The 72089-nt window shown below is 44.9% G+C and overlaps 2 protein-coding genes and 1 pseudogene across 4 annotated transcripts in view; 2 read left to right on the forward strand and 1 right to left on the reverse strand.

Moving 5' to 3' along the window:
* ITCH (itchy E3 ubiquitin protein ligase) overlaps nucleotides 1-3703 on the reverse strand; it is a 121842-nt gene extending 118139 nt beyond the window's left edge. For all 3 annotated transcript variants that reach the window (XM_027078537.1, XM_027078535.1, XM_027078536.1), the window contains exon 1: nucleotides 3591-3703. The gene's annotated coding sequence lies outside the window, so the exon portion shown is untranslated. The remainder of the gene's footprint in view (nucleotides 1-3590) is intronic.
* A 6229-nt stretch (nucleotides 3704-9932) lies between these two features.
* On the forward strand, nucleotides 9933-38994 carry LOC113605042 (S-phase kinase-associated protein 1 pseudogene; annotated as a pseudogene).
* Nucleotides 38995-65220: 26226 nt separating this feature from the next.
* The window catches only part of AHCY (adenosylhomocysteinase), a 16541-nt gene continuing 9672 nt past the window's right edge, over nucleotides 65221-72089 (forward strand). The window contains exons 1-2 of the mRNA XM_027078552.1: nucleotides 65221-65365; nucleotides 70749-70939. Coding sequence (XP_026934353.1) covers nucleotides 65338-65365; nucleotides 70749-70939 — 219 coding nt within the window. The 5' untranslated portion in view covers nucleotides 65221-65337. The remainder of the gene's footprint in view (nucleotides 65366-70748; nucleotides 70940-72089) is intronic.

Here is a 72089-nt window from a genome sequence, read left to right on the forward strand (position 1 = left end):
TTCTTTTTTTTTTAATAAATTTATTTATTTATTTTTGGTTGCGTTGGATCTTTGTTGCTGTGCAGGGCCTTCCTCTAGTTGCGGTGAGTAGGGGGCTACTCTTCATTGCAGTGTGCGGGCTTCTCATTAAGGTGGCTTCTCTTGTTGCGGAGCACAGGCTCTATGTGCGTGGGTTTCAGTAGTTGTGGCATGCGGGCTCAGCAGTTGTGGCTCACAGGCTCTACAGCGCAGGCTCAGTAGTTGTGGTACACGGGCTTAGTTGCTCCACAGCATGTGGGATCTTCCCGGACCAGGGCTCGAACCCGTGTCCCCTGCACTGGCAGGTGGATTCTTAACCACTACGCCACCAGGGAAGTCCCAACACAAATTTCTTAAGCCAGAATGAATACAACAAAACTCACTTCTAGGCCAAAGTTCCTTGTTAAACTCTTAACTAAACAGCGAAGAGGCTCAGGCTAGAAATACTTTTTTTCTTTTGGTCTAATACCAAAAGCTCTTTACTAGCACACATTCATCTTGATACACTGGAGAAGAGGCTACAAGTTACAAAACTTGGTTCTATTTCTAGCTCTGATTCTTAACTAGTTTTTTTTTTCTTCTTTAAATTTATTTATTTTTGGCTGCGTTGGGTCTTCGTTGCTGCATGCGGGCTTTCTCTAGTTGCAGCGAGCGGGGGCTACTCTTCGTTGTGGTGCACAGCCTTCTCTTTATGGTGGCTTCTCTTGTGGCAGAGCATGAGCTCTAGGCGTGTGGGCTTCAGTAGCTGTGACACGGGCTCAGTAGTTGTGGCTTGTGGGCTCTAGAGTGCAGGCTCAGTAGTTGTGGCACACGGACTTAGTTGCTCCTCGGCATGTGGGATCTTCCCGGACCAGGGCTTGGAGGCTGCATTGGCAGGCGGATTCTTAACCACTGTGCCACCAGGAAGTCCCAGTTTTTTTTTTAAACAAACAGAAAACTAACAGGTTGGACTAGTCTAAGAATAGCATATACCTGGCACATATACTACCCATTAGATAACTAGTGTCTACAGGAGGAATCACTAATCAATCATAACTCACTTTCCCAGAGAATGCATAAGATCAAAATCCTTCTCAACACAGGGCTCTGGTAGCTACTTCAAATGAAAGTTGGCCCATAAAACAAAATATATCTGCCACTGCAGACTGTAGATAATCTCTACAATCTCTTCCAACTCTAAAATTCTACAACCAAGTTTCTGAGGGTGGGAGAAAAACACTTCCAACAAGCTTAAATCAATAGTACTGATAGTCATAAATTTCAGTCTAATCTCCAAATTCTACAAATTGCACCTGATCAAGGATGCTAAAGAACAATACATTCTGATACCATTAACATACATAACCTATCAATATTATTCTGATTTGTTAATGGGTTCTTTTGACAGAAAAGGAACCTTTTACCCAGACGAGTCCTAAAGAAATCCTCATACAAAAACAGGGCAACAATACTGCACTAGTAAAGAACTAAATCCAATCCCTTGATCATCCCCACAGCCTCTCTACAAGGTCAAGCCTTTCACTTCTCACTTAGACCTCTGCAACAGCCACTCTTCCATCTTTTTTCACTCTTGTCACCAAAGCAATCTTTCTAAAGCAAACATCTACTCATATCACTTCCCTGTTCAAAAATGTGTATCTATTGCTAACAACATAAAACAAGTTTTTTTGCATTATACTTAGAACTTTTCATATAGTAGCCTTTTACCTTTCTGGCCTCACATCCACAATGCTCTCCTTCCCCATCCCACTCCCTGCTCTCTTTTTCTTCCACAATCCTCTCCCATTTACGCACAGTATTAAGGTGTTTCCTCTGTCTGCCCTCCTTCCCTTTCCCCATCACAATCCCCATCCTACTCATCACCTAACACCCAACTTAGGTCCAGAAGCAGATCCTTCCTCCTCAGGTCAACCGGGACACAACTGGTTACCTCCTCTACTGTCTCAAAGCTTTTTGGTTTATCCAAAGTATTGTTTGTCTCAATGGTTCCTAAGACCATCAGAATTGCCTGAGGCAAGTTTTAACCCAAAGGTATTAAATCAATCTCAGGGAATGAGGCCCTGAAATTTCTACTTTTCAAAAGCTCCCCTAATTATTCTAATGGTCAAATTTGGGGGCTAGTGGTTTGTCTCTTCCAATAGGTGTAAAGATAGTTCTTTAACTAATGTAGAAATGATTTATTCTAGAATACACTGAAGAAGTATTCTGCACTTGTTTATTTCATATCATATCCTTGCTGACTTGACTCATATGCTGAAGATGAAGGAATTCCTTTTGGACTCACACTCCAAAAAATTTACATTCACTGTTCAAAAAAGGTGAATTTCCACCTTCATTTCTAAATCTTAAAAATGAAGTAGTCGTACCTTGAGTAAACCTATGAATACACAGTGAAGCCTCTCAACAGAGCTGCCATGAGAACTTTACTTCGGCTGAGAAACAAATCCTTAGCCCATTTTCAGGGTGGAAATACACTGCCTTTAGTACTTCCTTAAGACCTAATTATGTTAGGAATACATGCGAGACCCCAACTAAGTACAATGATAGGTGTCTGGCTCAAGTGCCTCGTTAATTTTCAAAGAAAAATCCCACTCGTCCTTCCCCACCCCTCACTCCCAAAAAAGTATAATGAAGCTGTGGAATAATGGCAGAAAATCTAACAAGATTAAGATATGAATATAACCAAGACAACAAGCTGAGTTGTTGCTGCGAACCGTGGATTTCGGGTAGTTTGCAAATTCACCTGGTTACATCGCTAACTTGGGGCCCAACGTCTACCTGGGGCAAAAAAACCGTGTGTTTATCTCTCTTTGAGTCGCGGCCCGGAGCTAAGTCTGAAAACTTGAGTTCCCCACTTAGTCACCCCTAAGTCATGTCTTCATCACGGCTACTTTTTTTCTTCTCTCCACTAAAGAAAAGGGCACTCTCAGGAGGAAGGACACTGACAGCTCCACGTCTGCAAAACTCCGCGCCGACAGCGGGCGCGGAGGAGGACGCCGGGGCCGGGACCACCATGCTGGGGGACAATGGAGGGAGGAGGGGAGTGGAAGAGAGAAGAGAGGCAGCCGCTGTACTGGGCCCCTCTCGCGAGTGGGGGCTCCAAAAAGTCTCGGGAAGGGCAGCGGGTGGCAGGTGGGCCCGGCCACCGCCCCTCGCAGGGCCACGTCGCCCGCGCCTGCCGCTGCCGCCCGGCCCCGCGCGTAGGCCGGGCCGCGGCAGAGTGGCCCCCGGGCGGGGCTGAGGGGCTCGGGGCCAGACCCTGCGGGCGCCCACTGCGGCCCAGTCCTCTCATAAGTTGGCGCCCGTAAGGCTAGGGGCTCCGGACGCCTGAGCCCAAGAGTGGCCGCTGGGTGCGTCCAGCCGACCCACCCCGACCCCCGCCGGGCCCCTGCCACTACCGCGAGCTCCCCGCGCCCCCCACGGGCACCGGCTCTGAGGGAAGAGGAAGCAGCCGCGGCTCTGGGGTCCCGACTGACGCGCCGCACTCCTCCATCCCTCGTTCTCCTCGGACACGCTTATCCAGGACCCTCCCTCTCCCCAGAACTGCCTCCAGTCCGCCCACGGGTTTTTACCGGGACTCGGGGCGGCGGCGACTCTTGCGTCCCTCGACTAAGATGGCAGCCGGTCCCGAGCCCGGACCACAGCTACTAGAGCGAGTTGGCGGCCAACACGCAGGCGCCTCCAGCTCGAGAGCGATCCGGCCTACAAGCCCCAGAAGGTCTTGCGCACTAGCCCGCTGCCGGCAGGAAGAGCAGCTCGCAGAGGCTGATGAGCGCAGCTAAATCGGGGTTTGCGCTCAGTCAGGTGGGAGGGACGCTTGGATTGCTTCCAGTACCTCTAGGCTTTTTTTGAAAACCCTCCTAATCACACACCAGAACCTCTAAAAGCTGTAGCTGCGGATCCAAAACTCTAGCGTGCATCAGAATCACCTGAAGGGCTTGTTAAAACTTAAGACTACTGGGCCCCACCCCCAGGGTTTCTAATTCATCAGATCTGGGATAGGACCTAATAATTTACATTTCGGACAAGCTCTCTGGTGTACTACTGGTAGGAGATCACACTTTGAGAACCACTGAACTGTAGCTTAGTCCTTAGGAAAGTACACTCAGGAGTTGCATTGATTGGATTCAACTCCACCTTTTAACAGGGTGCACTTAGGGATGATGAAAACAGCTTAAACGTAAGTGGTGCCAACATGGCAGGTGTTCTAAGAGCTGATCAATAAGATTCTTTTTTGGTTTTTAACACATTTATTTATTTAGGCTGCGTGGGGTCTTAGTTGTGGTATGCAGGGTCTTAGTTGCTGCATGTGGACTTCGTGTGGACTTCTTAGTTGTGGCATGCAGGCGGGATCTAGTTCGCTGACCAGGAATGGTACCCGGGCCCCATGCATTGGGAGCATGGAGTCTTACCCACTGGACCACCAGGGAAGTCCCCTGATCAATAAGATTCTTTAATCCTCAAAACAAATCTATGAGGGAAGTACCTTCATTTTCCTCACTTTACAGATGCACAAACCAAGTCACAAGTTGGATAAGAACCCAGGCAGTCTGGTTTCAGAGTCCAACCTCTTAACTTCCGTCATGGGTTGTGAGAACAGGCTGTGCAAGTGGACTCAGAGGCACAACTAAGTGCTTAGTAATTAGTGACCTTTGCTATTATTGTTTAGCGTGTTCCTCTTAATGAAAATAGTATTTTACCATCTGTAAAGTCACTTACACTTTTCAAATACTTTCAAATCCTCCATGTCATTGTTTCCTGCAATGTACCTTAGGAGAGCTTGTTAAACATACAGATTCCTATAACCCCACCCCATTCACATTGTCTAGCGCAATGGTTCTCAAACTCTAGTGCCCATCAGAATCAACCGCAGGACTTAAACCATAGTTTGCTGGGCCTCACCCCCAGGATTTCCAATTTGGTAACTCTGAGGTCAAGCCTCAGATTTTGCATTTTTAACCACAGACCACACTTGGAGAATCACTGTGGTAGGCAGTGTTTCTCACCTTTTTTTGAAATTATCATCTCTGTAAGGAACATTTTTACATTTTTTTTCTCTTTTTGGCCGCCCCATGCAGCATGCGGGATCTTAGTTCCCGGTCCAGGCCCGTGCCCCCTGCAGTGGAAGCACGGAGGTTTAACCACTGGACCACGAGGGAAGTCCTAGACATTTTTTCCTAAATTCTCTCATGAAATTTTAATATCACAAACATGCTGTTTATCAATTTATGTGCCATATATCTATGCTTTTACAAAAAAACTGGGGGGCAGAGGGAATTCCCTGGCAGTCCAGTGGTTAGGCTCCACGCTTTCACTGTGGAGGGCGCAGGTACAGTCCCTGGTTGGGGAACTAAGATTCTGCAAGCTGCACAGCGCCACATGACAAAAACAAAAGAATAAATTTAGAAAAAAAAATTTTTTTTAAAAATTACCTCTGCACCCCCAACCAATTTTTGTCCTATTAAGAATGGGGGAGGGCTTCCCTGGTGGCGCAGTGGTTGGGAGTCCGCCTGCCCATGCAGGGGACGCGGGTTCGTGCCCCGGTCCGGGAGGATCCCACGTGCCGCTGGGCCTGCGCACCCGGGAGCCTGTGCTCCGCGGCGGGAGGGGCTGTGGCGGTGAGAGGCCCGCGTACCGCAAAAAAAAAAAAAAAAAAGAATGGGGAAATGTGGATTTTTTAACTAGTGCCCCAGGTGATTCTTATCACTAGGCAAGATTGGGGAACACAGTGTGCCTTTAAGGTATGAGGTATTTTTTATGCCCATTATACAGAGAGGGAAATGAGTCTCAAGGAAATTAGATGAATGGTCCAGATCACTCAGCCAGGAACCAAGGATCCAACCGAAGTCCGCTCCAGATTCTGTCTTCATATACAATTTTTAAATTATCTAATGTTAGGCAAAACTAATGTATGGTGTTTGAAGTCAGGATAGTGATTACCTTTGAGGGAAGGTAATACCAGGAAGGAGACAAAAAAAGGGGTTCTTGGGGCTGGTAAAAATGTTCTGTGTCTTGACCTGGGTGCTGGTACACAGGCATGTTCACTTTGTGAGAATTCATCAAGCTGCATATTTATGATATGTGTATTTTTCTGTATATTATATGTCAAGAAAAGTATATACAAAACAAATATATGTTTTAAATGTATACTCATTTTATTCCAAAAATGCATCTCTTTCAACTACATGCCAGCTTCTCAAACTTTAGAGTGCATCAGAATCAGCTGGAGGGCTTATTAAAACCCAGATTGCCAAGTAACACACCCAGAATTTCTTAAGTCAGGAAGTTCTGGAATCAGGCCCAAGAATTTGCATTTCTAACAATTCCCAGGTGATGTTGATGCCTAGGGATCACATTTTGAGAACCACTATGCTGGGTGGACTATGATATCCTAACCTTCTTGCTCATACCAAGGGTAGATTAGCTGTGATCTGGGAGGTAGAACCTAGCAGAATTAATGTCAGGCTTCTTCAGAGGCACGTAGATCAAGGAGGAGCTAGTTCTGACTATCAACATGTTACTTCAGGGGTTTTAGGGAAATCCCCTGAACCTCAGTGGCCAAATCTCTAAATAGGAATAATAGATACTACCTCCTAGGATGTTGTGAAGATTCTAGGACATCCAGGGTAAGTAGTTAGTTGGTAGTTCTCCAAGGAGAAGCTGGGTTGGTAAGGGCAGAGAATTCCAGCCTGGGCATTTCCTCATCTCCCATGCTGTGTGGCTCTGGCTCCCAAGTTCCCTGATCCAAAAGCCAGTCTAGTCTTGGCCTGGTCAGAATGTAGGACTGGTGGCTAATAGAGCCTTGAGCCACCTATACCCTCTTCTGCCTTGGACAGCCAGGTCAAACTGGGACAGGACCCAGACCTGCTACAGCAGGGGCAGGAAGCCTGGGAGAGGCCCCCACCAGCAAGGGAAGGAGTTTCCCAGGCCTTTGGAGAGAGAAGGAAGCAGGGATGAAGAGCTGGAAGGAGTGGGGAGAGAAACCCCAGCAGCCCACATGCCACCTGTCACTTACTGGCTTTCCCTGCAGAACACTTAGTCACACTGCTAGTCATGCTGCTGTCCCCCATTTCCCTGGAGCCATTCTGCATTCAATGCCAGAGGAAGGGAAACACTTGAAAAGTGGCAGAACTGTGTGTTGATGGAGAGAAGACACTGCATGGGGCTTGTGGGAGCCTCAGATCTGGATCCGAAGAAACCACTGAAGACCTGAGGTCGTGGCTCATCATTTTCCCTCTTTAAGACTGTTTTGTTGGGATTTCCCTGGTTGTCCAGTGGGTAAGACTCCACACTCCCAATGCAGGGGGCCTGGGTTTGATCCCTGGTCGGGGAACTAGACATGTGGACTCTCAGCTGCGGCATGCAACTAAGAGTCCACATGCCACAACTAAAAGATCCTGCATGCCGCAACTAAGACCCGGCGCAGCCTAAATAAATAAATAAAATTTTTTTTAAAAAAAAAGTGACTTCCCAGGTGGCACAGTGATTAAGAATCCACCTGCCAAGGCAGGGGACACAGGTTTGAGCCCTGGTCTGGGAAGATCCCACATGCCACGGAACAGCTAAGCCCATGTGCCACAACTACTGAACGTGCACTCTAGAGCCCGTGAGCCACAACTACTGAGCCCACATGGCCCAACTACTGAAGCCCGAGCGCCTAGAGCTCGTGCTCTGCAACAAGAGAAGCCACCGCAATGAGAAGCCCGCGCACTGCAAGGAAGCCCCCACTTGCCGCAACTAGAGAAAGCTCACGTGCAGCAGTGAAGACCCAATGCAGGCAAAAATTAAATAAATAAATAAATTTATTTTTTAAAAAAGACTGTTTTGTCATCTGCAAAATGAGGTACACAAGTTCTGTCCCTAGGCACCTCAGTCCCTCCCTCCCAGGTAGTGTTGCCAGATTTAGAAAATAAAAATGTAGGAAGGGGCTTCCCGGGTGGCGCAGTGGTTGAGAATCTGCCTGCCAATACAGGGGACACGGGTTCGAGCCCTGGTCTGGGAGAATCCCGCATGCCGCGGAGCAACTGGGCCCGTGAGCCACAACTGCTGAGCCTGCGCGTCTGGAGCCTGTGCTCCGCAGCAAGAGAGGCTGCGATAGTGAGAGGCCCGCGCACCGCGATGAAGAGTGGCCCCTGCTCGCCGCAACCAGAGAAAGCTCTCGCACAGAAACGAAGACCCACCACAGTCAAAAATAAATAAATAAATTAATTAATTATAAAAACCCAAAACAACACCAAAAAACCAAAATGGTTCTTTAAAAAACAATAAGTAGGATGCTCAGTTAAATCTGAATTGCAATAAAAAATTAATAATTTTTTAGTATAAATATGTGACAAATGCTGCATGTAACATTCTTACACTAATTTTTTTTTATTGTTTATCTAAAATTCAGATTGAATTGGGTATCATGTATTTTATTTGGTAACCCTACTTCCAGGGCTTTATACACTTTCTCCATTGGGGTAGTGAAATTAAATGCCTCCAAGGACCAGTAATAAATAGCCATAAAAAGTGCTCAGCACCTCCTCCTCCAGTTTTTGGGAGGATTTAGATTCAGAGGAGCATTTGCAGGACTGAAGAACTCCCTGAGATAATATAAAGCATGCCAGAGCTTCTCCTAGTCTTGTTCATTATCCTCAGTACCTCTTTTCTTGCTCTCAAACATGAAGTTGTCCCTCTCCTAGGAAAGCCCCATTGGCCCATAGCTACAGATTGCAGACCAGAATCACTTCTTGCCCACAGTTCTCACTGGAAATGTCTATCCTAAACTGAATTATACCTGTCTTTAAAAAAAAAAAAAAAAAAGTCATGCCTGCAAATTCCTCAAGCAAAAATGGAATCAAGAGACAAGCATCTAGGTCACATTATGCAAGATGGAAAGGTGTCATCAGACCAGAAACTCCGGGGAATCTTAGAACTCAGCCTTGACTCATGTAAACTTCAGAGGCGGTAAAGGCTGCAATTAGAGATATAGGAACATGTGACTTTGTTTTCAGTCCTGGAGGACCTTCTAAACTTGGAGGGAGGAGGGGCAGGTCCTGAAAGGTCAAATGCTTCAGTCACGTGTGTTCAGGCTGCTTCCTCAACTGTGAAACAGGACTAAACTCTTAGGGTTGTGGAGAGGATAAAATGACAGAGCATTAACACAGTACAGGACCATAGTAAGTGTTCAATTAAAATTAGTGCTTGATTTTTCACACGAGGCAGCTGTGTGCCAAAGAGGTTTGGGGACTTGCCTGAGATCAACTAGTAACTGGTCGAGCAGGATTCAAATTTGGTCAGCCTGATTCTAGAGCCCTCACTCTTATCCTTTAAGCCAGTATCTTCCAAGGGGTTGTGGACTGACGATGCACACAAAATGATTTTAGGTGGTACCAAAAGTGGCCATAAAAAAACAAATAAAACAAAAAAATGGCCTCCCTGGTGGCACAGTGGTTAAGAATCCACCTGCCAATGCAGCTGACACAGGTTTGAGCCCTGGTCCCAGAAAATCCCACATACATGCGACAGAGCAAATAAGCCCGTGCACCACAACTACTGAGCCTGCACTCTAGAACCCATGACCCACAACTATTGAGCCTGCGAGCCACAACTATTGGGCCCACGTGCCACAACTACTGAAGCCCGGTCACAAGTATTGGGCCCATGTGCCACAACTACTGAAGCCCACGGGCCTAGAGCCTGTGCTTTGCAACAAGAGAAGCCACGACAATGAGAAGCCCGCGCACTGCAATGTAGAGCAGCCCCCGCTTGCTGCAACTAGAGAAAGCCCACGCACAGCAACGAAGACCGAACACAGCCAAAAATAAAAACAAATAAATTAATTAATTAAAAAAAAACAAAACAGGTGTTGGCCTTGTTCTCAGCTTTTGTGTTTTTCTTTTTGCAGACGCCGCCCTGCTCTCATCAACCTCTGGCCTGCCATCTCCTTGAATCCTAACACCATGCCTTCAATTAAGTTGCAGAGTTGTGATGGAGAGATATTTGAAGTTGATGTTGAAATTGCAAAACAATCTGTGACTATTAAGACCACGTTGGAAAATTTGGGAATGGATGATGAAGGAGATGATGATCCAGTCCCCTAGCCAAATGTTAATGCAGCAATATTAAAAAAGGTCATTCAGTGGTGCACCCACCACAAGGATGGTCCTCCTCCTCCTGAGGATGATGAGAGCAAAGAAAATCGAACAGATGATATCCCTGTTTGGGATCAAGAATTCCTGAAAGTTGACCAAGGAACACTTTTTGAGCTTATACTGGCAGCAAACTACTTAGACATCAAAGGTTTGCTTGATGTTACCTGCAAGACTGTTGCCAGTATGATTAAGGGGAAAATTGCTGAGGAGATTCGAAAGACATTCAGTATCAAAAATGATTTTACAGGGCTTCCCTGGTGGTGCAGTGGTTGAGAGTCCGCCTGCTGATGCAGGGGACACGGGTTCGTGCCACGGAGCGGCTGGGCCCGTGAGCCATGGCCACTGAGCCTGCGCGTCCGGAGCCTGTGCTCCGCAACAGGAGAGGCCACGGCGGTGAGAGGCCCGCGTACCGAAAACAAAACAAAACAAAACACACACACACAAAAAGTTGGCATTGTAAATAAAACAACTTGCAAAAATTTGTCTGAAATAGAAAACAACAACAACAAAAACTTTTCATTATGAAAAATTTCAAAGATACATAAAAGAAAAGAAAATAGTATAATGGATTTCCAGCTTCACCCAGCTTCAAATAGCAACTCGTTAACAGTAGCTTTCATCTATTACCTCTGCCGATGGCTTCTTTTGAAGCAAATACCAGACATCATATTATTTCTTTTTTTTTTTTTTTTTAACATCTTTATTGGGGTATAATTGCTTTACAATGGTCTGCTTTATAACAAAGTGAATCAGTTATACATATACATATGTTCCCATCTCTCTTCCCTCTTGCGTCTCCCTCTCTCCCCATATTATTTCATAGGTAACTATTTTGGTAGAATTTGGTATGGTAATTTTTAAAAATTTTATTTTATTGAAGTATAGTTGATTTACAATGTTGCATTAATTTCTCCTGTACAGCAAAGTGATTCAGTTATACATATATATGCATTCCTTTTCATATTCTTTTCTATTATGGTTTATCACAGGGTATTAAATATAGTTCCCTGTGCTATACTATGGAAGCTTGTTTATCCATTCTCTATATAATAGTTTGCATCTGCTAATCCCCAACTCCCAATCCATCCCTCCCCCAACACCCTCCATACAAAAATCTCTTAAAACTTGATAATAAGAAGACAAACAACCCCATTTAAAAAGGGGCAATAAGGACTTCCCTGGTGGTGCATTGGTTAAGAATCTGCCTGCCAATGCAGGGGACATGGGTTTGAGCCCTGGTCCGGGAAGTTCCCGCATGCTATGGAGCAACTAAGCCGGTGTGCCACAGCTGCTGAGACTGCACTCTAGAGCCGGTGAGCCACAACTACTGAATCCCATGCACCTATAGCCCGTGCTCCACAACAAGAGAAGCCACCACGAACAGAAACCTGTGCACCGCAATGAAGAGTAGCCCCCACTCACTGAAACTAGAGAAAGCCCCCGTGCAGCAACAAAGACCCAACGCAGCCAAAAATTAATTAATTAATTAATTAATTTAAAAAAAATTTTTAATTAAAAAATAAAAAAGGGCAATAGATATGAACACATTTCACTAAAGAAAGTACAGGAATAAGCACATGAAAAGATGCCCGACATCGTTAGCCATTAGTGAAAAACAAAATAAGATGCCATTTTATACCCACTAGAGTGGTTATTTAAAAAAAAAAAAAAGACAATAACAAAGTTGGCAAGAGTGTGGAGAAACAGGAAGTCTCATACTTTGCTGGTAGAAGTGTAAAATGGTACAGCCACTTTGGAAAACAGTCTGTTGGTTTCTTAAAAAGCTATGCATATATTTATCATATGGCCCAACAATTCCACTTCTACATATATGACCCAACAATTCCACTTCTATGTATCTACCCAAGAAAAATGAAAAAAATGAATGCCAATGACTTGCATGTGACTGTTCACAGCAGCGTTATTCATAATAGCCAAAAAGTGGGGGGAAGAAACTTAAATGTCAATCAATTGAAGAATGAATTTTAAAAACGTGCCATATCCATACAATGGAATACTATTCAGTAATAAAAAGGAATGAGCTATTGATACATGCTGTGTCATGAATGAACCTGAAAGCCATTAAGCTAAAGGAAAGAATCCAAACACAAAAGGTCACATATTGTATATTTAATTCCATGTATTTGAAATGTCCAGAAAAGGCAAATTTATAGAAACAGAAGGTAGATGAGTGGTTGCCTGGAACAGGAGATAGGAATGGGAATTAACTCATGTAAATGACCATGAGGGGTCTTATTAGAGTGATGAAGATGTTCTAAAAATAGTTTATGATAATGATTGAAAAACAATAAATTTACTACAGATCATTGAATTGTAGATTTTATGGTATGTCAATTATACTTTTTATAAAGTTGTTTTAAAAAACACATACACCACTTGTTCCAGCAGTTCCATGTCTAAGAATTTATCCTTTAGATAAATAGGCAAGGAGCAAAATAGCAGATGAACATGTGATCCATCATAACATTGTTTGTAATAGGAAAAGATCGGAAATAAGGACAAAGTCCATCAGTAGGGGATAAGATAAATTACGGTACTAGAAAATTATGCTAGCCTTAAAAAAAAAAAAAAAAAAGGAGCAAGGCAGATCTACATGTACTGATATGAAACCATCTCCAATTTATTTAGGAAATAAGGTCTAAGCATTTGGTCAAAAATAAAAATGAATAGATTACATATTCATTTGCTTGTATATGCATAGCACATCTCTGGATGACACAAAGGAAGAGAATAAGATTGTATATCTCTTAAAGAAATTGAGTGGCTGGGGGACAAAGTAGGAGGAAAACATTTTCATACTTTTTAAATAATGTATCAGATATCTATATTAGCTATTTGAAAAATTTTAAATTAAAAAATTTTTAAAGAATTAACTAAAATCGTTAAGTTTTTTTTTTTGAAGTGGGTTGATTTAAAGAAAAATATGAGTAAGTCTCATCACAGAGTGTATACAGACAAGGACAAAGTACTAAGGTAGGGTGTGGACAAGTGTGGCTGGGAGCCAGCCCAGGGCCATCCATCACAGCTGCCTGGGCCTGCCTGTCTGGTGGCTCCACACCTCACTCAGCCTGGCCTGAGGCTAGAGAGGGACAGAAGCTGAGCCCTGATTCCTGAGCCTTCCAGACACTGCACAGCACAGTGGTCATGAAAGTTGTCTGGTATTTGTGACTGCTGCCTAGGAGGGTCAGAATGGGCTCATGTCACAAGCACAGAGTTCCCAGGCTGCATACAATCCTGCTGCCTCCAGGGATGGTCAGGCCACCTGGGTCTTTTGGACACCCAGGGCCATCCCTCAGTCCCAGAGAGTGGAAAGAGGAAGAGCTTTCTCCCACTCCTTTGCAGTTGAGGTGTAGAGGTCAGGAATGTGGAGTCAACCTGATTTTGCTGCTTATTTGCTGTGTGACCTCAGGCAAGTCACCTAACTTCTCTGAGCTTCCGTTCCCTCAGTTGTAAACATGGAAATGATACTTTTAGAAATACATATAGATGAAATAAAGCAATATACCAAGAAAAGTAAGGGAACAAAAAAAAAAAAGTAAAGGAACAACCCCAATGCTATCAATAGGAGAATTAATAAAATTAATTATGCTATGTTTATACATATAGTAATAAAAAGAACAAACCATTACCACAGGCAAAAGCATAGATGAATTGCACAAACATAACAATGAGTGACAGAAGCCAGACAAAAAAGAGTACCCATCAGGAGAAGTGTACTTTTTTTAATGTTTAAGAACAGGCAAAACAAACATAAGGTGATAGGGATAAGAATACTGGTTACCCTAGAGCAGGAAGAATTAGCGGGGAGGGGAGCCTCCCTCATGAGGGAACCTTCTGAGGCATGGGAAATGTTCTATATGTTGATCTGGTTACACAAAAATCTGTACATACACACATATAAGTTTGAATTGTACACTTAATATTTGTGATTTTACTACATATACATGTTATAATTCAATAGGCATTTTTAAAAATAAAAAAGAGAGGGAATGATGAGCATAATATTCAAGATGGTTACCTTGGTCAGGAAAAGAGTTGGGTGGGGAGGAGGGTATAGTGTTAGATGCAGGTTATTGTCAAGGCTCTGCATTTTGTTGTGGGGTGGTGGATTCACAAGTGCCTATATCATTACTTTAAAAAATTAAATAACTCAAAAATAATTTTAAAATAATACAAATGATACAGATACCTGATAGGGTTGTAGGGTGTATCAATCGGGATTCTTAACTGCAAAAAAAAAAAAAAACACTGGGGCTTCCCTGGTGGCGCGGTGGTTGAGAGTCTGCCTGCTAATGCAGGGGACACAGGTTCGAGCCCTGGCCTGGGAGGATCCCACGTGCCACGGAGCAACTGGGCCCATGAGCCACAACTACTGAGCCTGCGCGTCTGGAGCCTGTGCTCCGCAGCAAGAGAGGCCGCGATAGTGAGAGGCCTGCGCACCGCGATGAAGAGTGGCCCCCGCTTGCCGCAACTGGAGAAAGCCCTCGCGCAGAAATGAAGACCCAACACAGCAAAAATACACAAATAAATTAATAAACTCCTACCCCAACATCTTAAAAAAAACAAATAAACAAACAAACCAACTCTCCTGAGTTTGAGCAGAAAAGAAATTTATTAAAAGATGTTGGGTGGCTCATAGAATCTCCATAAGAGCCTGAGCACCAGACCTGGGGGCTGTGTACTGTTAGGAACAACTCTCAAAAATCACCCTGAGGATTCCAGCCAGGAGAGACGCCAGGGTCACAGTTGCAGGGAACAGACACTACAGCTTTCTCTGCCAACCCTGAGCTCTGGGTTCTATCAGCAGCTACTACCCTCACTCCTCTATGCCTCATTTGTGAAATAGAAACAATATTTTATTTATATTTTTATACATATGTTTATTTATTTAGGGGTGTGTGGACATGTATGTGAAATCATGTGTGTAAAGGGCTAGTCCAGATGCCAGGAACACCGTAAGCGCCTACTCACTTAGGGTTAGCAATAATAAGGTCACATGGCAGCTGGCAGGACTAGTTCTAGAATGCAGGTAAGACACCCCCAGAGATTCCAAGCAATTCTTGGAGGAGACTTGATAGGGGATGCCAGGTTGCATTGGCAGATGGAGGCCAGGAAACACGGAATTATTTTGAAAAGTTATTTTAATGAGACTGTGCTATACTGGTACAAAGGCTGTCTTGTCCAATATCTTATTTAATTTTCATGATTTGCAAAGGACAAGGACTGTGAAAGCCAGAAATATTCTGGATTGACTCCAGCTCTGCAACATCCCAGCTGTGTGGTCCTGGACAAGTGATGTAGTCTCTCCGAGTCCCAGTGCTCTCATCTGTAAAATGGGGACACTAATGAGATGTCGTGAGGACCAAATGAGAGAAGATATATGCCAAGCTTGGCATAGAGTGGATGCTTGACAAAGGTAATAGAAACAGGTGTTGTTATTTTCATTTTCACTATCATTTCTCCTACAGTCCATGTAAGAAGACGGTGTAGCCGTGAGACAGACTAGGCCATGAACAGCAGGATCTGGAACTATAGACTCAGCTACCAGGGTAGAACAAATTCTGGAGACAGCCAGCTAAAGGTGAGGAGAAGTCCACTACAGAGGGAAGCATGCAGGATTCAGAGATGATGGGGGCAGGTGACTGGGGTAACCCATTCAGTCGTTGGCATGAGGTGGCCTGGTACAGGAGAAGAGACAGAAGCAACTCAGAGACCCATCCCCAGAGGCTGAACTCACTGATTCAACAGTAGAATAATAATTTGACCCAGGATCTGAGGTTAGGTAGAGCTGGCTTCAAATCCCAGCCTCAATGCCAAGATCACTATATGACCTTGAGAATGTTCCTCATCATCTCTGACCTCTGTTTCCTCCCCTGTGGAAAGACTGATTGTCTTACTTCTCACTTCTACTCCTGTCATCCTTCTAGAATGATTGGTTCAACATGAGAGCCTTCCTTGGTCTCATTTCCAGTGACCTTGGTCTCCCAGGGTCATATCTGCACACCAACTCTGAACCCTCAATATTCCTTTACCACCTCCTCCCTTCCGTCCTTGAACTCTCTGAGACCACAAATTCTGAGGACCAAAACTTCACCTAGTATTTCCATTGTCACTATGTTTTTTTCTTTTCTCAAATCTATAGGATCTGAAGTCTGTCCTCTTTTTCATTCTTTTTTTTTTTCAGTAGAAGTGTGGTTGATTTACAATGTTGTTCATTTCTGCTTACAGCAAAGTGATTCAGTTACTTTCTTTTTCATATTCTTTTCCATTATGGTTTATTGCAGGATGTTGAATATACATAGTTCCTGGTGCTATACAGTAGGACCTTGTTGTTTATATAACAATATATAAAAAAAATTAATATTGGTATGGCAATTTTGGAACTATTGCATGTATCATGTAGGATAAAGCAAATAAGTAAATATGTTACTATTAGGAATCAAAGTTTTTCATAAAAGGGAAAATAGATCTGAATATAAAGTCAAAGAAGTTCAGAAAAAACATTTATGAGTTGGAAAAAAAATATAACCTCATGATTACATATATATTCATTCCTAGAACATTCCAATGAACAGGAGGGCCTGGAAGTAATTATAAGTCAGTAGCGATGAGCATAACTTGAGCCCAAATCTTATTCTTTAAAATTGGCCTGGGCTCTTTGGAGAAATGGCTGATTCTAGAGCTTGCAGAGGAAAACTATAAGCAGAGTCTGGAACATCTTGTTATGCCAAAAAATATGAATGCACTCAGGATTAATAAGAGTGTGTCAATAGGAAACAAAAAACAGCTCGAAGAGGCTTTTACTGACTAAATTTGGGACAATGTATTAAAAATAAAAAATGAATGTAATTAATTATAAAACATTGAATAAATAAAAATCTATGAGTTTATAAAATAACACAGAGAGACGCAGAACTCACTTGCCACTGTTGGAAATGACTATTGTTTTAAATAAGTAATTGCAGTTAAGTGTTTATTTATTATTGTTTTTTAAATATTTATTTTATTTATTTATTTGGTTGCAGCAGGTCTTAGTTGCAGCATGTGTGCTCCTTACTTGCGGCAGGCAAACTCTTAGTTGAGGCATGCAGGTGGGATCTGACCAGGGCGCAAACACGGGGTCCTGCATTGGGAGAGCGGAGTCTTAACCACTGCACCAGCAGGGAAGTCCTGGAGATGACTATTATGTTGGCTCTTTACTCTAATTATTGGTTATTAAAAGGAAAGAGATAGGCTTCCCTGGTGGTGCAGTGGTTGAGAGTCCGCCTGCCGATGCAGGGGACACGGGTTCGTGCCCCGGTCCAGGAAGATCCCACACACCGCGGAGCGGCTAGGCCTGTGAGCCATGGCCGTTGAGCCTGTGCGTCCGGAGCCTGTGCTCCGGAACGGGAGAGGCCATAACAGCGAGAGGGCTGCGTACCGCAAAAAAAAAAAAAAAAGGAAAGAGTTAAGCATTTCACCTGTGTTCTTAGTAGGACCTGTAATTCATTCTTAGGAGAAAGGAAAACTCTTCCTTGTAGACGAGTGATACTTGGAACAGGATAGAAAGCCCAGAGATAAACCCACACACCTATGGTCACCTTATCTTTGCTAAAGGAGGCAAGAATATACAATAGAGAAAAGACAGCCTCTTCAATAAGTGGTGCTGGGAAAACTGGACAGCTACATGTAAAAGAATGAAATTAGAACACCGTATACAAAAATAAACTCAAAATGGATTAAAGACCTAAATGTAAGGCCAGACACTATAAAACTCTTAGAGGAAAACATAGGCAGAACACTGTATAACATAAATCACAGCAAGATCCGTTTTGACCCACCTCCTAGAGAAATGGAAATAAAAACAAAAATAAACAAAGGGGGGCTTCCCTGGTGGCGCAGTGGTTGAGAATCCGCCTGCCAATGCAGGGGATGTGGGTTCGAGCCTTGGTCCAGGAAGATCCCACATGCTGCAGAGCAACTAAGTCTGTGCACCACAGCTACTGAGCCTGCGTGCCACAATTACTGAAGCCTGTGTGCCTAGAGCCTGTGCTCCGCAACAAGAAAAGCCACTGCAATGAGAAGTCCGTGCACCACCATGAAGAGTAGCCCCGGCTCAGCACAACTAGAGAAAGCTGGCGCCCAGCAACAGAGACCTAACACAGCCAAAAATAAATAAATAAATAAATTAAAAATAAATAAATAAATAAGTAAATAAACAAAGGGGACCTAATGAAACTTAAAAGCTTTTGCCCAGGGCTTCCCTGGTGGCACAGTGGTTGAGAATCTGCCTGCCAATGCAGGGGACACGGGTTCGAGCCCTGGTCTGGGAAGATCCCACATGCCGCGGAGCAACTAGACCCGTGAGCCACAACTACTGAGCCTGCGCGTCTGGAGCCTGTGCTCCGCAACGAGAGAGGCCGCGACAGTGAGAGGCCTGCGCACCGCGATGAAGAGTGGCCCCCACTCGCCGCAACTAGAGAAAGCCCTCGCACAGAAACAAAGACCCAACACAGCCAAAAATAATAAATAAATACATAAATAAAAATTAAAAAAAAAAAACTTTTGCCCAGCAAAGGAAACCATAAACAAGATGAAAAGACAACCCCCAGAATGGGAGAAAATATTTGCAAATGAAGCAACTGACAAAGGATTAATCTCCAAAATATACGAGCAGCTCATGCAGCTCAGTATCAAAAAAACAAACAACCCAATCCAAAAATGGGCAGAAGACCTAAATAGACATTTCTCCAAAGAAGATATACAGATTGCCAACAAACACATGAAAAGATGCTCAACATCACTAATCATTAGAGAAATGCAAATCCAAACTGCAATGAGGTATCACCTCACACCGGTCAGAATGGCCATCGTCAAAAAATCTACAAACAATAAATGCTGGAGAGGGTGTGGAGAAAAGGGAACCCTCTTGCACTGTTGGTGGGAATGTAAATTGATACAGCCACTATGGAGAACAGTATGGAGGTTCCTTAAAACACTAAAAATAGAACTACCATATGACCCAGCAATCCCACTACTGGGTATATACCCTAAGAAAACCATAATTCAAAAACAGTCATGTACCACAATGTTCATTGCAGCACTATTTACAATAGCCAGGACATGGAAGCAACCAAAGTGTCCACTGACAGATGAATGGATAAAGATGTGGCACATATATACAATGGAATATTACTCAGCCATAAAAAGAAATGAAATTGAGTGAGGTGGATGGACCTAGAGTCTGTCATACAGAGTGAAGTAAGTCAGAAAGAGAAAAACCAATACCGTATGCTAACACATATGTATGGAATCTAAAAAAAAACAAATGATGAACCTAGGGGCAGGACAGGAATAAAGACACAGACGTAGAGAATGGACTTGAGGACACGGGGAGGGGGGAAGGGTAAGCTGGGACGAAGTGAGAGAGTAGCATTGACATATATACACTACCAAATGTAAAATAGATAGCTAGTGGGAAGCAGCCACATAGCACAGGGAGATCAGCTCGGTGCTTTGCAACCACCTAGAGGGGTGGGATAAGGAGGGTGGGAGGGAGACGCAAGAGGGAGGGGATATGAGGATATACGTATGCATATAGCTGATTCACTTTGTTGTACAGCAGAAACTAGCACAACACTATAAAGCAATTATACTCCAATAAAGATGCTAAAAAAAAGAGTGATGCTAATAAATGTAGAAAGAATGACAGAATCAAAAAAATTTGATTACCATTTTGCATCTCCCACTGAAATGATTGATGAATGATAATCAGTAGCTGCTAAAACTGAAACTGAGTCCCCTTAAACTGAGTTCCTTACTGAGTTTATGATCAACCTCTCTAACCAAAACTTTATTACCTTTCTTGTCCCTGTTCCCCTCAGGATTGAAGAGTATCAAAGAAAAGTGGGGATTAAAACGAAGCAGGACCCTACAGGGCCTTCCTGGGTACAAAAGCCCCTTTGTGTCCCCCCATTTCTTGTTTATAGAGAAAAGGCTTTAGTCTCCTTGGCCTTCCCTGAGTTCCAAAGAGCAGACCCAAGCAGTTACTGATGAGAGAAGCGAGGGAATGCAGAAACAAAGGAAAAGCAGTTAAGCAAGAAAAGTAATGACAACAATGCAGCAATAAAACAGAGTCCTAGTTCCTCCTCAAGGAATATATGTAAAAATCTGACATATCTTTGAGCTGTTCTGCAAAAACTAAAACCCCACCCAGGTGGAGGATGGTGACTACGTGCTGACCCCCAGCACTAGACCTCAGACTGGTTGGAAGCAGAAAGCTGATGATTAAGATTTCTGAAACACCACCCTGTTACCTCACCACCAACCAATCAGAGTCCACAAGCTGCAACCCTCACTCTAAATGTTGTTTTTAAAAACCCTTCCCTGAGAGCCATCAGGAAGTTCAGGTCTTTTGAGCTCAAGCTGCAGGTTCTCCTTGCTTGGTGCCCTACAGTAAACTCTGGACTTTCCTTCACCACAACCGGGTGTCAGTAGATTGGCTTTACTGCATGGCAGGTGGGTGGACCCAGTTTGGTTCAGTAACAAAACCATCGGTGAAAGGCTGTTGTACAATAGGATGTTTCCACCATCACAATGTATCACCCCACAGGTGATAATTGCAAAGAGGAAACAGATCCTTTTTCCAAAAGAGAGATCTGGCAGTCAGTCACCACCTTAACCAATTGATCAACATTAGCATCACTTATACAGGGACAGCCTGACATGATGTGCCAACAGAAGTGGTACAATATGAAGTACCTGACATGACTTATGAAGCACTGTATTTTGGCCCAAACTACTTATCCCAAATATAATGAGACCTTCAGAACTAGTTTCCAATATATAGGAATCATAAAAGGCAGAGGAATAAATTAAATAACACCACAATTAATGACAGAATGTAAGACATTCCTCGAGACAATTGGCCTTGTCTTTTCAAAAATATCAAAGCCATGGAAAGTAAGGAGAGGAGGGTGACTGCTGTTCTAGACCAGAACTAAAGAGATATAAAACCAAAATACTTTGTCAACCTTCAGTGGATTCTGGTTCTAAAAAAAAAGCTATAAAATGGGCAATTAAGAACATCTGATTATGGACTGGAAATTAGATATTAGGGAATTATTCATCTTCCTGTGTGTGATAATGATATGGTTATGAAGGAAAATGTCCTTTTTAGGGCATGTACACTGAGGTACACAGGGCTGAAGTTTCACGATGTCTAACACTCATTATCAAAAAGTTTAGCAAAACAAACAAATGAACGAACAGTAAAAAAACCCACACACTCATACACACACACCTATGTGTAGATAAAGCAAATATGGCAAAATGTTAACAATTGTTAACTCTGGATGTTGAGTGTACGGGTGATCATTGTACTATTTTCTCAACTTTTCTGTATATTTGAATATTTTCAAAATTAAAATGTATTTTAAAAAAGTAAAATTACCATCCCCTGTGCCAGTGACTCCAATTTTTATTTTATTTTATTTTTTTTTTGCGGTACGCAGGCCTCTCACTGTTGTGGCCTCTCCCGTTGCGGAGCACAGGCTCCGGACGCGCAGGCTCAGCGGCCATGGCTCACGGGCCCAGCCGCTCCGCGGCATGTGGGATCTTCCCAGACCGTGTCCCCTGCATCGGCAGGCGGACTCTCAACCACTGCGCCACCAGGGAAGCCCATTTTTGTAATTCTTTAAGTATTCTTGAACTTTGTTCTGGGATGCAGTTAAATTATTTAAAGTTTGATCCTTTGGGGTCTTGCTTGTAAGATTAGGTGGGACCAGAACAGTGCTTAGTCTAGGGCTAATTTTTCTCCAGTACTGTGTACTCCACCTAATGAAAATGCCCTGTGAATCATGAGGTTTCCCAGTCTGGCTGATGGGAACTTGCACTATTCCTGCTGTTCATGAACACTGAACACTGGTACTTCTAATCCTTTTGGGTGCTTCTCTCCCTGTCTTTGGATATTTCTTCACATGCATATGCTAGTGAGTACTCAGCTGAATACTTCAGTAGTTCTCCAGAGTTCTCTCTCTCTCTGCAATCCTCCCCTCTCTGGTACTCTGCAGACTCTAGCCTCTTGTTCTCTCCAGACTCTCAGCTCTGTCCCCCCAAGTCAGAGTGCTTGCTGGGCTCACCTGGGTTCCCTCTCCCTGTACCATGGCCTGAAAACTCTTTCCAGACAGTAATTTGGGGAAATCATAGGTCTCACCTCATTTGTTTCTAGTCTCTTAGGGATCACTGTCCTTCATTAACTGATGACGAGTGTCTTGAAAACAGTTGTTTCATTCAGGGGAATAAAGCAGGAGCTTCTTTTGTGTGTGTGTGAGGAAGAATCATGTTTAATTGATATATGTTTATATCTGTCTAGCTTAGAATAATCCTCCCACTTTATTACCCTGCAATATGTTTCTAATGTATTTGTCAACTCCATTAGACAAACTTTCACATAACAATACACAGCAAGCAGAAGGAATGTGCTATAGCTTCTTGTGTTTGCAAAATATATATTTTTTAAGATTTATTTATTTATTTGGCTGCATCAGGTCTTAGTTGCCGCATGCGGGATCCTCCACTGCAGTGAGCAGGCTCTTCGTTGTGGCTGGTGGGCTTCTCTCTAGCTGTGGTGCACGGGCTCAGTAGTTGCGGCACATAGGCTTAGTTGCCCCTCCGCATGTGGGATCTTAGTTCCCCAACCAGGGATCAAACCTGTGTTCCCTACATTGGAAGGCAGATTCTTAACTACTGGACCACCAGAGAAGTCCCAGCAGGGAAGCTTTTAAAAATCCTTAACACTGAAGCCACATCCTGGATAATTAAATCCAAATCTCTGGAGGTGGGGTCCAGGCATCAACATTAGCCCCTCCAGCTGATTCCAATGTATATGCAAATTTAAAGATCAATATTCTATACTGTGATTTTTATTAATTTGGCGATTTAAAAGTAATTTATTTTAAACTGGGCTTGGACATAGGAAGAAGGTACAAGGGCACATTTTCAAACTTATAGCTGAGCCCCTGATTAAAGAGATAAAATCGCGTTAAAATCCCTTGATTAAAAAACAAAGTTGTTCTCAAGCCCAGAGCAGGGCAGAGCCTGCTTGTGAGAATTAAGTGGCTCCAGCTGTGGGGAGAAGCCTAAGGGGGCAGAGCTAGGAGCTGGGCAGCACCTGACAGACTGAAGGTGTTTAACAGTTTATTTTCCATTTAACAAGGCATTCATACCTCAGTGTTGCCTGGCTTCATTTCTCCCCTCAACAATTCTAAGGCAAAATTCACTGTCTCTGTTTGGCAGATAAGGAAATGGGGCTCAAGAGGTTGAGCGACTGGACAAAAGGCAAATCAGTAGCAGAGCTAAAATTTAAACTCCGTTCTCAGAGATAGATTAAGGAGCAAAGCAGTCCTTAGCTGGGGAGCTGCTGGGGGTAAGGGAACATCCTTGGAAAGTGCTGAGACGAAGCAAAGTCTGTTGATAGGGCTTCCTGGCAGATGAACAAGAAATAAGCTCCGGAGGGGGCGGGGGGGGGGCGGTGGGTGGCAGGGGTAGGTAGAGACTAAGACCTTCAAGGGGAATGCTCCAGAAGCAGTAAATAGTCTCTGCACTGCCTTCTAAGGACATGGGATCGAGGTTCCCTGAAGGACTTCTGTCTTGGGAGAGGATATGCAAGTGTAGAATCAGAGCTGAATTGCCTGGAAAATAAGTAAGAAACTGGGTGCTTCTATTTCATCCTCCCTCCTGGCCCTTCCTCACATGGTACTTAGCCTCTGCTCTCAATTAATGAAGACCATAAAATAACACAGCAGTACTGGCTCCCATCTGCTAGTGTCTGCTATGAGTCAGATGCTTCCCACGCATCATTCCACGGATCCTCCCTATGATTCTATGAAGCAGGTATGATCATCATCTCCATTTTAAAGATGAGGAAAGGGAGGCAAAAAGTGACTCTACTCATTATCTATTGCTGTGTAACAAGTTACCCCAAAACTTAAGTTTACACCTACAATAAACATTTATTATCTCACACATTTCTGTGGGTCAGGAATTTAAGAGCAGGAATTTAAAAACTGAGTGATTCTGGCCTGGAGCACTTCAGGAGGTTCCAGCAAGATCAACCAGGGCTGCAGTCATCTTAAAGCTCAGCTAGAGCTAGAGGATCCAGCTCCAAGGTGGCCCATGCACGTGGCTGGCAAATCAGTTGGTAGTTGGCACGGGATCCCAGTTACTTGCCATGTGGATCTCTCCATTGGGCTGCTTGAGTGTCCTTACAACATGGCAGCTGACTTCCCCCAGAGCAACTGACCCAAGAGAGCAAAGTGGAAGCTGAAATGTGTCTTTTGACTTAGCCTCAGAAGTCACTGTCATTTGTGCAATATCCTAGTGGTTACACAGGTCAGCCCTAATCACTGTGTAAGGGGACTGACTATACAGGGGTATGAATACCAGGAGGTAAAAATCACAGAGGCTTGTTGTCTTGGAGGCTTGTTACCAGAGTGACAAAGTAATTTACCCAAGATCATGTACCTGGGAAGTGTTAGAGGTAGCCTTCGAACCAACGCAGTCACTATGTCACAGTAAGTATAGGTTTGAAGGAGTGGAAGCCAGGCAGGTACTCACAGATCTCCCCTGTCCTGGAGGTATTCATACCTCAAGTCCTGTTCGTCTCATTCCAGTGATCAGATAGGTCAGATGCTTAATCTGATGTGTCAGACAGATACTTTGTCAAAGCAACATGACCTGGGCGTGTTTATAAAAGATTGCATAAATCATCACTTGATAGTGGACTTGATGAATCAAAGGGAACCTGGATTCTGGCACTGACTTATTGTGTGACCTAAGGGCAAGTTCCAGCCCCTTTGAGGCCTTTTTTTTTCTTATCTTTATAATGGGGGTGATTCAGTTCCATGGGCCCTGAGTGAGCTCTGGCTGAGAGGTTCTGGGATTCCATGCATAGAACTGTTTACCAGGAATGCTGAGGGAATTCCCTCTCCACTCTCCCTTGATCTCTCAGACCTTTGCCCAAGTGGAATGGAACTCTCAGGTGCAAGGCTCACTTTTCTGGAACCAGGCCAAGCCAGGCCAGGCTGCTCAGCCCAGCTTCACCCGCAGCTGGCTGGCACCATTGTTCCCCCATAAAGCCGGGCCCCTTTCCAGCTGCTGCTGCCCTCGGGGCAGGGGAGAGGCTCAAAGGACTCAGTTGTGTGACTTTCCCCCTCCCCCAGGGCAGGCCTGGGTCACCCAACAGGCTGACTCAGCCCATGCAGGGGAACAAAGGAAATGAGATATGGTTTAGGGAAAGAACTTGACATTTAACATTTCCCCCAAAACACTTCAAAGTAATCGTCACTGGGAAAAATCCTCTTACACTTATTTTATAGTTTAGTGGGATATTTTAAAAATTGAGGTGAGGGCATTATAATCATTCAGTGCTTTAGGCACCCATATTTTAATGATTCTACAATGCATATCTGTTTGCCTTTTAATATCTTTGAATATCTAGAACAGTTGATGACAAGTCAAACTAATTGCGGCATTTTTTTTTTTTTGTTACGCGGCCTCTCACTGTTGTGGCCTCTCCCGTTGCGGAGCACAGGCTCCAGACGCGCAGGCTCAGCGGCCATGGCTCACGGGGCCCAGCCGCTCCGCAGCATGTGGGATCTTCCCGGACCGGGGCACGAACCCGTGTCCCCTGCATCGGCAGACGGACTCTCAACCACTGCGCCACCAGGGAAGCCCAATTGCGGCATTTTTTAAAAGTAGGAAGTGTTTCATAAAATAATGGCACATATTACAATTATGCATCTTAAATTTGGTGAAATACGGTAATTAGGCCCTGTTCTTGGAGGCTGGGCCCTATTGCTATCCCTCCCTCACACCCACACCCACCTCCTCACAGCCGACTCCTTGTCCTTACCCTGGATTCTTTGTCTTAACCCTGTGTCTCCAAAACAATCCTTCAAACTTTTTAAAGCTTTTTCTCTGCTTGAGACCCTGAGGGAATTTTGAGGGGGAGGCTGTCCCCCACTTCTGACCAAGACAGAGAGGTTATTTAGTACAGTGAAAGGGCACAGAAGAGTGAAAAGAAATTTAATTCCATGAGCTATAGCTAACAGTTATGTTAGGGGAAACACTGGCTGAAAATGCCCACCCTGGCCAGGTAACCATTTGCATGAGTTGTTTTACAACAGGAGGTCCTGGTAAGGAACACAGAACAAACAAGCCACCACCAACTGGGAGAATTCGGAAAAAGTCAAAAGGAGACGCCAGTCCGTATGTCCCACCAACCTCCCAGAATCCTCCTCGCTGGAATCCATCTTGGCTGAGCAACCCATGCGCCACCAGGAAGGACCCTGAGTCAGAATGATTGGCCAGAGACAACCCGGAAACTAATCCCATCACCGTGAAACCCGAGATTGCAAGCCACGTGGCACAGCAGTCCTCCTGGGTTTCCTTACCCTGCTGCTCTCTGCCCAGGTGCCCCTTCCCAAAAAAGTCTCTTGCTCTGTCAGTGTGTGTGTCTCCTTGGACAATTCATTTCCAAGTGTTAGACAAGAGCCCACTCTTGGGCCCTGGAAGGGGTCCCCCCCTTACACCTATTTATCAGGTAGCTACTAGTGTATCCCCATTTTAAAAATGAGGAAACTGAGGCACAAAGAGGCAATATAGCTTGCCCCAAATCACCCCACTAGTAAGTGGCAGAACACAGGGGTAAAAAAACAAAGATTTTCCTTTTCCCCAGAGGTAATACCATCAGAAATGTGGTACATATCCTCCCAGATCTTGTTTTTATGTATTTGTGGCATAAACATATAGAAATATATCATTTTAGGGAATTCCCTGGTGGTCCAGTGGTTAGGACTCGGCACTTTCACTACCATAGCCCAGGTTCAATCCCTGGTCAGGCAACTAAGATCCCACAAGCAGCACAGCGCAGCCAAAAAAAAAGAAAAGAAAAGAAACACATCATTTTGCTTTCCAAGAAGGTCATGTTCTTCTGCAATTAACTTTTCCTACTTTGCTCCATGACTTAGAGATTTATTTTCTATACAAGTATATACAGATTTATTAGTTCTTTTTAACTGCTGCCCAGTATTCCAGAGGGTAAATACTGTGAAAATACACCCAAGTACCTAGGAGGAACCAGGCCCCATCTTCCATGCTTCACATGTGTATCTCATTTCAGCCCTACAGATTGTGATCACTAGCATTCTTGTTGCAACAAAAATAGAAGTGAGGTTTTTCTCCTCTCCTGATAGCAAGGAAAATAAAGGGAACAGTGAACAGGCTAGAGAAGAAACATAAACTGGCCTGAAAGAGTTAATCAATCCTAGTTTTATTTTAACTGTTACTAATCTGTGGTGTCTGTAACTAGATTTGTCCTTCACAAAGTTAACCTGTCACCCCCTAACTCGGTGTAAATTACATCCTGCCCCTGTCACCCCCTAATTCTGTGTAATTTACACCATGCACCTGGTATTTACTCTCCCTGCACTCTCTTGTAGCAAATCACCTCACATAGCTGCATTTCAGAAAGAAGGTCGCAGGCTGATAACCCAGAGATGAACAGACCCAATTACCGGGTTGCCTGACGCCAGTGGTGACTGTTTTAAAATATTGCAAGAAGAAGAATGCAAGACCTTTCCCACTTTGATGCTTATCACTTACCCTGGACTGTAAGTTCCACCTGTAAGACCCCCTGTAATTCCCCAGGAGAGGGGGGGCACAGTTCTTGAGGCGCTAGCCTACCATGTCTTCCCCTTTGCCTGGCAGAGAAATAAAAAGCCTCTCTAATTCTTTTCCTCCAAATCTCTGTCTCCATATTTCTATTCGGCATTGGTACACAGGGAGCCAAAAGTTTTTTGGACAACATTCTTTCCATTTTAAAGATCAAGAAACAACAAGGTCCTACAATATAGCACAGGGAACTATATTCAATATCCTATGGGGGCCCTCGGAAAATAGCTGGACTTTGTCTCCTGTGGACATTTTAAGATAACAGTAATGGCAGGGGCAGAGAAAGGCTAAGCACTGCTTGAGTAAAAGATCAAGAGGTTGGGCTTCCCTGGTGGCGCAGTGGTTGAGAGTCCGCCTGCCGATGCAGGGGACACGGGTTCGTGCCCCGGTCCGGGAAGATCCCACATGCCGCGGAGCGGCTGGGCCCGTGAGCCATGGCTGCTGAGCCTGCGTGTCCGGAGCCTGTGCTCCGCAACGGGAGAGGCCACAACAGTGAGAGGCCCGCGTACCGCAAAAAAAAAAAAAAAAAAAAGATCAAGAGGTCACATATTCCTCACCCTTGGGGTCAGGGAGGCCTTGACTGCATATGCACAGAAAGGCTCCTTGGGGGTCAAAAGGGGAGGGGACACCAGACCATAATAAGTTGTGCTAACTCCCCCAAAGGCCCTTGTGCTAAAATCCATCTTGGTTAAAGGACGTGCACACACATAAGGGAGGGCCCTGAGACAAATCAGTGATGGGGTAAAAAGAAAACAAGCCAATTGGCCAGAGGAAAACAAAGATATGGAAGGCTGCCCCTTATAAATGATTTAAACTTCCCAAAGGTGTGACTTTTTCCTAAGCTCACCCCTGAGTCTGTCGGCATGTACTCTGTTTTTCTAATAAACGCTTTACTTTCCTCTCTACCTTCTGTCTCCTTGTCAAAATTTTTTTTCAAGGCAGACAGGAGCTGGGGCCCAGACTTCAGCTGCTGGCCCTCACGGTCTAGTGGTTAAGATCTGGCGCTCTCACTGCCACGGCCAGGGTTTGATCCCAGTCTCACTTCCAGCTGCTGCTCACTGCTGTCTCTCCAAAATCAAACTCACAGAATCTCCTGGATGTAGGGAGAACCAGGCTTGGAGACTACCTAGCTAAGGTCAGTGCCCTACAACGTGGGGCAGAATTGGCCCTATGAAAACAGCACTGTTGCCAGCAGCAGCCCAGACATGGCTGCCCCATAGTCTCTGTAGACCTGTGAGTGTCTGACTGGTGGAGCCTAGGGCATATGACTATACCCTAGCAGCAAGGGTGGAATTTCTAGTTCCTGGTATGGTAGCCGGGCTCTGTTTCAGAGGCAGGGGATTTTCCCCAAACAGAGGAAAGGAGTTCAGATGATGGGTGGCTAAAAAGGATGATTAATATCCTTCATTAGAAGCAACAATGAAGAAGGAGCCCTGGGGAATGAAGAAGGTTCTGAGATGCACGTGGTGGTCAGGATACTAGGGGCCTGTGTTTGAGAGGGCCCTAGGGGAAGCAGTATCCTTTCTGAAGGCTTTGGAGGGGGACTACAGAGGCCCTGAAGGAAGGGGAATTCTGGGAAGGTCAAGAAGTGTATTTTGTATGGAAAATAGAGGTTCAGAGGCTATAGAGGAAACATTTAGATAGGGACTGATATGAGAGGGGCTAGGGGTAGGGGAGCCTGGAGCAGCAAGTGGTGATGGTATGGTTGAGGGTGGGAGTGCTGGAGGCAGGACAAGAGTGCGGCCATGGCAGGAACTGAATTCAGATCCTGATAGGGTGAGAATCTTAGTGCAAGAGGCTGGAGCCAATGTCCTCATTCTGCCCCAACCCCCTCTGGTGGGAGTACCTGCGGAGGGTCCCTGAGCAATCCTGGCATGGTCTCAGAGAGGTAGTTTGTGATGGGGCAACCTGGCCCTGAGCATGGCACTGAATGTCCCTGTGGGAAGAGTGTCACTACATCCAAAGCAAGATTGTGCTTACTTCTCCATATTTGTGCCTGTTGCCCCCAAGGAAGTTTCCCAAGCAGAGATTACAACTAATTTCCTTTTGTATCCCCAGGGATGAGTACTGGATTGGGAGTTGGAAAAAACTAGGCCTAACCTGACTTGTCTGTTAATTTACTGTGTGACCTTAGACAAATCAGTCAACCTCTCTGAGCCTCAATTTCATTATGTCTAAAACCTTGAGCTCTGAGGCCCTCCTAGATTTACTACCTATGATTCTCTTACCTCTTCTTTCTAACCTAGCTGGTATATATAATTACATTGTATGAGTACATCATATTTTATTATCCTGTTGATGGATATCAGGTTGCTTCTAATACTTTGCATTTACAAACAATGATGCAATGAATGGCACTGTACACATGTCTTCTTGTGCAAATGTGTGAATTTCTCTCAGTTATAGACTTGGGAATGGAACTGGTGAGTCAAAGGGAATGCACACCTTCAACTTTGCAAGTTATTGCTAAATGGCTCTCCAAGAGGTTACACCTATTTACTCCTCCCCTACCACTGAAGCATGAGAAGTCCTAGTGCTCCCCATCCTTGCCAACACTTGGTACCGACAGACTTGTTAGTGTTTTCATTAAAATAGATCATACAGTTAAGTAAATAAAATGTACTTGTCCTAAGTGCTCATATAACTGGGAATTCCCTGGTGGTCCAGCGGTTAGGACTCCTTGCTTTCACTGTCGAGGGCCCAGGTTCGATCCCTGGTTGGGGAACTAAGATCCCACAAGCTGCATGGTGCAGCTAAAAAATTTTAAAAATAACAAACAAAGAAAACCCCATACAACCACTACCCAGATTAAGATATTTCCAGACCACTAGAAGGCTCCCCTACCTAGTTCAGAGTCCCCCACCCGCTTACCAAAGTAACTACTATTCTAACTTCCATAAACATAAATTAGTTTTGCCTGCTCTTGAACTTCATACAAGTGGAACTACACAGTATGTGATCTTTTTTGTTTAGCTTCTTTCACTCAAAATAGTATCTGATATTCATCCATGTTTCAGGTGTACCTGTAGTTTGTGCTTTTTTTTTTTTTTTTTTTTTTTGCGGTAGGCGGGCCTCTCACTGCTGTGGCCTCTCCTGTTGCGGAGCACAGGCTCCAGACGTGCAGGCTCAGCGGCCATGGCTCACGGGCCCAGCCGCTCCACAGCATGTGGGATCCTCCCGGACCGGGGCACGAACCCGTGTCCCCTGCATCGGCAGGCGGACTCTCAACCACTGCGTCACGAGGGAAGCCGTGTTCTTTTTATTACTGTATAGAATTCTATTGTATGATATACCACAATTAGTTTATTCATTCTCTAGTTGGTGAATTGTTTTCAGTTTTGGTCTATTATGAATAAAGTTACTATAGACATCTGGGAACTAATCTTTTTGTGAAAATAGGAACTCATTTCTCTCTTTTAGGTATAGAACTAAAAGTGGAAGTATTGGGTCGTAGGGTATGCATATGTTCAGCTTTAATAGATTCTGCCAGTTTTCCAAAGTGGTTGTACTCATATTCACTCCTACCAGCAATGTAGGAGAGTTCTTGTTGCTCCACATCCTCGCCAACAATGGCATTATCAGTCTTCCTAATTTTAGCCATTCTGATTAGTGTATCTCTTGGTTTTATATATATTTCCCTGATGAGTGATAGTGTTGAGTCATCCTTATACACTTATTGGCCATTGAGATATTTAATTATGTGATGTGCCTGTTCGTCTTCTGCTCATTCTTTCTTCATTTTATTCTTTTAACTGGATTTGTCTTATTCTCATTAACTTATAGAAGTTCTTTATGTTTTCTGTATATGAGTCCTTGGTCAGATATATGTATTGTAAATATCTTTTCTCAGTCCGTGCTTGTTTTTCACTTAATGAGGAAAAATCATAAATTTCTCAATGGGAGGACAATCAAACTAAGTCAGAATTGAAACACACACAACCTTAGTAAACATGCCTGAGCAAAAGAAAAAAAACACACACACATAACATGCTCCCATTTGTGACAGGCTTTTCCCAATGTGCAATGTGCATCCGCATTATACATTAACCAGACCTCCTCAAGGTGGGAGGATGTAATCAAACTTTGAGAAAGTCCCTTTCTTCTGACACCAGTATTATAATTTTTTATTTTTTACTATTCAGTTTTTTATTTTATTTTTTAAATTTTTATTTATTTTTGGCTGCTTTGGGTCTTTGTTGCTGCGTGCAGGCTTTCTTTAGTTGCGGTGAGCAGGGGCTACTCTTTTTTTTTTTTTTTTTTGCGGTACGCGGGCCTCTCACTGTTGTGGCCTCTCCCGTTGCGGAGCACAGGCTCCGGACGCGCAGGCTCAGCGGCCATGGCTCACGGGCCCAGCCGCTCCGCGGCATGTGGGATCTTCCCGGACCGGGGCACAAACCCGTGTCCCCTGCATCGGCAGGCGGACTCTCAACCACTGCGCCACCAGGGAAACCCAACTCTTCCTTGTGGTGCGCGGGCTTCTCATTGAGGTGGCTTCTCCTTGCAGAGCCCAGGCTCTAGGTGCATGGGCTTCGGTAGTTGTGGCATGTGGACTCTGGAGTGCAGGCTCAGTAGTTGTGGCGCATGGGCTTAGTTGCTCCACAGCATGTGGGATCTTCCTGGACCAGGGCTTGAACCTGAGTCCCCTGCATTGGCAGGTGGATGCTTAACCACTGCACCACCAGGGAAGTCCGCATTATAATTTTTAAGATTAATATTTCTTTCTCATCCTGTACAGGGGTCACATTGACCTAAAGTCTTGCTCTTTACATGCATACCTGACATAAACATCTCTGATGAACTTTATGTATAATGTCAACCTGTCAATATGATAGATAATTCTTTGTCTCAAAAATGTATAAAACTGTATCTCTAGCTCCTGACAGGTTGAACAGTCTTCAGAGCCCCTCAGAGTCTGTCTCCTGGGTTATAATCCTCAGTTTGGCTTGAATAAAGTTCTCTTTTTTTCTTCTTAGCTTGATTGTTAGTTGATCTTTCATCAACACACTTTTAAATGAGCACCTGTTCATTTTTTTACCAATCTTATAGGTGTATAATTAGTTTTCGTTGTAGTTTTAATTTGTGTTTTCCTGATTAAGTGTGTCTTCATCAGTTTGAGCTGCCATAACTAAGTACCATAGACAAGGTGGCTTAAAAAAGCAGAAATTTATTTCTCACAGTTTTGGAGGCTGGAAGTCTGAGATCAGCATGGTGAGGTTATAGAGAGGGCCCTCTTCCAGGTCTCACATGGCAGAAAGAGCAAGCTAGCTCTTTGGCCTCTTGTTATAAGGGTACTAATCCCATTCATGAGGGCTCCATCCTCATGACCTAATTACATCCCAAAGACCCCCACCTCTAAATACCATGACACTGGGTTTAGATTTCAACCTATGAATTTGGGGGAGACACAAACATTCAGTCCATAACATTCTGCCCCTCCCTCCCCCCCAAATTCATGTCCTTCTCAAATGCAAAATATTCATTCCATCTCAACAGCCTGTCCACTGGAAAAAAAATGCACAACCTAAAAGTTGAGAATTATGTTTTATTAGGAGGACTTACTGAGGACTTAAGCCCAGGATACAGTTCCTCAGATGGCTCTGAGGGACTCTTCCAAAGAGGTAAGGGAGGAGCCAGGATATATAGTTTTTGCTGAGAAAAAAACCCAAAAAACCAAAAACAAACAAACAAAAAAACATGTAGTGGAACATCAGAAGATTACTGCTAATCACAAAAAAACCCCAGACATCTCAAACTAATGATTTTAGTGCTTTTCTAAAGTCCTAAAATCAAGATGCAAGAGTCTGGGCTCATTGAAATTATTCCTTCAATATGCATCTTAATAATCTAGGGCAAGTATCCTGTTTTTCCCCATCTTGAATTCCCCTCAGGGTACACCACTGGGGGGCTGTTGTAGTGGCTGATGGCTTTTTGGCTGCAACATCCTTTGTTTATTGAAATGGCAGGCAGCATTCTTTGTCCATAGCCCCAAGAGTCCTAACTTGTCCCAGCATCAACCCTAAAATCCAAAGTCTCATCTAAATATCATCTAAAATCAGATATGGCTGAGACTCCAGGTATGATTCATCCTGAGGAGGCAAACTGTGCTCCAGATGTGAATCTGTAAAACCAAAAAGATATGTGCTTCTAAACTACATTGGTGGGACAGACACAGGATAGACATCCCCCCTCTAAAAGGGAGGAGGAGGGAATAAGGAAGGCCTGAAGGGTGTCAAGTGAGTCCAAAATCTGGCAAGGTAATCTCCAGGAGACCCTAAGTCTCGAGAATAATCCTCTTTGGCTCCGTACTCTGCCCTCCAAGCCCACTGGGGTAAACATCCTACCCCTCAGTTTTGCGGGGCCTGCGGGGTCCTGTCCCCAGGGTTCTGCCAGGCAGGAGTCAAGCCCCCACTTAACTCCAGAGGTCATCTGTCCTCTGAAAGTGAGGCAATGACCCCTCCATCCTTTGGAAATTGAGGAGGCAGCCCTGGTGGTCTCTGAATCACCTGTAGGGTAATGGATTCTTTCAAGAATAGAGCACATTTGCAGCTGAATAGCTTTGTGGTCCCTTCCCATAAAATCAAGAAGTCTAACCACCTTCCTGCATTCCCTTCCATCTCCTTCTTATTTGGCTCAAACTGGCCGATTAAGTCCATGGTTTACATATTGTACTTCACCTTCAGAGGTCTGCTGGGACTTGAATCTAGTTATAGGTCTAGAAGCAAAGGATGGTGGGATGAGTTCTGAAGAGAATCAGCATTATGTTGCATGGCAACTGCCTCAGGGGAGGCCATTAGAGTTTCCTCAATCTGTGCAGCGTTAATCCCCTCAGCTGGCTTTGTAAAGGCAGATACCATTGTGGGGTGGGGACATCTCTTCCACTGGCAGAGAAGACTCATTAGAATTTAGCAGTTCAATGTCTTCAGCTCCATCAGGGTCCTTTACACATCTCCATTCTAACTTACAGGATCCCATTTTTTCCCAATCAATGCCCTCACTTTACTACTTTACTACTTTACTATTAATAGTAGACACACTTTGAGGCTGGGAGTTCAGCTTACATTGTAACTCAGCCCCTCTCAGGCCGAGATTCTGCCTTTGATTTTTCAATAGTTTCAGCCCCTTGGCAACAGAAGATAAGAGATTCGTTCCTTCAGGACACACATAGAAACTCTCAGGTCGGGGACTTCCCTGGTGGGCACAGTGGTTAAGAATCCGCCTGCCAATTCAGGGTACACGGGTTCGAGCCCTGGTCCCAGAAGATCCCACATGCTGCAGAGCAACTAAGACCGTGGCGCCACAACTACTGAGCCTGAGCTCTAGAGCCCACGAGCCACAACTACTGAAGCCCGAGCGCTTAGAGCCCGTGCTCCGCAACAAGATAAGCCACCGCAATGAGAAGACTGTGCAATGCAATGAAGAGTAGCCACCGCCACCCCCCCCCCGCCACAACTAGAGAAAGCCCGCGCGCACCAAAAAAGACCCAACGCAGCCAAAAATATACATAAATAAATTAATTAATTAATTTTTTAAAAAAGAGAGAAACTCTTAGGTCATTTATGCAACGCTTGAAGCTAGGAATCTGAACCTATGAACTCTCTCTTTTCTGGCACCACTTTGTCCAGTGACATCAGAAGCAACCAGACAAGGTAATTGTAATAATTAGTTTCCCAAAAATGTTTGAAACTCTTATATACATAGTCACCCAGCTCCCTGCTTCTTACAAGTGGTTGCTTAGGAGTATCCAATGCAGGTAATTTGTGTACCTCTATTGCCAAATCACACCATAGATGATCTGCTCTCTTTACTACAGAAAATAGAGTAATAAGAGATTAGAAGGCCAATTTCAGGAACCCCAGAACCAATTCAGAAAACTCATCCTTAATGGTCTGTTCCTCTAAAACTACCCTCAGTATCAAAATCTGTATTGGGGCTCTCCAGAGAAATAGAAGCAATAGGGTATATGAGACAGAGAGAGAGAGAGAGAGGGACCAAGCAGGGCCTTCCTGGGTACAAAAGCCCCTTTGTGTCACCATTTCTTTTTTGTAGAAAAAGCCTTTAGTCTCCTAAGCCTCCCCAGAGTTCCAAAGAGCAGGCATAGGCAGCTACTTATTAGGGAAGGGAGGAAATGCAGAAACAAAGGAAAAGCAGAAAACCAAGAAAAGTAATGACAGTAGTTCAGCAATAAAACAGAGTTCTAGTTCCTCCTCAAGGGATATACATAACAATCTGAAGGATATCTTTGAGCTGTTCTTCAGGAACTAAGCCTCCCCTCCCCTTCCCCAGGTGCGAGATAGTGACTATGCACTAAACGCAAGCATTAGACCCCAGACTGGCTGGAACCAGAAGGTTGATGATTGAGTTTCCCAAAACACCGCCCTGTTACCTCACCACCAACCAATCAGAAGGAAGTCATGAGGGACTTCCCTGGTGGTCCAGTGGTTAAGAATCCTCCTCCCAATGCAGGGGACACGGGTTTGAACTCCGGTCGGGGAACTAAGATCCCACATGTCGCGAGGCAACTAAGCCCACGCACCACAACTACTTAGCCCGTGTGCTCTGGAGCCCGTGCACCACAACTAGAGAGAAGCCTGTGCAACGCAACTAGAGAAGTCTGCTGGCCGCCACAAAAAGCCTATGTGCTGCAATGAAAGATCCCGCATGCTGCAGCTAAGACCCAACACAGCCAAATAAATAAATTAATTAATTTAATTTAATTAAAAAAAAGAAGAAACTCATGAATCCTGTAGCCCTCACCCCTATATATTGCCTTTAAAAACACTTCCCTGAAAGCCATCATGGAGTTCAGGTCTTTTGAGCATGAGCTGCTTGTACTCCTGCTGGGTCCTGCAATAAACACCGGGAGTTTCCTTCACCACAACCCAGTATCAGTAACTTGAGAGATAAGGAATTGGCTCGTGCAGTTATGGAGGCTAAGAAGTCCCGTGATCTGTCATTGGCAAGCTGGAGACCCTGGAAAGCTGGTGGTGTAATTTAGTCCAAGGGCAGGAGAACATCAATGTCCAGCTCAAGCGGAAATCAGGAAGGAAATGAATTCTCTCTTCCTCCACTTTTCATTCTGTTCAGGTCCTCAGTGGATTGGGTGATGCCCACCCACATTAGGAGGGCAATCTATTTTACTGAGTCCACTGATTCAAATGTAATCTCATCTGGAAATACTCACAGACACACCCAGAAATAAAGTTTAATTTGGGCACCCATGGCCCAGTCAAATTGACACATAAAATTAACCATCACAAAGGGTGAAGGTGGTGGTTACACTTTGCCAACCAGAGAAGACTCAGAAGGGGTATCCAATGCTGGGCCTACCCCTTCCTTTTTGACTGCCATTGTGCCTAGTATAGGCTCTGGACTCAAAAGAATCAAGAAACTTGATAGGGCTTCCCTGGTGGTGAAGTGGTTAAGAATCCGTCTGCCAATGCAGGGGAGATGGGTTCGAGCCCTGGTCCGGGAAGATCCCACATGCCGTGGAGCAACTAAGCCCGTGTGTCACAACTACTGAGCCTGTGCTCTAGAGCCCACGAGCCACAACTACTGAGGCTGCAAGCCACAACTACTGAGCCTGTGAGCCACAACTATGGAAGCCCACACGCCTAGAGCCCGTGCTCCGCAACAAGAGAAGCCACCACAATGAGAAGTCCACACACCGCAATGAAGAGTAGCCCCTGCTTGCCACAACTAGAGAGACCGGCATACAGCAACAAAGACCCAACATAGCCAAAAATAAATAAATAAATAAAATACATTTATTTTTTAAAAAAAGAAACTTGATAAAGTGATTAATTTCATGAAACATCTACCAAATAATAAAAATTCGAAGTTGAGCACCTACTATATGCGAAGAACTATAGAAAGCATTTTACATTCATGATTTCATCTCTCCCTCTTGACAACCCTAGGAATCTATGTTATTGTCCTCTTTTACAAAGGTGGAAATTGAAGGGAATTCCCTGGCAGTCCAGTGGTTAGGATTCTGTGCTTTCACTGCCGAGGGCGTGGATTCACTCCCTGTTCGGGGAGCTAAGATCCTGTGAGCTGTGTGACATGGCCAAAAAAGAAAAAAAAGACAAAGGTGGAAACTGAAACTCAGAGAAGCCCACGTGACCCTGCATTAGATCCCGGGAAAATGAAGTACTGTGGGTTCAGTGGAGGCCCCCAAAAGATGTAGCCACATCTTAATCCCAGAACCTGTAATTGTGACCTTATTTGGAAAAAGGGTCTTTGCAGATGCAATTAAGTTACGGAGATAAGTTTATCCAGTGGGTTCTAAATCCTAAATCCAATAACAAGTATTGAAGAGACAAAAAGAGGAAAGAGACAGAGAGAGAAGAGAAGGCCATGTAAAGACTGAGGCAGAGGGCTTCCCTGGTGGCGCAGTGGTTAAGAATCTGCCTGCCAATGCAGGCAACCTGGGTTCAAGCCCTGGTCCGGGAAGATCCCACATGCATAGCAAGTAAGCCCTTGCACCACAACTACTGAGCCCACATGCCACGACTACTGAAGCTTACGAGGCTAGAGCCTGAGCTCCGCAACAAGAGAAGCCACTGCCATGAGAAGCCCATGCACCGCAACGAAGAGTAGCCTCTGCTCGCTGCAACTAGAGAAAGACGCGCACAGCAACGAAGACCCAATGCAGCCAAAAATAAACAAATAAATTTATATTAAAAAAAAAAGACTGAGGCAGAGACTGGAGTGATAGAGCCACAAGCCAGTGAACTCCTAGAGCCACCAGAAGCTGGAAGAGGCAAGAAAGAATTCTTCCCAAGTCTTCAGAGGAAGTGTGGCCCTGCTGACACCTTGATTTTGGACTTCCGTTATTTGGATTTCGTAACTGTGAGAGAATAAATTTCTGTTGTTTTGCAACCCAAGTCCATGGTAATGTGTTACAGCAGCCCCAGGAAGCTACCACATGAGGGTAGTGGAGAAGAGAAAGGAGAAGGAGGGTTGTCCTCTCTTGCAAAAGTTCATGGTCCTCCATCTCCTGGCAGCTGTATGACCCAATTTCCTCCCTTCTGCCCCTAGTTCACTGCACTGCAACCTCAACGGCTGCCTCTTCATTCCTGGAGTGTGCCAGCACATTCTCACCTAAAGGTCTTTGTGCTTGCTCTTCCCTCTGCCTAAAACATCTTCCCCCAGACACCCTCAGCTCTCTGCCCCTCAGAGAGGCTATGACATCCTCTAGAGCAGCGGTCCCCAACCTTTTTGGCACCAGGGACCGGTTTTGTGGAAGACTTTCCACAGACCCGGGTGGGGGAGAGGGTGGTGCAATGGTTCAGGCGGTGATGGGAGCGATGGGGAGCGGCAGATGAAGCTTCCCTCACTCGCCCGCCACTCACCTCCTGCTGTGCAGTCGGATTCCTAACATGCCACGGACTGGTACCGGGCCATGGCCCGGGGCTTGGGGATCCCTGCTCTAGAGTATCTCCCACCTCCCAAGTCACCCCATTCCTTTTAGTTTTCTTTATGGCAGTCACCCCCACTTGATGTTACACTTGTGCATGATACATGTGTTTATGTGTATAACGTCCCCCCAGTAGGACGTCCTCTAGAACAGGGGCTTTGTTCACTGCTATATCCCCAGCCTCTAGCACAGGGGTCCCCAATCCCCGGCCAACAAACCCGTACCGGTCCGCGGCCTGTTAGGAACCAGGCCTTACAGCAGGACGTGGGCAGCAGGCGAGCAAGGAAAGCTTCATTTGTCGCTCCCCATCGCTCCCCATCGCTCGCATTATGGCCTTGAACCACCGCCCACCACCCGTGCCACCACCCGTCCGTGGAAAAATTGTCTTCCATGAAACTGGTCCCTGGTGCCAAAAAGATTGGGGACCGCTGCTCTAGCACAGTGCCTGGCCCGCAGTAGGTTCTCAATAAATATCCGTTGACTGAATGAACAAATTATCTACTAATAGCAATGGGGCTGAGGAGGAGGCAGGCCCAGATACATAGCTGTCATCCAAGCTCAAGAGGCAAGAGTGTGTGGGAAGCAGCCCTAACAGACCCCTGGATCCCAGCCCAAGCGTGATTATGAACCTCAGAAAAGCCTTTCTCCACGCCCCTCCACCTGGCTCGCCTCACCTTTCCAGCTGGTATAGTCCCCAGGAGTTCATTTGATTCGAACATCCCTGGAAAGTTCTGAAAGCTTTCTTTGTTTCTACACTTTCTTTTTTTGCAAGCATCAAGCATGGACAGGCACCTTCTGGAAAACACATTTTCACACACACATAGCCACACAACCTAACACATATGCTTGGCCTATCTCACACTCTTGTATGCCCTCATGGCTCAATCTACCCACCCCCAGTACTAATTACACACACCTGCGACACACACGCATCCTTGGCCTGAGTCGTTCTCACTCCCCGTTTCGCACATTCCTGCACATCCATGGTTCTGCATGTGCCTCGTGTACACAGGCAGACCTCTACCCAGGTTCTACCTGTAAACCCACTCACACTGACACACATACACACTCGTTCATTCAGCTCCTGTGGGCATGTGCCCATGGACCCACTTGCACACACATCTTTGAACACACTTCCAGGCTTCTTCACACATAAACAGGCAATGGCCTGGGGGTGGTAAACTACGCTGGTCAGAGCTTAGTGAGATGAGCTGTCCCAGCAACAGTGATACCCACTGAGCACTGGCCATGTGCCAGGTACCCTGCACTTTGGGTCCTTATCTCTTTCAATCCTCACAACAATCACATGAAGCAGGTGCTATTATTAGCACCAATTTATAGATCAGAAAACTGAGACTCAGGACCATAAATAGTAGAGTTAGGATTCTAATCCAGGCATTTGACTCCAGGCATCTGACGATATTTCCCATCCCTCATGCTCTTCTAGAACCTTGCCATTCTCCAATCAAGAGGTAGAGTCGGGCTTCCCTGGTGGCGCAGTGGTTGAGAGTCCGCCTGCCGATGCAGGGGACACGGGTTCGTGCCCCGGTCCGGGAAGATCCCACATGCCGCGGAGCGGCTGGGCCCGTGAGCCATGGCCGCTGAGCCTGCGCGTCCGGAGCCTGTGCTCCGCAACAGGAGAGGCCACAACAGTGAGAGGCCCTCATACCGCAAAAAAAAAAAAAAAAGAGGTAGAGTCTGTGGCCCCTTACCTTGATCTTGGGTGGGTCTTTGTGACTACCTCAACTAACAGTGTGGTGGAAATAATGCCATATGAATTCCAAGGCTAGATCATAAAAGGTGATACATATAACATCCAAGACAAAAAAAACAACCTAAGTGTCCATCGATGAATGAATGGATAAAGTAAATGTAATATATATGTGTGTGTTATTGTATATATATAATATTTTATATATTATATATGTAAAAATATTATTCAGCCATAAAAGAGAAGGAAATACTGCCATTTGGGACAACACAGATGAATCTTGAGGGTATTATGCTAAGTGAAATAAGTTGGAAAGAGAAAGACAAATACTGTATAGTCTCACTTATATGTGGAATCTAAAAATGTCAAACTTATAGAAATAGGATAGAATGGTGGTCGCCTTTCTGGAAGGCTGGGGGTGGAGGACATGGGGAGATGTTGGTCAAAGAGTATAAACTTCCAGTTTTAAGATGAGTAAGTTCTGGGGATCTAATGTGTAGCAGGGTGACTAGAGTTAACAGTACTGTACTGTATACTTGAAAGTTGCTAAGAGAATAGATCTTAAATATTCTCACCACTACCATCACCACAACCCCCAAAATTATTGGTAGTTATGTGAAGTGAATGATGTATTAACAAACCTTATTGTGGTAATCATTCCACAATATATCCTGTATCAAATCATCACATTGGAGAGAGTAGCACTGACATATATACACTACCAAATGTAAAATAGATAGCTAGTGGGAAGCTGCTGCATAGCACAGGGAGATCAGCTTGGTGCTTTGTGACGACCTAGAGGGGTGAGATGGAGAGGGTGGGAGGGAGGCTCAAGAGGGAGGGGATATGGGGATATATGCATACATATAGCTGATTCACTTTGTTATACAGCAGAAACTAACACAACATTGTAAAGCAATTATACTCCAATAAAGATGTAAAAAAAAAAATCATCACATTGAGCACCCTAAACTTAGACAATGTTATATGTCAATTATATCTCAATAAATCTAGATTAAAAAATTTTTAAGAATAGTTCTAGGGGGAGGAGATAAATTGGGAGATTGGGATTGACATATATACACTACTATATATAAAATAGATGACTAATAAGGACCTACTGTATAGCACAGGGACCTCTACTCAATACTCTGTAATGACCTATATGGGAAAAGAATCTAAAAAAGAGTGGATATATGTATATGTATAATTGATTCACTTTGCTGTACAGCAGAAACTAACACAACATTGTAAATTAACTATACTCCAATAAAAATTAATAAAAAAATTAAAAAAATAAAAACTCAAAATAAAAATACTGTAACAAAAAAAATAAAGTGCAGTTAAAAAAATAGTTTTTTAAAAAAGGTGATACAACTTCTGCCTGGCTCTCTCTTGGCACGCTCAACCTTGTAACGCAGCTACCATGCCATGAGGAAACCCAAGCCACATGAAGAGACCATGTGCAGGTTTCCTGCTGACAGCCCCACCGAGATCCCAGCTGACAGTCCGCATCAACTGGCAGTCACGTGAGTGAGGAGGCCTTCAAGTGGCACCAGCCCAGCCATTGTCTGATTGCAACCACACAAGAGACCCTGAAAAAGAACTGCCCAGCTGAGCCCAATCAACTCCCTAATCCAAAAGATAATAATAAAAAATGATCGTTGTTGTTTTATGCCACTAAACATGGGTGGTTTGCTACACAGCAATAGATAACCAGATGCCAGGGCAGAGAATTACCCACAATTAGCCTCAGTGTCCCATATGGGGAGGTGATGCCAAGCTCTTTGTCCTCCTTCTGGACCCTGCTCTTCTACCCCCAAGATCAAGGATCTCAGAGCACAACCCTCACCATCTGATCCTCATACCACAAGACCACTGGCTCATCAATCTCCTTATCTGGGTGTGAGCTCTTTAGCTCTAGGCTGGCTCTCATCCGCTGCTGACTCCGTGATGATTCAGGCAAATGCTCATCCCTGAGTTTCCTTTTCTGTAATATGTGTAAGGATCTCAGCTCTGCCGACCTCACAGGGAGGCTGTGAGGATCCATCCCAGAAGCTTGAGTCTAAGGGATTACTACTAGGATCCAGGTTGGCAACCAGAAGATAGGTAAATTATAACCAACTCATGAATTCAGGAAGTTGTGCAACGTGGGGACGTCCAGCATAGGGGCAAAGACCAGTGGGCGCTGTGCAAATGCGAACGACAACCAACGTTCATTAGGATGATCCCGGACCATTGAGAAAACTTCAAGTCAGAGATCAGACTGGCAGAACAACTGAAGTGGGCCAGGGGCGGGGATATATATTGGCCTGGAGAGCTTATACACCATCTAAAGAAGACAACTAATATATAGCTCACGTACCCATTGCTATATGACAACGTAGTCGCAGTGGCCAGATCTGATAATTTTTAAAAGAGAAGGTAGAAATATGGATTGCCATGTGAATTCCCTTAATTAAAAAAAAAAATTGGCAACTAATTCAAAACATTAGAAAACATCAGTTTAGGAGGCAAACATCCCAAAGACTACCATGTTCTAATCTCTGTTCAAATTTACGTCTCATCCATTCCAGTCCACAAACCTTAACCGGGTAGCTGCCCTTGGCCAGCCCTGGAGCTGGATGCTGGGATGCAGAGGTGCCCAAGGTTTGGTGGCTGCCCTGAAGGAGGTCACAGCCTTCTGAGCTTTCAGTCATCTGTGAGGAATTTAGGGGCACATATAACACATTTTACAAAGCTGGGGACCAAAAGCAAAACAAAACTGTGTGATGCCTGAGGGCGCACTGGAAGTTCTTCTTGGGCAGAACAGCACTGTACATTGGTTAAAAGAATCACCAGGGTACTGAGATGAGTTTTGGAGGGATTAGGGAGGGTGACGCCATGTTGGTGCACGTGTGAGTGTCCCCTTCAGGGCCAGAGGGACAGAGAGGGAGGGTGTATATGTGTGGGAAACAGAAGTGATCAAGGCCAAAGCAGCAGAGCTATGAGGCCAAGAGCCTACACCCTGAGCAAGGCAGAGCTGGGTTCAGACCCTTACTCTGCAGCTTACCAGCTGGGTTTTCCTTCCCTCAGTTTCCTTATCTATAAAATACAGTTAAGGGGATTCCCTCGTGGTCCAGTGGTTAGGACTCTGTGCTTTCACTGCTGAGGGCACAGGTTCAGTCCCTGGTCGGGGAACTGGAATCCCCGCAAGCTGCGTGGTGTGGAAAAAAAAAAAAAATACAGTTAATAATGATTTTTATCTCATAGGCTTGTTGAGGGGGTTAAACAGGATTATCTGCAATAAGGGTCTGAAACAGTTCATGATGTTAGCTGCTATTTCCCCCCTCTCTTTTTACTCTGCCACGACTATGTAAATATTCCCACATCTGGGCAGGTTTCTTTCTGCTTTCTCTGCCTGGCTTTTTCTGAAGACCCAGATGGGTGCCTTTCCTCTGAGAAAACTCCACAGCCCAAGGCTGATGCGTTATCTTCTCCGTCCATTCTGGACCCTCTGCTCAGACCTGCCCTGGCATCAGTGATCTGTATGGAAGGGCTTGGTGAGTATTTTTCCCCACAGGAAGGAAGTTCCTTGAAGGCAGGGGCCAGGTCTGAGTCATCTGTGTTCCGCAGTAGCCTGCCCCTGAGTGGACGCCAGCAATGTTTGTGGAATGAATGCAAGGGAAGAGGAAAGGAAGGGCTTCACAAACAGCTCACAGATCACTGGCTCAACATTCCTCAGACCCCAGAGCCCTGGCAGTTAAAGCACATCTGATCTAACACCTAACAGAGTGTGGGCAAGTGGCTGAATATGTGTGAGTGAGTATGGGAGAGTGTGAATATGTATGAGTGAATATGTGTGTGTATGTGGATTTGCGTGTGATGGTGAGGAAAGTATACAGGTGTGAATGGACATGTGTGTGAGGGTTTGTACTGTATTCACGCATAAACACACACATGTTCACTTAAGATGGCACTCCAGGGAGCAGGGTCTTTTCTTTTTTTTTTGAAATTAATTAATTAATTTATTTATTTTTGTCTGTGTTGGGTCTTCATTTTTTTTTCTGTGCGAGGGCTTTCTGTAGTTGCGGCAAGCGGGAGCCACTCTTCATCGCGGTGCGCAGGCCTCTCACTGTTGCGGCCTCTCTTGTTGCAGAGCACAGGCTCCAGACGCGCAGGCTCAGTAGTTGTGGCTCACGGGCCCAGTTGCTCCACGGCATGTGGGATCCTCCCAGACCAGGGCTCGAACCCGTGTCCCCTGCGTTGGCAGGCAGGCTCTCAACCACTGCGCCACCAGGGAAGCCCCAGGGTCTTTTCTTGTTCCTTCTTGTATTCTAGCACTCTCAAATGAATGCAGGGTGGTGGGGTGTAGGAGAGAGCATGATGGGAAAGCAGAGTAGCACAGTGCTTATCACCAGAGGTTCTCGATCAGACATCATTGGTGCTTCCTAACTTTGGGCAGATCAACCACTATAAGCCTCAGGTTTTCATCTATAAGATGGGGTATAACTACAGCACCTACATATAGGGTGGTGCATAGGAAGTACTCGAATGTTGACTAGTATTATACAGGGTGTCACTATCAACACTCAGAGCAGATACTTGCACCGGCTAAAGGCACGTGAAACAAGTCAAAAGGCTACTCACTAGCTATGTCCATCAAACTTCTCCGAGTCTTAGTTTCTTCTGTGAGAGGCTGCATAAAGTGCATTTTGCCTGTGTTCCAGGGAAGCTGGGAGGTTTGTGTGAGATCACAGGACTGCGGCAGGCTGAAGCCAAAGCTAGGAACAGGGTGCCCTCTCCTGGCATTGCGGGGTAAAGGTTGGCTCCAGCCAGAGAGAGGCGGACCGCAGAGGCGGGGTGCTGTCAGGAGTCCCAGCCAAAGGAGCCCGGCGCGGGGGCAGCGGGTTGGGGAACTTCCTCCTCCCTCTTTGTCTGCTGAACTCTTCCTGCCTCAGATCTCGCTTCAGGACCTCCTCCCTGACCCTTGGCCACACTGAGCCAGGTAGCCCTGATTCAAGCTCGCACAGCATCCTGTGTTCAGCTTGTATTCCTCTGTGGAATTCCTTAGGCAATGTCTATCTCTCCGCGAGGGAAAGGATCATCTGAGAAATGAAAAGGAGTAGGAACATCCCACGCCGCTGGATTCCTAGGGTCCCAGCAAATGTTAGAATAGGATCGTGGAAGCCCGGACTGGAGTGGGAACTGACCCAAGAGGACATTCAGCCCCCTTGGGGAAGGCTCCAGCCTCTGTCCGGGACATGAGAGACCTGGATTCAGGGAGCTCCTGACCTCCCCCCACCCCGCAAGGACAGCCAGGTCTGTGGGCTGAAGAGACACCACAAGCTGGGCTCCTAAGCAGACATCTGAGAGCAGTAATTCATTCCACAAATATTGGGTGCCTTCTGTGTGGCAGGCACTGAGCGAGGCATTGGGAATACAGCAGTGGGCAAAACCAGACACTTTCCTGACCCTCCTGCGAGTAGTGGGACAGACACATAATCAGACAATTTCGGCAATATAGTCGCACCTCCTTCCCAATCCATCCCCTTTTTACAGGTGGAAAGACTGAGACTCAGGGCACTCTGCTAGTGAAGAACATTCCCTTGTATTCTTTGGATCTGGAGGGCTCTTGCAAGGGGAGAAACATGTCGGTGGGTGGCCGCAGCCAGCTCCCGGGACTCTCGTCGGCCCCCTCACCACGCAGAACAGTCTGGGATAAGAAGAACTGAGGGGCGGGGGAGGGGAGGGACTGTTCCAAGATCTCTAAGAAATCCCCCCATTTTTGTACTCTGCCGCCCAGCAGTGACATCAAGGCAGACCCGAGGGGCATTTACAAACATGAGGGGGCCTGGAATTAGCGGCGTGGAAGGAGTTAGGGAGCTGGGGAGACACCCTGATGGGGTGCAGCAGTGGGGGAGGTCTCCAGAGAACTGCATCATTCTATCTCACTCCCATCAGCGGGCGTCCTCAGCGTCTGAAATCCACTCCCGCATCTCACAGCCTCCCAATTAATTCAGAGTCTGAGCAAGGCAGTCTAGAGGACCCTTTAGCCAATGGGCAGGCTCCTTCCCTCTCCGCCCCTCTCCACCCTCCAAGCTGGGGACCTAAGTGTCTGCAAAAGCAAACACTGAAAGGGCAGGTTCAAAGGGCGGGGGTGGGGGTGGTGGGGGGTGGAGGGGGGGAGGCCACAGGGCCTGGCCTGTCTCTGCCTATTGTTTCCGGTGCCCCGCGGCCTCCCCAGAGCCCACCACTCCCGCCTGGCCTGGGGGAAGGGCGTCTGACAATTATTTGTCCACTCTGGCCTTCAGCAGAGTGGGCGGGGACAGGTCTCCTCACCACCCCGCTCCAAGCACTGGTAGCGGTTGTCTGTGTACCCAGCCTGATATATATGTAGGTATGTATCTATCTATCTCTATATATTTCATATATAGGCAAAAACCTGTTTTTTTTGTTTTGTTTTGTTTTTATTCGGTACGCGGACCTCCCACTGTTGTGGTCTCTCCCGTTGCGGAGCACAGGCTCCGGACGCGCAGGCTCAGCGGCCATGGCTCACGGGCCCAGCCGCTGCGCGGCATGTGGGATCTTCCCAGACCAGGGCACGAACCCGTGTCCCCTGCATCGGCCGGCGGACTCTCAACCACTGTGCCACCAGGGAAGCCCTGTTTGTGTGTTTTTTTCCACTTACAGAATAACATACTAGGCACACCGTTCTGCAAGTTGCCTTCTTTTTTCTTCACTTAACATTTTATCTTGACAATCGATCGTTCTATATCTATAGATAAACATCTCCTTTTTAAAAAAAAGTGGCTGCCAAAGTATTCCACCACGTGGACTGTACCATCATTTATTTAACAAGTATCCTACTGAATGACGTTTAGAGTATTTCCAATCTTTTGCTCTTAACGTCATTTCACTCACGTGTGCTTACACTTTGGGAAAAATTCCTAGAAGTGGAACTGCTTGGTCAAAGGGTGTATGAGTTTGTAATCTTGTTAGCTATTACCAGAGTATTGCCCATGAAAGTTGGACCAATGTACAACACGAAAAGCAATGTATGAGGGGGCCTACTTCCCCACGGCATTACCAACAGGCAACTAACAATTATCACACTTTATTTTTATCAATCTGGTAGTAAACTTAAAAAGAAAATGAATCAACCCCTCCCCCAAACCACATGGATTCCACCCCCATCTGGCACTAATAAGGAATCTCTTCCCCTCCCTGATTTTGTTTGTTTGTTTCTTTTTCATCGTATAATAATAAAAGGGTCAATCAACCAAGAAGACAAAGCAATCCTAAATGCACATGCAGGGAACAATAGAGCTGCAAACCATGTGAAGCAAAACTCATAGAACTGAAAAGACAAATAGACACATCTATAATTATAGAAAAATTGATAGAACTAGACAGAAAATCAGCAAGAGTATAGAAGACCTAAACAACATCATCAACCAAAATAGCTAACTGACACATATAGAATAATCCACCCAACAACATAAGAATACACATTCGTTTCAGGTGCCCAAAGAACATATACTGTGATTGACCACATCCTGGGTCATGAAACAAGTCTTAACACATTTAAAAGAATTGAAATCATACAGAGTGTGTCCTCTGATCACAATGGAATCAAACTTACAAATCAAATTACAGAAAGATAATGGGAAAATATCAAACACTTGAACACTCAACAATACACTTCTTAAATGCAGGTTTTCCCTGCTGTCTGAAAGTAGAGCATTCCTATGAAACTTTTCCTAAGCCAAAATGGTGTAAAGCAAACAAGCAATTACCTTAGGACACATTTTACTAGTAGATGCACAAAATAAGTCAAGATAAAGCACAGATGCTCACAGACACAGGTCAAAGCTATGGCGGCTTGATGCTGAGATGCTGAGTATAGTTCCTGGGGAAGGAGCTTGGAGGTGCCATTCTTGCTGCTTGGTGTGCGCACTGCCTCTATAATAGTTTGCTGCAAAACAAAGGCTGAACGCTGTTTTCGCTCTTTTCCTTTTTTTGTAAAAGTGAAAATACTTTTTGGGATTTCTTTAATTAGTGAAAATAGGTACTAGTTGGTCTTTCATAAAAGTGAAGCAGCATATAGCAAACTTTTTTATAGAAAATTGAGGATATCTGTAGTCCCTAGGTCAAAGAGAAAGTCTCAAGGGAAATTAAAAAATACACTGAGGACTTCTCTGGTGGCGCAGTGGTTAAGGATCTGCCTGCCAATGCAGGGGACATGGGTTTGATCCCTGGTCCGGGAAGATCCCACATGCCATGGAGCAACTAAGCCCGCACGCCGCAACTACTGAGGCTGCGTGCTGTGACTACTGAAGCCTGTGTGCCTAGAGCCCGTGCTCCGCAACAAGAGAAGCCTCCACAATGAGAAGCCTGCGCACTGCAACGAAGAGTAGCCCCCACTCGCCACAACTAGAGAGAAAGCCCACACACAGCAATGAAGACCCAACACAGCCAAAAAATAATAAATAAAAATTTAAAAACTACATTGAATGAAAATAGAAGTATAACATATTAACATTTGTGTGGAAGCATTGCTGGGAGGGAAATTTACAGCACTAAATGCATACATTAGAAAAGAAGAAAAGTCTCAAATCAATAATCTAAGCTCCTACCTCAAGAACATAGAGAAAGCAGAACGAAATAAACCTAAAGCAAGCAGAAGGAAGGAAACAGTAAAGATAAGACCAGAAACCCATGAGTTGAAAACAGAAAAACAATACAGAAATTCAGTGAAACCAAAAGCCAGCCCTTTGAAAAGGTTGATAAAATTGACAAACCTCTAGGAAGGCTGACAAAAAAGATATAAATTACCAATATCAGTAATGAAACAGGGGTATCACTACAGACCACATAGACATCAAGAGCATAAGGAGGGGGTGCGTGAGGGGGAATAGAATGAAGGCAGTCAAAAGGTTCAGCCTTCTAGTTATAAGATAAATTAGTACTAGGGGTGTAATGTACAACACGATAAATACAATTAACATGGCTGCACGTTATACATGAAAGTTGTTGAGAGTAAATCCTAAGAACTCTCATCACAAGGAAACATATTTTTTTCTATTTCTTTAAGTTTGTATCTATATGAGATGATGGATGTTCTCTCAACTTACTGCGATAATCATTTCATGATGTTTCTAAGTCAAATCATCATGCTGTACACCTCAAACTTACACAGGGCTGTCTGTCAATTATATCTCAATAAAACTGGAAGAAAGAAATAGCATAATAAGAACACAAATAATTCTACACACATAAATTTGACAACTTCAACAAGATGGTCCACTCCTCAAAAAGCACAAACTACCACAACTCATTTAATGTGAAATAGATAATTTGAACAGCCCTATAACTATTGTTAAAATCAAGACAACAGGCCCCAAATGGAGTCATTTATGTTAAGTTCCACATCATCAAACAGAAACTTAATTACAATTTCGGCCTCTTCCAGAAATAGAATCTTAAACAGGTTAATCAGGAATCACCAGGTCAGCGCTAGTGAGGTAATATGCCTGATGGACCCTAACATCCCTTAAAGGAAAATTTAATTTCCTTGTCCTGCTCCCTCATGCCTATAAAAGTCTTTGATTTTGTATAGCTCCTTGGAGCTCCTTTCTGTCTGCCAGATGGGATGCTGCCTGATTCATGAATCATCGAGTAAAGCCAATAAGATCTTTATTTTTTTAAAACAGAACTTTCTTTTTTTTTAATTTTAATTTTAATTTTTGGCTGTGTTGGGTCTTCATTGCTGTGCACTAGTTGCGGCGAGTGGGGGCTACTCTTTGTTGTGGTGCATGGGCTTCTCATTGCAGTGGCTTCTCTTGTTGTGGAGCATGGGCTCTAGGCACGTGGGCTTCAGTATTTGTGGCATGTGGGCTCAGTAGTCGTGGCTTGTGGGCTCTGGAGCACAGGCTCAGTAGTTGTGGCACACGGGCTTAGTTGCCCCGCAGCATGTGGGATCTTCCCAGACCAGGGCTTGACCCATGTCTCCTGCATTGGCAGGCAGATTCTTAACCACTGTGCCACCAGGGAAGTCCCCAATAAGATCTTTAAAATTAATTCAGTTGAATTTTATTTTTTAACACTATTAAGGAAACTGAATTCGTAATTTAAAAACTCTCAAGAAATTTCCAGGCCCAGATAGTTTCATTGGAGAATGCTACCAAAGTGGTTTTTTTGTTTTGTTTTTTTTTTTGGCCACGCCACATGGCTTGTGGGATCTTAGTTCTCTGACCAGGGATGGAACCTGCGCCACCTGCAGTGGAAGGGCGGAGTCCTAACCACTGTACTGACAGGGAATTCCCTCTACCAAAGTTCTAAAGAAGAATTAACACTAATTCTACACAATCTCTTCCATAAAATAGAAGAGGAGGGAACACCTCCCAATTCATTTTAAGAAGCTATATTATCCTGATACCAAAACCAGACAAAGACATACAAAGAAAGAAAACTACAGCCCAATATTCCTCCTGAATATAGATGCAAAAATCCTTAACAACGTTTTAGCAAATAGAATTCAGTAATAATTAAAATAACTGTGGGACTTATTCTAAGGATGGAAAGTTGGTGTCATATTTCAAAACCAATCAATGTAATCCACTGTTTTAACAGTCTAAAGAAGAAAAACGTCATGAGATCAACTGATATCAGAAAAAGCACATGACAAAATTCAACTCTGTTCATGATTTTTTAAAAAAACACTAGAAAAATAGGAATAGAGAAGAACTTTCTCAACTTGATAAAGCGCATCTACAAAGAAGTCTATGGCTAATGTACTTAATGGTGAAAGATAATACTTTCCGCCTAAAATCGGGAACAAGGCAAGGATGTCTATTCTCATCATTCTTATTCAATACAGTGTTGGACATTCTAGTCAGTTGCAGTAAGGCAAAAGGAATAAAAGGCATACAGATCAGAAAGGAAAAATAAAATGTCCCTATTTGTACGTGACATGATTGGTTACATAGAAAATTCCAAGAATCTACCAAAAACAAAACAAAGCTTCCATAATATGTAAGTTCAGCAAGAGTAATCTTATATCAGCAGGATATAAAAGAACCACACAAAAATCAATGGTATTTCTATACATTAGCAACGAACACATGGATACCAAAACTAAAAACGCAATATCATTCAGAAGGAGGAAGAGGAGAAAAAGAAGAAGAAATACTTAGGTATAAATCTAACAGAATATGGACAGGACTTGTATGCTGAAAACTGCAAGACACTGATAAGGGAGAAAACGAAGATCTAAATAAATGGAGAAACATACAATGTTCTTGGGTTGGAAGAATCAATATCCTCAAACTGATATATGGTTTAATATAATTCCTACTGATATATGGTTTAATATAATTCCTACCAAAATTCCTGTAAGATTTTTTTTTAGTAGATATAGACAAGATTATGCTAAAATTTATATGGAAAGGCAAAGGAACTAGAACAGCTAAAACAAGTTTGAAAAAGAAGAATAAAATGGGAGAAATCAGTTAACTTGCTTTCAAGACTTAATAGCTACAGTAATCAAGACTGTAGGGACAGACACATAGATCAATGGAACAGAATAGAGAACTCAGAAATAGATGGAAATAAATGTGCCCAATTGATTTTTGACAAAGGTGCAAAAATAATTCAGTGGAGGAAAGATAACCAACAAATGGTGCTGGAACAATTGAAAACTCATGGGCAAAACAAGTAAACGAACAAACAAAAAACAACAATGACAAAAGAACCCCTCAAACTAAACCTCACGCCTTATACCAAAATTAACCCAAAATGAATCATGGACTTAAATGTAAAATGCAAACTATAAAACTTTTAGAAAGCATCATAGGAAAAAATCTTTGGGATCTAGGACTAGGCAAAGAATTCTTAGCTTAAAAACAAAAGCATGGTCCATAAAACAAAAAATTGATAATCGGATTCATCAAAATCGAAAACTTTTGCTTTGCAAAAGTCCTTGTTAAGAGAATAAAAGGGAATTCCCTGGTGGTCCAGGGGTTAGGACTTGGTGCTGTCACTGCCGTAGGCCTGGGTTTAATCCCTGGTTGGGGAACTAAGATCCCACAAACCACACAGCATGGTGAAAAAAAAAAGTAGGGAGAGAGAGAGAGAGAAAGAGAATAAAAGGACAAGCTATAGAATAGGAGAAAATATTTGCAAACTATACATACAGCATGGGGCTGGTATCTAAAATATATAAAGAACTCTGAAAACTCAACAGTAAAAAAAACTCCAAACAGTTCAATTAGAAGATGGACAAAAGACATGAAAGAGGTATTTCACCAAAGAGGATATACAAATGGCAAATATACATATGAAAAAAATGTTCAACATCATTAGCCATTAGGGAAATGCAAATTAAAACCACATGAGTATTACTATACATCTATCAGAATGGCTAAAATAAAAAATAGTGACAATACCAAATGGTGGCAAGGACGTGGAGAAACTGAATCACTCCTTCATTGCCGGTGGGCAAGTAAAGTGGTACAGCCTCTCTGGAAAAGTTTGTCAACTTATTCTCATGAAACTGAACATGCAATTACCATACAACCCAGCAATTGCACTTCTGAGCATTTATCCCTAAAAAATGAAAACTTATATTCACATGAAAATCTGTACACAAATATTCATAACTGCTTTATTTGTAATAGTCAAAAACTGGAAACAAACCAGATGTCTTTCAGTAGACGACTGATTAAACAAAGTAGTGCATCCATATTACGGAATACTACTCAGGGGTAAAAAGGACTGAACTATTGACAGATGCAGTAACCCAGATGAATCTCCAGAGAATTATGCTGAGTGGAAAAACCAATCCCAACAGGTCACACAGTGTATGATTCCATTTATATAACATTCTTGAAATGACAAAATTATAGAAATGGACCACAGATTAGTGGTTGCCAGGGGCTCAGAAGGGGGTAGGAATAGGAGAGAAGTGGGTGTGACATGAGGGATTCTTGTGGTAATGGAAATGTTCTGTATCTTGACCGTATCATCGTCAATATCCTGATTGTGATTTTGTACATTGTTTTGCAAGATGTTACCATTGGGGGAAACCAGGTAAAGGGGCCATGGACTCTCTCTCTACTGTTTCTTTTTTTTTTTAAGTATTTTAAAAATTAATTAATCAGTTTGGCTGTGCTGGGTCTTAGTTGTGGCATGTGGGATCTTTGTTGCTGCGTGCAGGATCTTCGTTGCAGCACGCAGGATCTTTTAGTTGCAGCATGCAGGCTCTTCAGTTGTGGCATGCAGACTCTTAATTGTAGCATGCATATAGGATCTAGTTCCCTGACCAGGGATCGATCCTGGGCCCCCTGCATTGGGAGCATGGAGTCTTAAATTTTCAGTGGGAGGTTCTCACTAGGCTTATTCTGGAGCAGGACACTTTTGTTCTGATGATAAAGAAATGTATATTTAAATTATGTATCATTTTCACTTACTAAATTAGCGAAAAAGAAAACAAAAGAAGTCCACCAGGACTTCCCTGGTGGCACAGTGGTTAAGACTCCTTGCTCTCAATGCAGGGGGTCCAGGTTTGATCCCTGGTCAGGGAACTAGATCCCACATGCATGCTGCAACTGAGTTCGAATGCCACAACTAAGGAGCCTACCAGCTGCAACTAAGACCCAGCACAACCAAAAATAAATTTTTAAAAAAGATGGGCTTCCCTGGTAGTGCAGTGGTTAAGAATCTGCCTGCCAACACAGGGGACATGGGTTCGAGCCCTGGTCTGGGAAGATCCCACATGCCGCAGAGCAGCTAAGCCCATGCACCACAACTACCGAGCCTGTGCTCTAGAGCCTGCGAGCCACAACTACTGAAGCCTGCACAGCTAGAGACCGTGCTCCACAACAAGAGAAGCCACCGCAATGAGAAGCCCGCACACCGCAAGGAACAGTAGCCCCCGCTCACCACAACTAGAGAAACCCCACACACAGCAACGAAGACCCAACGCAGACAAAAATAAATAACTGTTTTTTAAAAAAGAAAGAAAACAAGGATAATATAAATGATGATGAACATGCAGTGACAAACAGATGACTTTTAGAAAACAACATGGCAATAAAATCAGGAGAATCTTTAAAAATGATTCTGTCCTTTGGTCAAATTACTCTAAATTCTAGGATTTTTTTTCCCAAGGAAATTATCCAAAATATATAGGAAATTCTGCATGAATGAACAACTCATTGTACTTCTAGTAGTGAAAAAATGGAAAACCCCTATTACTCCATGAGAGTGGTGTGACATGTCCACTCTACATGCACTTTTTAAAAAAATTAATGAATTTATTATTTACTTTTGGCTGTGTTGGGTCTTCATTGCTGCCCGCAGGCTTTCTCTAGTTGCAGTGAGCGGGGGCTACTCTTCACCGCGGTGAGCGGACTTCTCGTGGTTTCTCTTGTTGCAGAGCACGGGCTCTAGGCGCACAGGCTTCAGTAGTTGTGGCGCATGGGCTCAGTAGTTGTGGCTTGCGGGCTCTAGAGCTCAGGCTCAGTAGTTGTGGTGCACGGGCTTAGTTGCTCCGCGGCATGTGGGATCTTCCTGGGCCAGGGCTCGAACCCATCTCCCCTGCATTGGCAGGCAGATTCTTAACCACTGCGCCACCAGGAAAGCCCCCTCTATGTGCACTTTTAAAAGATTATCCTCTGGACTTCCCTGGTTGTCCAGCAGTTAGGACTTCACGCTCCCAATGCAGGGGGCCCAGCTTTGATCCCTGGTGGGGGAACTAGATCCTGCATGCCACAACTAAAAGATCCCACAAGTGGCAACTAAGACCTGGCACAGCCAAATAAATAAATGAACATTTAAAAAAAAATTATCCTCAAACACATTCACTTTTCTTGTTGGAGTATAGGTTACATGTGTATGCATTTGTCAAAATTCACCTAGATAATACTTAAGTTCTGTGCATATCACTGTATATAAAATACCCCTCAACTAAAAATGAAAAGAAGGTCACATATTATATGATTGCACTTATATGACACGTCCAGAATAGGTAAACCTATCAAAAACGAAAATACATTGGTTAGTGGTGGCCAGAGGCTGGTGGGAGGCAAGAATAGGAATGGATTGCTAATGGGTAGAGGGTTTCTTTATGGGGTGATGAAATGTTCTGGAATTAGATCATGGTGATGGTTGCACAATCTCGGTGACTATACCAAAACGACTGAACTGTACATTTAAAAATGGTGAATTTTATGCTATGTGAATTATATCTCAAAACAATGGAGGAAAATTATCCTCATATAGTGACATAAAAATTATATGAGTATATTTATGTATATATAAATATATATATTAAAGGTAAAGACGACAAGGAAAAATATAAAAAATACAGTAAGCAGTGACAGCACTGTCGGGGTGGTGGGTGCAGGATTGTGTGGTTCTGTCAGACCCTCCTCTGCCCCACTTCGGATTCTCTCCACCTCACCTGCCTCTCATCCCAGGCCTGCTGGGGAAACCAATTCTGCACAGGCTCCTACTAGTTTCCTGCAGGGCATCCCCGGCTGTGCCTGCCCCAGGCCTGGCCCATACCTTTAGCTCCCCTCCCAAGGTTTCTTGCTCAGGGCATTTGCATGCATCTCCTGGAAGCTCAGGCAGGTTAATGACCTGTGGGGAGACACTTGGACCTGTTGGGGTCGGAAGCTGGTGGATCAATAATTCCCCCTTTTTTCTCTCAAATGATGGTACAGACAATGTATATCTGCGTGAATATCACGGTCTCCAAGTCCCATGGACGCAAAATTCCAGCAGAGCACGATGTATGGATTTCAGCAGGACTCAAAGAGAGCACAAACCAGTACAAACCAGAGCTTGATTTGAACACAGAAAAACCTTAACAACCAAGGGACTCTGCCATGTCTTTCTCATGTTACTCTGTATTAGCCAAACACACTGAAAATGTAGACGGAAAGGAAAGATGGGGAAATCCATAGTTCCTCTTCCTTTTGGTCCTTCCTTACTCACCAGTAAGCTGAGGGCAGAGTGCTGATAAAACGTGCACATATAATGTGCGAATATCAAAAAGTAAAATGAAGTTGTTTTGTTTTTTCCTTGGCACAATGCAGCTTGCAGGATCTTAGTTCCCCCACCGGGGTAAGCACCAAGTCCTAACTTTTGGACCGCCAGGGAAGTCCCAAAGGAAGTTTTTTGTGTGCACTGTTTACTCTTTCTGGTTAGAACAAAACACTTATGCATATACAAGCTATGAAATACAAATTCTGTTATTTTAGTGATTCTACATATGAACTGAATGCTCTTATATTTACCTTTAAAACTGCATTGTAGGGCTTCCCTGGTGGCGCAGTGATTGAGAGTCCGCCTGCCGATGCAGGCGACACGGGTTCGTGCTCCGGTCCGGGAAGATCCCACATGTCACGGAGCGGCTAGGCCTGTGAGCCATGGCCGCTGAGCCTGAGCGTCCGGAGCCTTTGCTCTGCAACGGGAGAGGCCTCAACAGTGAGAGACCCGCATACCACTAAAACAAAACAAAACAAACAAACAAAAAACTGCATTGTACAATATAAAGATGCATGGTAAAGTTTAAATTAAAATTTTTTCTTTACTTACTGTGACATTAAATAGCAAATAAGAAACATGATAAGTCAGGAGCGAGACTGCGGAAGAGAAGGAAAGCTTCTGTATTTCTGTATTTTAGTACTTTGATGGCACTCTCCCCTCCCCCTAGTGCTTTTTTTTTTTTTTTTTTTTGGCTGAGCCTTGGGGCTTATCGAATCTTAGTTCCCCAACCAGGGGTTGAATCTGGGCCCTTGGCAGTGAGAGCTCGGAGTCCTCACCACTGGACCGCTGGGGAATTCTGCCACCCCAATGCTTTTTGAACAAGGGCCTTGCATTTTCACTTTACACTGGGCATCGCAAATTATGTAGCTAGCTGTGGGTAGCACACATTTCATTCAGTTCCTCAGGTGGTTCCACGGTAAGACAGAGCAGCCCAGAGCGGTGGCTAGCCAAGTGATACAGCTGTCCACCTGGTCATTCTCTGCTCTGCTCCCTCGTCCTCCCTCAGTCTGCACCCCTGGATCACACACCCTAAAGGTCCAAACTTAAACCTACGTTGTGAGTTCTACTTTCTATGAAACTCAGGCTAAGACAGATGCTTTTTTTCCCCGTTCTCTATTTTTCAACTTCTCTATGTTAGAATGAAAAATAAATTTGATTTATTGTCCAAAAGGTAAAATGTAACTACATTCATTCATTCAACCAGTCAATCAGACAACAAATTAAGCATCTACTATGTGCCAGGATGATTTTTTTGTTTTTGTTTTGTTTTTCTTGGCCACGAGGCACGGCATGCAGGATCTTAGTTTCCTGACCAGAGATTGAACCTGTGCCCCCTGCAGTGGAAGACGGGAGTCCTAACCACTGGACCTCCAGGGAATTCCCCAGGATGATTTTCCTAGGAACCCAAGGGATCAAAGTAGGGCTGACAACACTGCTGCAATGGGAAACACAGTGTCTCAGGTTGGAAGGGACTTCAGAAGTCTCAGGTTGGAAGGGCTTCCTTCTCTCCACTGAGTCACAGAAAAAGAATAATAAAGCTACATTTTGGCACACCTGATTTATAGGAAGATCAGTGGCTTCTCATGCAAAGGGTCAGGAAGAACTTTCTAAGCAGAAGGAATAGCATGTGCAAAGGCCTTCGGGCAGCACAAAAAAATCCTTATCTGAAATTGCTTGTTCATTTCTTTATTTTCCACCCCTTGCCCACTAGAATGCAAACTCCATGAGGGCAGGGGCTGTGTCTGGCTTGATCACAGCTGCATTCTCAGAAGCTAGCTCAGTGCCTGGCAGTTAGTAGAACTTGATCAATACCTAATGAATGAATAAATGAAGGACCTCAACTTCTGGTTTTATTAATATTTATATTATTATTTAAAAAAATTAACCAGGGTCTGTGCTGGATCCTGGGGCTAAAGAGAAAGAGTCCCGCCTCCCCGCAAAGATGATATGAAACAATGTGGAAAATACAGTGCTAGAGTTGCATTAGGGATTTTGTGGGAGCACAGAGGAGACATCTATTCTGGCCTGGGCGGGGGTGTCAAGGAAGGGCTGGGCTTTAAAGGACAAGTGGGACTTTGACAGGAAGTGTGGGGTCAGGGAGCATCCAGGGAGAAAGGAGAGAATATCAAGGCAGGAAAGAACATGGTGTGGGAGAACCATCCACAAGTTTTGAGTTGCTATAATGTGAACTGTGCTACTGTTGGGGGCAAAGAGACAAGGTGAGGTTCATAGCAGGGACCACACCAAGGAGGGCCTGGAAGGTGCTTGGACCTTCTCCTGAGGCCAGCAATCCCCGAAAGTTTTGTTCAAATGAACTTAAACTACATACATTAGCAAATATGTCCTTAGCTGATATCTCCCAAAGCACGATGTACACTTAGGATGGATTTTTGTCAGTAATTGACACCATTACTCTCACTTGGTCTGTATGTCTGACCTTTGTCTGAGGTCAGTGTCATGTGAGGTAGCAGAGACTTCCTGAGGGAAGGGGGTCCACACCTGGGAGGGGTGGGCAGTGGAGTCCTTACCCCCACCTTTCAGAATTCTGCAGTACACTGTGTGTGTAGTGTGTGCCTCTGTCAGGCTAAGCAAACATAAATATCATGTTACCAGTTTTCCTATATTAGCCCCACAAAATGGACAATTGGCTTCAAAATATTCCTGCAAAGAAATGGCAAGTTCCAGATAATGCTAAAGTCACAACAGCGAACAAACAGAAAAGGGTGAAGCTGACAGTTCTCCTCCTCCTGTGAACTCCTGTCCTTGTCAGTCATGTTGTAAGGAATGTAATAGTATTTGAGAAAAAAAAAACTGATCAAAAAGACACTTTGGAGACCACTGCTTTAGGCAACCGGAAGCCAATGAACAGTTTTAAGCAGGAGGAAAATATAGGCATATTTGTGTTTTCAAAATATCACTCTGGGGAATTCCCTGGCGGTGCAGTGGTTAGGACTCCATGCTTTCACTGCTACGGACCCAGGTTTGATCCCTGGTCTGGCAACTAAGATCCTGCAAGCCACGTGGTATGGCCTATATATATATATATATATATATATATATATATATCACTCTGGCTATGGGGTTGAGGATGAATGGGACACAGCTAGGCTGGATGCTTGAAGACCAGTGAGGAGGCTGGTGCACTGATCCAGCTGGGAGGTGATGAAGGATGGAATTAGGCTGTTGGTCATGGGGAGGGGGAACGGATTTTATAGCTCTCTCTCTCTTTTTTTTTGGTCGCACCGTGAGGCTTATGGGATTTTAGTTCCTCCACCAGGGATTGTACCCTGGCTCTTGGCAGTGAGAGTTTGGAGTCCTAACCACTGGACTGCCAGGTAATTCCCTATAGCTCTATTGATGATGATAAAATGTGCAATTACTTGGTGGAGGGAGGTGCCAGTCAGTCAATCAGATGAAGGACACAAGAGGTAGTAGAACAAGATAAGGGGGCCAATGTCCACCTCTTCCATTTACCGTTGTACTAGAAGTCCAGCCAGTGCAGTAAGGCAAGAAAAAAAAGACAAAACAGTGTCAGGATTGGAAAATAAGAAACAAAATTATCCTTGCTTACAGAGGATATGATTGTGTACATAGTCAACACGAGTATTTAAAAGCAAGTAAGAGGGGCTTCCCTGGTGGCGCAGTGGTTGGGAGTCCGCCTGCTGATGCAGGGGGCACGAGTTCGTGCCCCGGTCCGGAAGGATCCCACGTGCCGTGTAGAGGCTGGGCCCCTGAGCCTTGGCCGCTGAGCCTGCGCGTCTGGGGGCGGGGCCGCAGCAGTGACAGGCCTGCGAACCGCAAAAAAAAAAAAAAGCAAGTAAGAGTTCATCAAGGCTGCTGAACAGAAGATCAATCTACTAAAAGCAATTCATTTGTAAACATCTGCCACAAACATCTAAAAAATAAAAAAAATTTAAATAACATAAAAAAACACCTAGAAATCAATCTAACAAAATATATTCAGGATCTTTATAGAGAAAAATAAATAAGTTTGTTTTAAAAATTTATTTATTTTTGGCTGCATTGGGTCTTCGTTGCTGGGTGGGTTTTCTCTAGTTGAAGAGAGCGGGGGCTACTCTTCATTGTGGTGCGCGGGTTTCTCATTGTGGTGGCTTCTCTTGTTGCAGAGCACGGGCTCTAGGCGCATGGGCTTCAGTAGTTGTAGCACGCAGGCTCAGTAGTTGTGGCGCACGGGTTTAGTTGCTCCGTAGAGTGTGGGATCTTCCCAGATGAGGCTCGAACCCGTGTCCCCTGCATTGGCAGGCGATTCTTAACCACTGTGCCACCAGGGAAGTCCCGAGAAAAATAAATAACTTTATTGAAATACACTAAAGAAGATCTAAATAAATGGAGAGAGAAAAAAACCAAAAACACAAAATAAAATAAATAAGTGCAGAAATGCATGTAAATATATATGTATATAAAAATATATATCAATATATACCATGTTAATGTTGATATACTCAATGACATAAAGATGTTAACTCTCCCCCTAAGTAATTTACAGATTAATATAATTTTAGTAAAAATTCAGAAAAGCTTTTTTCCCCCTAAAACTTGACAAGGTGACTCTAAAATGTCTAAGACAGTGCAAGATGCTCTTTTTTTTTTTTTTTGCTATACTGCATGTCTTGCAGAACCTCAGTTCCCTGGTCAGGGATTGAACCCAGGCCACAGCAGTGAAAACCCAGAATCCTAACCACTAAGCCACTAGGGAACTCCCACAAGATACCCCTGAAGAAGAACAAGGTGGGAGGACTTCCCCTACCAAATCAAGATTTATTATAAATCTTTAGTAATTTCAACTAATTTGATTTCCCAATTTCAGATCAATGCGTCAAAATAGAGAGATAGGAATAACCCGTGGATTTATGGACACTTAATGTATGACAGAGATGGCTCTATAGGTCACTGGGAGAAGGGTGCACTATCCCATAAGTGGTGCTGGGACAAGTGCTTATCCTTATGGGAAAAAAATGAAATAGAATTCCTACCACACACCACATACATATTTGAACTATAAAACTTTGGGATAACAATATAGGAGAAATTCTTTATGACTTTGGGGTATATAGGTTTTCTAAAACAAGACAAAAACTGCCACTAACACTACGGGCAAAGATTGATAAATTTGACTATATTAAAACTAAGAATTTCTATTTATCAAAAAACACAGAGAGAGGGTGAGAACACAAACCACAAACCTGGAGAAGATATTTGCATCACATATAATTAGCAAAGGACTATTATCCAGAATATGTAAAGAATTCCTATTAGCTGAAAAGAAAAACAAACCACCTAGTTTTAAACAGGCAAAGACATGAATGGAACTTTTACAGACAAAGACTCCCAGATGGGTTATAACATATGAACACATGCTCTACCTCATTAGTCACAGTAGTCAAAGAAATGCAAATTAAAACCACAATGAGAAATCATTTCATACCTGCCAGATTGGAAAAAAAAAAATTGGTATGCTGATAAGGGCATAAAACAAGAGTTTTTATCCACTGCTGGTCAGAGTATAGACTGATGCAACCACTTTAAGAAACAGTTTCAGACAGGGCGAGAGAGAGTGATGGGCACATATACACTAACAAACGTAGTAAGGTAGATAGCTAGTGGGAAGCAGCCGCATGGCACAGGGATATTGGCTCGGTGCTTTGTGACAGCCTGGAGGGGTGGGATAGGGAGGGTGGGAGGGAGGGAGATGCAAGAGGGAAGACATATGGGAACATATGTTTATGTTTGACTGATTCACTTTGTTATGGAGCAGAAACTAACACACCATTGTAAAGCAATTGTACCCCAATAAAGATGTTAAAAAAAAATTAAAAAAAAAAAAAAAAGTTGTACAACATGAAAAAAAAAAAAAAGAAACAGTTTCATATTACCTAGTTAAGTTGGACATGAGCACATCTGTTCAAGTAATTCAACTCCCAAATTCTATATCTATATCTATCTATATCTATATCTGTATCGATCTACACACATACATAAGAATGTTAGAGCAGTATTCTTTGTAGTAGCAAAAAACTGAAACAGGGACTTCCCTGCTGGCACGGTGGTTAAGAATTCACCTGCCAATGCAGGGGACACGGGTCCGATCCCTGGTCCGGGAAGATCCCACATGCCGCGGAGCAACTAAGCCCGTGTGCCACAACTACTGAGCCTGCGCACTCCAGGGCCCGCATGTCACAACTATGGAGTCTGCGTGCAGCAGCTACTGAAGTCCACGCACCTAGAGCCTGTGCTCCGCAACAAAAAAACCAACCAAAATGAGAAGTCCGCAAATCACAACAAAGAGTAGCCCCCACTCGCCACAACTAGAGAAAGCCCACACGCAGCAATGAAGACCCAATGCAGCCAAAAATAAATAAAAAACAAAAAAACCCTGAAACAACCCAATGTCCATCAACAATAGAATGAATAAATAAGTGGATTAAACAGAAATGAAAATAAATGAACCATAGCTACAGTATATACATGAATGACTCTCAGAAGCAATGTTGAATGAGAAAGCAACTTGCAGAAGAATATATTCAGTATGATTTCATTTATACAAGGGCAAAACACAGTCAAAACTAAACAGTGTATTATTTAGGAGAGTCCTAGAAGTAGTAACATCCATTGTTAAAAAGCAAGGGAATGATAAAGACATTAAACATTAATCACTGTAGTGGTAACTCCAGGGAGAAGGGGCATGTAATTGAGAAGCGAAACAGGCAGTGTCTGGGGTAAGGCAGTGTTTTATTCCATGAACACTGGGATTACCTGGATATAAGTGGTCACAATAGCCATAACTGTGGGTGAGATGGGCCTGGAAGATGGAGCAGAGTAAGAGAAAAAAGGAACATCAACACTTGAAGTCGCTAGTGAAGGATAGGAAGTTGCTTAGGCCAGAGAAGTTACCCTGTGGAGAGTGGGAGGAGAGTCAGGAAGGTGGAGGCCAAGGGCAAATTGTGTGCAGCAGTGAGGTGAGTTGGGATGCAGGCTGAGGCACATCCTTTGGATTCAGCCAGGTTCCCTGCTGACCTTGGCTGGAGCAGTTTCAGCAGAGACCTGGGGGTGGAGATCACACAGCTGAGGACTGAGTGGGTGGTGAGAAAGCACAGACACAGAATGGGTCAACTCTGAAAAAGTATGAGAAGGAGAGGAAGGAGATAGCAGCTGGGTGGATGCTAGGGCAGAGGGTTCCTAGAGAGATGTTAAAGAGTCTTCAGGTGGCCGATTAAAACCACAAGGAGATTTGCACACCCATCAGTTTAACAAAAATTTATGTCAGACTGACAAGTGGTGACAGGGATGTGGAACAACAAGCCCTCTCAGACACTGCTGGTGAGAGGATAAACTATTTTGGAAAACAACTTGGCAATATCTAGGAAAGTTAAAAATGTGCCTTCAGCTCATAAACTTCACCCTTAAGTACACTTATGGCCCAGAGACACCAACTCATGGGCACTAAGAGACAATGTTCATTTTTCCATGTATGCAATAATGGCAGACTGACTATACAACCCGAATGCCAGCAAACAGGAGAACAGATAAATTAATCATGGGATGTAGACAATGAAATTCTATACAGAAGCAAAAATGAATACATTCAAAGTCTATGCATGGCTCTTAACAGTAAAAAGCAAACTGCAGAAGGATAAGTACAGTATGGTACCATTTATATGAAGGTTTTAAACACAGAAAGAATTCTATGAAGCATTTAATGATTTATACATATGTAGTAAAAGTATAAACACGCACACAAATTTAACTAAACTCAGGATAGTGGGAGGAGGGTGGAAGGTCTAGGATGTGCTAGGAACTTGACATATTGCAACTTAGAATCTGTATGGTAGGTATCATTCTGCCCACTTTACTGAAGAAGAAACTGAGGTTCGGGGAAGTGAACTGGTTGGAATTTCAGTTTCACCCGGTTCTGACATCAGTGTTACTGGTTGAACGAATGAAAGAAAGAACAGCCTCGAGTTAGTTCTCAGGCCTAACCCCATCTCCCTTCGCTGCCCAGGGCGGGAGGTGGAAGGACCGCATGGGAAAAAAACTGCGCTCAGCAGGGACCAAAGTTCACTCCGGCCCCGCCCCCGTGCGTTTGCCCCGCCCCTATGGCTCAGATCCAGCGGGACTCATGAATATGCAAGCCAGGGGAAGATATTTAAAGGCGCCGGCGCCACGCGCACGCCCCTAACCGGCGCCGCCTGCCCCGCTCCAGTCCTCAGCCCGCGGCTCGGCACCCTTCGCTCGTATCCATCACTCCGTGCGGAAACGCCGCCGGCATGTCGGACAAGCTGCCTTACAAAGTCGGTGAGTTCCAGGACGTGCAGTCGGCCGCGTCTGCCCCGCCTCCGCTGGGGGCCTGTTGGGGCGGCTGCCGCGGAGCCGACCCGGGGTGCTCAGAAGGACCCCCTTGAATCGCCGGCACAGCGCGGTCTTGGCCGCGCGAGGCCGTCTGGGGGTTGGAGTTCTCCCGCCGCCGCGAGCGGGTCTTCGGAGGCGGCCGCGGACTATGCGTCCCGGCGTGCCCCGCGAGGCCGGTGCAGCAGCGAGGCCCGCGGAGCAGCGAACTGGCGGCGTGTTCCGCCAGAGCCTCCTGGGGCAGGCGGGCAGCGGGCACCTGGCCACGGCCTGGGACCAGTGGCACCTGCCGGGACCTACACTAGGGGGCCTGGATCTTGCCTCCTGGGCCTGGACCGGCTCCTTGGCTACTTGGTGGTCCCGGGCAAGTGCCCACCCTCTCTGGGCCTCCTACAGGGAAGGCGAGGGCACTGGGGCCCCGAAGGGCACGTGGGGAGAGGCCTGGAGACTAAGCCTGAGGCCGGGCTAGTCCACTTACCAGGGACTTTGGGCTTGTTACTCAACCTTTTGGGGTCACCCACCTGGCCAGAAGGTACAGTCATACAGAGAATCTCGAAGAAATTTTGGAGTGGTTAGAAAAATTCTTCCTGCTGTTCTATGGATTGAAGCTGATACACTGATAGTTAACGTTTATTGGGCGTTTACTATGGAATGGGCATTGCCTTCTACGTTTATTATAGATTAATACATTTTATTCTAATGGGTTTTTAGGGAAGGGACTATTACTTTCTCATCTTATGATGGGTTTACTGAAACCCAGGAAAAAAGGTAACTTGCCCACATTTTTACAGCTGGGAGGTGGTGGAGCAGGATATGAACCCAGGCTGTGCCCACCTTTTCACCACTGTATATAAGTGACCACATTTGGAATAACCCTAATGACCTTTCAGCAAAAACCAGTTCAGCCTGGCTAGCAATTTTTAAAGTAAATTCAAGACACCATTCAACCTGGAGAAAAGCATCATTCATGGAGCACTTGCTATGTATCTGGGGATTTACATTTGTTTACAGAATGATCTTTAGAGGTGGACTTTATCTCATGATACAGAGGAAGAAACTGAAGCCCTAACAGGAAGTGACTTGCAAAGACTGTGGAAAATAACAACCTGTCAATAGTAGTTTATCAAGTAGCAGGCCAGAGAAGGTTATTGTCCCTATTGTGTGGATGAAACTGAAGCCCAGAAAGACTAAGTCAAGGTCCAGTGGCAGAACTGGAATGGGGACATGTTACACTGTGGAGAGTTGGATGGGTTAGGGTTGAGGGCTTTGGGTTGTGTGGCAGCAGATAAGGCTGCATTTGGAAGTGGAGAAGCTTGGCTAGGTAGGGTTGGAGGAAGGACGCCTCCATCAGGGAGGGCACAGTGTGCCCAACCTTGCCCATATGGCATCTTCTTTAATCCTCAGGGCTCATAGAAGGTTAGGGATGATTATTCCCACTTTACAGATGAAGAAACTGAGGCTCAGAGAGGGTTTTGCTATTATGCCTCTTAGCTTGTCCTGGGACAGGTGTTACTGCAACCTCTGCAAGTCCTCAGCTCTGCTGGGCACCAAAACCCCCAGAGCTTAGAGTGCCAGACCCTCCTGTGCCCTTGGAGCTGAGGGACCCACGAAAACACCAGGGCTGACACAGCTGTCCTGAGGGCAGTGAAAGAGTTCTTTTTGGCTAGAGGGACAGGTGGTGGCAGAGGGGGTGAAGCTTAGGATAGGACGGGAACCATTGTCCGCTACTGCTGTGTGCCTCCCAGGAGCCTCTGGCTCTAGCCCTCCCTGGCCACCAGTCCTGCCTCTGCCATTGACTGGCTGTGGAACCTGGGGCAAACCCTTCTCTGAGCCTTTCCTCATTGGTAAATGCTGGGAGTTGGACTAGGTTCAGATTTGTTTCTTGTTTGCTAACCCTGTCTCGTGCCAGCCCCTTTCGTGGACCTTCTGTCATTCAGTCCTAACAACAGGTGTGGTTGGTAAACATTTGTGGACCCCTTCTCTGTGCCAGGCCCAGCTGGGCACTAGAGGTACAAGGGTGACTCAAGGATGAGGGTGGGACAGACATGCATACGGATAATGTAGTAGTATTGTCTCCATTTTATAAGTGAGGAGATCTGCTCAATTCTCTGTCTCCGTGGCCACCACCCCAGTCCTGGTCTCCCTCCTCAAAGGTCTCCCCGGGTCTCTTGCTCCACAGATACATGCAGCAACCAAAGAGGGCTTTTCGGAAGACAAGTCTGGTCATGATACTCCCCTTAAAACTCTATAGGAATGAAGTCCTGACTCATCATCTTACTCCCTCTACTAGAGTCACCCTGGCACACTCTGTTCCTCCAGCAACAATATACCAAGTTCTTTCCTGTTTCCAGGTTTTTGTTGAGCCCCTGCTGTGTGCCAGGTACTGTATCAGGTGCTCGGGGAGGAGCCTTCCAGGGTAAGAGAGCTGCTTGGTTAAAGCCCTGAGGTGGGAATGAGTTTAGCTCACCCGGAGGTTCATGTGGTTAAGCAACTAGAGAGGGGGAGAAGAGGGTGGAGAGATGGGGGAGAAGGGTGGGCAGTCACCTGGGTAGGACCCTAAAGCCATGTGATGAGTTAGGATTTTATTCATGGTTAAGCGGAAGCCATTGGATGTTGGCTTGTTTTTTACTTGAGCAGAAGAATGGAGGTGATATATTTTAAAATTGAAAAGTTTGTTTCTCTGACTTCTGTGGGGAGAATAGTACATGGGAGCAGGGAGACCAGTGAGGAGGTGGCTTCAGTGATCCAAGGTGATGAGATGCTGTTGGATTGCTTGTATTTGGGATGTTGAGCCAACAGTGTGCTGATGGGTTGAAAGGGGGTGCAAGGGAGAAAGAGAAATCAAGAAATCGTAAGTTTTGGACTGGAGCAGCTGGTCGAATGGTGGTTTCATTTCCTAAAATGGGAAGATTTAGGGAGTGACAAGTTTGGGGGTGAGGGCAAGGAGTCACGAGGGCTCAAACTTGACACATAATCTAGTTGGGCATCCAAATTGAGATGCTGAATAGGCAGTTGGATTATATGAGTCTCAAGTTCAGGGGAGAAGACTGGGCTGGAGATGAATGTGTGGGAGACATTTCCATAGAAAAGGTATTTCAAGCCATAAAATGGGATGAGCTCATCTGGTAGGACAGAAGAGGGAGATGATGAATCCCTGAGGGCTTCTAAACTTTAGAGTCTGTAACAGGAAGAGGAGCCAGGAAGGTGGTAGGGAAGCCACGGAAAGACAGGCATAGAAGCCAAGCAAAGAAAGGGTTTCAGGAGAGAGTACTTAGTGCTATTCGTGCTGCAGGGAGAAACATGAACATAGGTAGTTGACCATTAGTTATGGGGATTAGGCCTTACAGAGACCTTGAGAAGAGCAGTTTTAGTGGAGTAGTGAAGTCATCAAGGAGGTAAAACAATACGGGATCAGACCCCACAGAGCAGAGACAGCTCTGTCTGTTGTAACAAAGGAATGCCTGGTCCGTAACTACATGTGAGGAGGACTAGTGGATTCCCTGGAGGAAGAGTGGCATTGTTCTGAATTCTTCTCGATGAATTGTGAAGTGAGGTCATCAGTTGATGAGGAAAGGTTAGAAGTTTGGAGTGGGAAAGGTGGTAAATTTACTAAGAAGATGTAATAGGATTGCTGGAGTGTCCCTTGAGATTTGTGGTCTTAATAAATGAAACTCTTGGTGTGGTCATCATTTTCCTCCTGCTGGGCTCAATGACGCGGGTGCAGTGGAGGGCTGGGTTTAACCAGGGTGGGAGTTTTGCTGAGGAGTTCTCAGAGAACAAGAGGGTAGAAGGGACAGTGGAATCTAAATTGTGGACCATGTTGAGAACATGAAGGGTGCAGTGAGGGACAGTGATAATTGGTAGGATAAACGGATTAAAGGTTCTGACCTGACCCGTTGCAGCTTTATTGGAGTTTGGGCTCTAGACAGAGAGTTTTGGAAAGATGGGACATGGCCAGAGTCGGTTGCTTGAAATCAAGATTTCCAAGGGAGAGTATCATGGGTGATGGCCTGCCAAGGTGGGCAGGGGTGGAGTGGGTGTGTGCTGAGGCACAGTGGGAGTAGTCCCTCCCATGGGGGGTATATTGCATCTGTGAAGTTGTTTAGATGTACAGTAGGCAGCAGAGTGACTTAGCTGGTTTTATTATTTCTTACTAAATTCTCTATAGTCCTTTCCCTCCCATCCACCACCCCTTTTGGGTGATTGGCAGGATCTAAGCTCCCCTAAAGATAAAAATCACGAGGAGTTCCAGGCCCCATCCTAGACCTACTGAATTTGATTCCCCAGGGGAGACTTGTAAGCATGCCAGATGACCCTTATCAGGGAAGTTTGCAAACACTGACCTAGGGACTGACCTTGAGCATGGGCTAGTGTGGCAGGGGAGGGAGGGTGAGATTATAAGGGAGAGGAGTAGTATTCATTGTACTTTGCCATTTTATATAAGGGACTTGAGCATCTGAGAATTTTGGTGTCCACAGGCGTTCCCGGAACCAATCTGCTGTAGAGACCAAGGGATGACTAATAACATCGAAGCCAGAGAATGTAGATTACTGTCAAAGTCCCAATGATCATGCTAACTGAACCCCAAACTCAGCCGTTAATCCACCAGTTACAGGCAGGGCGGGCCTGGGTAGGTCTCTGTGCGGAAGAACACACTTCCTGCAGGTAGGTTGGCTGCTGCTTGCTTGCAAAAGAAGGGAGACCTGAACTGCACATGCCCAGTTTATTCCTCCTAAGTTTACTAGACAAGTCCCTCCACTTCCCTTGGGGCAGAGAGAGGCCCAGAGTGTTAGTTACACAGATGAGTTCCCTCCATGTGGAGAGAAACATTAGGACTGGAGAAGCATTTTTATATCTTCAAGGAGATCAAGGAGCTGTGCCGAGTCCAAGGTGTTAGATTATATCATTTATGAGTGCTGAAGTCACCAAGAGTGATGACTAGGAATGTGGAGCGCCAGGAGCTAAAATCTTTAGGGAATGAGGACGTTGGTAGGTGGCAGCAGAAAGGGTAGCAGGAGGTATATATAGGCCGATAGCTATTTTTCAAGGGGGCACTTACCTGTGTTGTAATATTCATGGTCCTGTGTGCTTCTTTGATTAAATGTGTTCTCCCACAAGGCTGTAAGTAAGCTGTGGTTACTGGCAGGGACCATGTCTTTCTTTTTTGACTGCCCTGGCTCCATAAATCCCTGTTGCATGAGTGAGAGAGTGCAGTGACCAGATTACCCAGTCTAGTGCTTCGAGTCCGCAAGTGGAGGAGTGCTGAGTGGCGGTGCTTTGTGGTTCGTGGGATGAGGTGGCTCACGAACTCCCATCCATCCTGCCCCTACAGCTGACATCGGCCTGGCCGCCTGGGGGCGCAAGGCCCTGGACCTCGCAGAGAATGAGATGCCGGGCCTGATGCGCATGCGGGAGATGTACTCGGCCTCCAAACCACTGAAGGGCGCCCGCATTGCCGGCTGCCTGCACATGACCGTGGAGACAGCTGTCCTCATTGAGACCCTCGTTGCCCTGGGTGCTGAGGTGAGGCCGGCAGCAGCAGTTCTTGTGCAGTGGGGAACTCCAGTCTTGTGCCCCCTCAGGCCCAGCAGGGGGTCCAGCTACAGCCTTGTCACAGTGCCCCTCACCTCCATTTGTCGTGACTGCTCTGCAGATTTCCTCTCCCTGGGAAGACGGTGTCTGACTGCCCTCAGTTCACATTCTCCTGACTGGGGAGCTCTGATAGGAAAAACTCAAGCCCGGCGTCCTACTGAGTCGTCTAAGGACTGGCTCTCCCAGGCCTTCCTGGGGTCATGTGCCTGCCCTTGGCCAATCATGGCTGCTGGAAGGATGGCGCGCTCTGATTGGTTCAGCCTGGGTTATGTGTACCAATGATTGCAGCTCTTCCAACTTCTCTGGGGGCAAGATGTTTCCCAAAGCAGGGGGCAGGGCAGAGCAGCAAAAGTCAGCTACAGAACACACCAGGGTTCAGTCCCTGTACCTCTTCTTTCTTTTCTATACTCACACTCTTGGCAATCTGATTTTATGGCTTTAAATACTGCCTATATGGTGATGACTCCCAGTTATATGTACTAGCCTGGACTTCTCCCTGGAACTCCAGACTTGTATACCCAGCAGCTGATGTATCACTTCAACTTGGAGATCTGATTGACCTCTCAGTCTCAACATGTCCAAAGGAACGCATGACTTCCTTCTCTTCTTGGAGGCTTCCCCGTGTAGGCAGATGCGGACTTCAGCCTTACAGGCCCTCTCAGTTCAGAACCTGGGGTCGTCCCTGACTCCTCTTGCTCTCTTACTCCAGCAACGAACCCTGCAGCAAATCCTGTCAGCTCAGCCCTCAAAGTACACGCATCATCACTTCCACTGCTAGAGGTGCATTTCTTGTCTGAACTCTAACAACAGCTTCTGCCCTTGTCTCCTTGCTTCCGTGTGGAGCCTTTTCCCTTCCACACAGCAGAGCCATGTTTTAACATAAGCTGGGTCTTGTCAGTGCTCTGGCTCCCATCAACTCCCATCCACTGGTTGCCATTTGCAACCCAGCCTGAGGTTGCAGAACTGGCTGGATGTAGATCCCGAGCCTCTCGGCCCTAGCTCCAGGGCGTTTTCTTTTTTTTTTTCTTTTTTTTTTTTTTTGCGGTACACGGGCCTCTCACTGTTGTGGCCTCTCCCGTTG

The sequence above is a fragment of the Aethalodelphis obliquidens genome, unplaced genomic scaffold, assembly GCF_003676395.1.
Source record: "Aethalodelphis obliquidens isolate GAN/ISIS:26980383/991018 unplaced genomic scaffold, ASM367639v1 scaffold42, whole genome shotgun sequence".
Taxonomy (NCBI): Eukaryota; Metazoa; Chordata; class Mammalia; order Artiodactyla; family Delphinidae; genus Aethalodelphis; species Aethalodelphis obliquidens.